Here is a 72,089-nt window from a genome sequence, read left to right on the forward strand (position 1 = left end):
GTCCTTGGAAACTCAGTTGCCAACGATATCAAATTGAAAACTTGCAAGACATAGCTTTGTACCATTTGGCAATTTTACATAGTTCTGTTTTATAGTTTTACTACTGATATCGTTGGCAACTGCGTTTACAAGTATTTTACTGGTAAAACGTACAATTGTCTTTTTACGGTGATATGTATGTCAAGTATAAAAACTATGTTCAATTTTAAAATTAACATTTAATGCCGCGTCCTAGATCCGTGGTGTCGTTTTACACTAAATAATGGTATCTTCCTAATATCTTGTATTTTACGCTGGTTTTCAAATCACCTTAGATGATATCCTCTGGAGGTAGAGCGTTCGATTCGTTAACTTTTTTTTATACATGGTGAGTTTCCCCAAAAGGCCTATTTTTCCATGTTTACAATAAAATATACATTGTTGAGATACCTTTAACGATACTAGTATTACGGTACCTAATCAAAATCTTCTCTCAGGAGCCTGACTTACATAAAACTGATGCATTTCCTTTTAATGCCTCACTGCTTGGAGTTCTTCAGCACGTCTTTCGTGCTACAATAAAACAGATCCAACAGCATTATTCAGTTAGTTCTAAAATGGTGTACGTATATTCTAAACCGTACTCACGTATTTAAGGCACGGTCATCGCTCTGCGCTAGTCCACCCAATGTTGAACAACACACGCGGCACAGATGCACACGGCAAGATGGTAACTTGCTCCCACGTTGACTGACTTGAATTAGTAGCATCTTTTTCCATACTTGTTGGGCAGGTACAATCATCTAATTTGACACACTTATGACAGTTAGATGTGCTAGTGGGATTATCAATTTTATTTGCCTCAGATTTGCATTAGTTAAGTAAAAAATTTAATTTAATAAACCATGGACATATATCATATACTATGTGTTTCGTGATTGGGTGAATTTCTTTCAGGCGCATGTCGATTGTTACAACACCAATCACAGTAATTCAGTGCGGAAGCAAACACATCCTGAGTGGCTCGGTCAAAAAATGAAACGACTTCTCTCGCAGACGGCCGCCAATCACAAGGAAGAAACCTCTGGTGCGGGTATACCTTGTTAAAATCTAATAGGCGTTCAGATTTATTCGCGAAAATTGCCTGCCCCTAATAATAAGATAACACACATTTTGTTTCCTGTCCCAAGGAAACCGTTCCTGGTAGACGTGATGGGGAGAGAAAATATCTTTTTTGATGTGTTGTGGAAACTCGTCCTTTTTCCTCTCCCTTTCGGCTATGGCTAAAATATCCTAAGACCGAGCCCTAAATACTGGATTTAGATAACTGTACATAATTGAGTGACTTGGCCGATTACAGTAAATACTTTTTTTTCTCACTCCTTTTTGTTTTTCCAGGAAAATTTCAGTGATTAGTGAAAATGGTCACTGTTACGAATTTTCGATTAACTGAAAAAATGTTTAATAGAAATAAAAAAAAACTCTTCTTCTTTAACTTATTATTTGTGTATATATACACAGACTTTTTTTAAAGGATGATTTCTTGTTGATTAAATTTGTCTAACAAAGAACGCCACGCACAATAGCAGTTGCGATACAGAATGTCATTAATTAATTCATTTAAATTACAGTTTTATTTTATTTGGAAAAATAAAGTCACCACCAATATATCTTACCCAATTTCACCTGCAAAAAAAAAGTGTTTAAAAACATTTTTACAAATGAGAGATTTTCAAATATAAAATTGATACTTTTTTTTGGTTGTTGTTTCACGTACAGTTTGTAATATTTCTCTTCCACGGACAGATGGAAGAGATACAGATCGATGTAGGCACTCACATTCTCACACTCGGTCTTCGCGTTGCCTACCAGCACAGGCGGACAACCTGCAAAAAAAAAACTACTCGTGGGGAACATCAGGGACCCTATTCACCAAAGTACAAGCTTGTAACTAACAAGTAAACTTTTAAACGTTTTTGAAAAATATATAGTTTAAAGTGTTTGACACACAAATCATGTAAACTTGTAATGACACGTGAATTTCCACAAGTATACGAGTGATTTGCTTATATGCTACTACAAAAAATTAATTTTTGAAAATATTTAGCTTATAAACTTTTTGTTTAGCTAATATATGTTATCTTAGTATCAAATTCGTTTGAATTGATTTCAAACCATCTTAATATTATCTTAAACCTTGGTGCAATGCAAGTTTTTATACGACCACATTATTAGTCCAATGGATGAAAAATAGGGTCTGAAAGTCAAAAATATTAAATAATTACCTTACTTGGAATATTATATGAAATTCGTATTGAGGTATTTAAAGGTAGATACTCTTGAGTTAAAAATATTCGTAATAGTTTCGCTGCTTGGAAAATGAGCAAATACTTAATCGATCATTTTGTAACATTAGAGAAAAAAAAAATGTTATGTACATAAAGCTCTTAAAAAGTTCCAAAAGTTTATAGAAGTTTCCAAAATATTTTCAGAATAAATAGGAACTTCGAAATCTACCTACGCCAGTAGGCTGTACAGAAAGGTTATTTTTTTTACAAGTGTACCACTCTTGTCATAAAGAAATTAAAATTTACTTGTTTATGGCAACTTTGAGAATGTACGTAAAACACCTGATCGTAATAACTTGCGGTTACAAGAGATTATTATAGTTTACAAATGTTACAATAAGGTCGGTATTCCAAAACACACACACAAAAAAAAACGTTTAGGTATTGAATATGCCACACCTGACCCTAACGGTATTCCTAGTGCACGATAGAACACGGCCAGACCCTTATTTTTAGGGGACGGATTTTGGTGTCGTATCCGTTTCCGATCTGACTTGGGATTCGGTTTTGGACTCTGTTCTGGAATACGGCCCGCGAGTTAGGTTACTGTTGTGTCCCATCAAGGCAGTGCTTATTCGCTGCCTTACCCGCACGTCTTGGCACACAACGGTAAGAATCGTTCCTCTGCGTAACGGGTCCATGATCCTGCACAACCAACACCGATAACCGCGGCAGAACGCCTTGCACTGGAAACCACTCAACACTTGCCGAAGTTCCACAGCAGCCCTCGCTCGCTTGAAGGTTCGCTCTCCAGTTCAAATTAACGATCAGTATAAACATTCCCATCGCGAGACTGTGCTCGGTGGGTTTTAAAGCGAGTGTACCTCCAAACTAGACGCTCATCAATTCATGAGTCATAGTGATCACGGCCACCGATCAACCCTTTTTTTGCGCTAGCATGAGCTCTCTGTACTTTTGCAAAAGCTTCCTTTGAAAACCAGTTGCCAAGTTATAGTTTGTAGCACTGCAAGAAAGATATTGTAACGTTGTACAACACACGGTTATGGTCATTTTTGCAAATAGGATACACGTTTATCGAGATAACAACACTGAATATTTATTTAAAAAAATTGAGCTTAATTTTTTTTATCAATAATTCTATTTTGTTTTATTACGCTTAATAATGTGCGCAGTAAATGCTGGAAAGCTATTCAGGGAACGGTGTTTAAACTATTGGAGGCACTGGGACAACACAAAGCATAAATAAATTCCCGGGTAGGAATCTGGATCCAGTATTATTGCGAACACTCACTATTTTGTAGTGATACAGTTGTTTTCATGCAAGTGCACAAATGTAAAAATATCTGTAATTTTACATGACTATTTCTGTTCCAAAAAACCCTGAGAACACGCGGAACAGTCCTTTGCCATCCGGGTTAGCTTAACGAGCTGATCGGAATTCGTTGTGCTTGTGGTGGTGGGGGGGGGGGGAGGTGGTTTTTGAAAAGGGAGCGAAACCTTACATGCGCAAGCATTGCAAAACGCAGGGGGCGGAGGGGGGGGGCGGAGGAAGGGATAGGTCAAGGCTGTCGGCTAGTGTAGCCCGGGTGCACGATCCTCGAGAGCGAAAAAAAAAAAAAAAAAAAAAAAAAAAACCGCCCGAACAACGCGAAAGAAATGTTACGTTGACTCTTGTCTGTGTGTGTGTCATAACCTACATTCCCGGGCGAAAGTAAAAACAAGTTTACTTCTCCAAACAGTTTCTCGCAAAGTAGGAGAACGGTTGCAGGAGTAGAGGAGGGATATTGTGTAATTACGCGAGTGCTGAAATGAAACAATGAAAAAAAAAAAAAAAAAAAAAAAAAAAAAGCTCGTGCCGTTAAAGGAAGGGAATGCGTGGGTGCGGACCGCGCAGGAAACCTGCCCCCCCCCCCTCGGTCAGGCAGCCCCAACCCCCTGGCGACCTTCCGCCCCCTCCGCCCACCCGCGGGGATCCCACCCCCTCCTGCTCAACATCCCCCCCTTCTGGCCCGGACCAGGAGCGCAAAGGCGCGGGACCCCGGTCAGTCCGTCGCAAGCCGCCACCAGCAACCAGCACCGCCTGCGCCCCTCTCTCATCCTCCATGGCGGACCCCCGGCTGTCGGCTCTCTCCCTGCTGGTCGCAGGTCAGTGTTGCGCCGCGGCTAGCCGCTTCCCGCACCTCGGGGAAGCAATGCGCCGTGCCCATGCTGTTAAAAAAAATTGGTTGTCTGTAAAGTCGGTTCACGGACGATAGTTTAACGTGACAACGTCATAAAGAAAATATAGATGAAATGATTGCTTACTTTTATGAATAAAATTGAATATTTTTTTATTGAATTATCACTATTTTGTATGGATACAAAGAAGGAGTGAAATGAAATCTACAATTTAATTGATAATTTTACTTTTATTCGCACTCATTAATTCAAATATGTTTATTACTTTAACGAACAGATTATTTTAACTATAACTTTTATACATGTTTGCTATTTAACTTCTTACAATCTGTGTTATTCTCTTAAGGATAGGACGATGATAGGAAAAGTAGGAAACGAATGGGAGTGTTTGAAGTTTAATGAGCCTCGAAAAAGTCAAATCGATGGTTGTTACAATCGAGTGGAAGAGAGATAGATGCGGCACAAGCGTACAAACAGCGTAACGGGACACATCATAACGGGACAATGTGCGTAACGGGACACTTTTCGCGCGTGCAGTAGGCGTTCATCGATTTATTAGACGTTGTCACGTCAAAAACAAAACGCAATGCTGGTTTTTTTCCTCTTTTTTTTTTGGACTATTTCTAAAATTTTATTTCGACACCTCCCTTGCATTTGATGTTCTGCCACACATTTTTTTTTAACATAGCATATATTCACTTGGTGTAATATCATGGTGGTTAAAATGAGCGCAATGTTTTGTTATTATCATCTCTTGCGCTCCGTTTGAGATCCAATATAGCTATTACATTTCGTGAATATCTGTTGAAAATATTTGCTAAAGGACAACAAATGCAAGGAAGGCATCGAGTTGAAATTTCATAAATAGACAGTTAAATAAAAGCAATGAGAAAAAAAAAACGGAATATTCAACATGGCGTATGAGACTTATCCTTAGTATGAAACTGTGCAATTCTGCTGAAAGTCAGTGGAGAAAAAAAATTCGTGGAAAACCCGTAAAACTGATCCGTACTGATTCGCAGTGAAGGAGTTTTAAATTATTATTGAGTGAAACATCACTAAATAACGGTTTTTTTTCACAGTGTCGCATTATGTATGTTGTGAAAAATGTTGGCTGTAACCTGTGATACCGAAAATTGTTAACATTTTCCTGATGATCTCTCGGAAAACCGCGAGGAAACTGAAATCAGGATGGTCGCACAACCAGAGATTCGAACCAGGGTCCATTTGAACGCAAATCCATTGCCTTGCCACCTCGCTCCTCGCTGAATGTGTCAAGTATTTTACGACGACAGCACATTCTTATTTCTCAGCTATTTAACTATAAGTGATAAAATATATTTTACACTTACTAATGAACCTATAATATGTGGACTCCGACCAACTATTCGTTTTTTTTTTTGCCACTTGTTTCAATATATTTTGTGGCATACTACAAATTTTTTCTCTGTAAAACATTTATTTGTGTCCAAAATGTCATTCGGCTACACGTGGGTCCCGATTTCTAAGAACTTACTGAGTAGTCGTTGGAAACCACTGCAGTATTAGGAGAAACTTTTAAGTCTGTGCAGTGAAGTCACTGATGTAATAAGTGTAATTTTACTGGTTTTGTACGGAGAAGTTTTTAGTTATTTGGTTTACAGGCTGTACTGTATTTGAACACATTAAAATATTTAAAATACGGCCAGAGAACATTTTTGGCATGAATAAAGCCATATTTTACGTTAAATTCACTTGGCAGAAATTCACCACCAGTTTGTATGCATAGACGGGCATTATAAAGTTATAAACTTATTAAAATATTTTAATAATTTTTGCAGATACTTTATATCGAAGTTCTTAAGCACAACCAGAACGAGCGTTTTCATCCTGCTGTGTATCACAAACTTTCATAATGGGTACCTCCGAAACTATCTAAGTAGCCAGAATGGAACTTTGTTACACACGTTCAAGGTCATCTCAGGCTTCACCAACCTTATACGATTTTATTTATTGTTAATTAGTAGCAACTGTTGTCTTCAGCACTTCCTTTCATTCCAAATAATTTTTAATGATTACTTTAAGTAGAACGACGCCTTACGTAAATAAAATTAAGGTTTTCACGTAGTATCCAAGCATGATTTTCGTTTATATCTATTAACTATGTATTATGTGTAAATTTCTAAATTTAATTTTATTGCGTAAGAGTTAGTGAGGTAACACGTGCTTTCTGTGACACTTCCTCAAATAGATACGCCTTTCAGTAAATTAAATACGTGCCCACGTCACGCTGCTGAAGTTGTACAATCAATAAAAAAAGAAATTTTGATGCAGCTACAAATTATTTTGTCAAATATACAAAGAAACTATTTTTGTTAGTGAAAGCCAATCATCACCGGGTACTCCAAAAATATCTTGTTACCAGCACAAAATATTTTATAGAATGCATGTTGACATAGTAATTTTAGAGGCCATTGATTTTTTTTATCACTTCAGGGCTCTTAAATGTATTTAACTTTTACTGAGGATCAAATAAAACTCCGTCATAAACATGCTCTTACAGTAGCATGAAATGACGCACTGTGTTGCGTGAATATTTTATTGTTTCGTGTGGGCCCCTAGGAGCAAGTGACGCGGTGTTCAGCTTCCAAAATGCTATTGTGCCTGCGTTTATCTTATCAAAAATGGAGCAGAGGATTTTTGCAAATTCAATCTTTGGGTAACAATAATTTTATTTATTTCTAGCTATGAGTTAAAAATGAATGAATTAATATTTATGTATATCCGAAGCATAATGAACAAAGCATGCAAGTTATGAGGTAATTTTTATAATAAAATTTGTACTGTTATGTCTAACTTAACAACTATCAACTTCTTTACTTAAAGATTAAAAAAACAATTAGCATGCAATCATGTATAATGTCTTTCAGATTTAAATACTTGCACGTAAGGTTTTTTTTATAAGATTTTATCTGCAGAACGACTTTATTGGATGTATCTGATAGAAATAAACCATTTAAATATTTATTTAAAAAAAAAAAAATGTTGCAAATAATTATTTTCTTTAGCGCTGGCCTGTTGTGCGTTGATTTTTCAAACGTTTAGATACGCCAACATTAGGCTTGACATGGAGATATGAAGAACAACTTGTCCCGCAGCTACCGCGCCAACATCGTCGTCAAGAGAGAGAGAGAGAGAGAGAGAATGAGAAGGGGGAATGGGACCGGGCCGTACAGAGCATTTCTAAAACGACCTGGTATTAGGAGGGGGGAGGGGAGGATCTCATTGAGAGCGTTGCGAAAAACTGCGGCTCGAAAGTAGTTTTATGGCAGTGTCACGTTTCGCGCGTCGGGCTCTATCCCCAAAGCTCAGACACTCAACAGTTCCTTGCAAACCACGTGGTGGAAGAAACCCTGGAAGTTCACTCCGAATCAGTCAGTGCTACCCACTAGTTTTATTTCCGTAAATGAAACTGAAATATTCATGCAATGTAGGTAACAGGAATTTCGTAAATTAGTACATTTACACGAAAACGACTGTATCGTAACAAAATAGTGTTCGCAGTATTACTGGGTTTGGATTATTACCAGGGAATTTTATGTTTTGTGTTGTTTCAGTACCTCCAATAGTTAAAAGTTATTTGTAAATTTCCCCCTTAGCTTTCCTAGTATTATCTGTGACACTGATAATCATAATTAAACAAAATGAAGTCAAATCATTGAATTCTCGATTATCTTCCTTTTTTTTTTTTTTGCTCGAATGAAACATCAGTTAAAATAAAAAAAACGTATGTGCCAATTTTCGTAAGAAATACCTACTATTATCTTCAAAAACTTATTTCATATATGCAAGACTAAACATAGCCATGTGTTGTACATGGTTACAATAACTTTGTATTAGTATTGGAAACGGTTTTCCAAAGGCATCTTTTGTAAAAGTAGAGGTTTTTTTCTGTGCATTAAATACAATTTAATTGAATGCTTGATGTTTTAATAAACTGGCTGGTACAAACTGATTCCCCTGCGAAGTAAATGGTGTTTAGTATAGAGTTCGGTTTTTTTAATAACTGCAACTTTAATAACACTATCAATGTACTCTATGTTATTGTCTTCGTAGCATTCTCGTCACAGTTGTTGACGAGCGCAGACACTTTGGGTTTCAAGCGAACATTTTCATTACTCTAGCGTCTCAGAGAGCTCGTGTCGTTAAACTCCACGGCTAATGCAGTTCTTACATTGTGGGCCGAAAAAATTAAAAATAACACCCTGGACAAATAACAATAAAAAATACAATTGCGTGAGAAATCAATCATACAGATGTGGTACATTTCCTGTGCATTTGAAGTTTCCATAAAAAAAAATTATGAGGAATACCATATGGGCAACTTCCCATACGATTGTTTAAGTTAAAAACTTCCATCACATTTTAAAAAATTTACTAAAATAGTTTGTTTTGTGTGTGGTGGAATGGGAGTTTGTTATTTTCTTGAGCAAACAGAAATACAATTTCAACTAAATATACAAACTTTTGCACTTCGTTCTTAATAAATACAAATATTGACATTATCTTTTGATTCTACCCAAATTTACGACTAGTACGTGTACACTATATTTGTTGGAACCCCATTTATGAATCAGTTTAAATAATAATAATTCGCATTCAATGTATTAAAATAGTAAAATATAGTTAAGAAATAATTTTACAAGAATTTTTACTATAGAATACTATGAAATATAACCTACAGGGAATTAAAAAAATGGTGACGTTTTTTTACCTGCAAGGACGCGAGAAGTACTACACACGCTCATTTACTTACTTGCACCTATTGTTAGAGACCGGAAAAATAAGCGGATTCATATCGCGATGTACTAAAATTTAAAATAACCATACCTTTGTGCTGCTTCTGCTATTGGTTCACTTTTAATCTGGAGAACTGTGGGCCAATCAGAGACCCTCAAACAAAGATTTATCGAATCACGAGACATCCAGTTGTGACGCCTCGCAAGTCAGCAGCCAATGAACGGGCGACGTTTGCCCGAATATCCAGAGGATCGTGGAGTCTATCCTGGAGGTCACTAAACTAAAGGATTTTTCCAGCCCCTGCCTATTGTTAGTCGGACAGCCCTTTTTGATATCGTTTCTGTACTTGCGATAACTTTAAGAGGTTCAATGATCTCAGTAAGAGACTCATTCATCTCCATGCTCTGGCAAACGCCACCCGTTCATTGGCTGCTGAAAGCCAGCTGTCTTAGCTTTATCGCCTTCAAGAGGATAACTAAGTGGAAGGGCGGGGATTGCTTTAACCGTCAGAGGTGGATTCAGGAGTTGCTGTCCCTGCTTTCTGATCGCAACTCACTCTGAAAGAAATAACATTTTACAAGGAAAAATACTTTGATTTAATAACTCAAAACCCCTCCCCTTAACAAGGTACTGGAGCCGGCTTTAATTGATTGTTGAGTCGTCGTTTCTTATTGGTTTAGAGTCCTCCGCATAAACTGTATCCAGGGACAATCGCAGAAGCATTTCAAATTATTTTTTAGAGTCACGATCATTTTGCGGTTTCATTTCACTCCATACTTGCCTGTGTATAAGCAAGCCTTTTTAGAGCGTCCATTGGTCCTTGCATATAAGTGGGCCAGAATCGTCACGGGCGTGTCAAGAAACACTCCAGTCCAATCATCAGCGTGAAGCAGAGTAATACATGCTTCAAGTCTTCTTTGATACCCAACGCAATCCGCGAAATAATGGTGGCCACACTTCTTTTATCATCAGCCTAACGCGGAAAGAAATCTAAAAAATTTTCGGTCCCCACTTGCGAACTAGAAATTCAGACAAATACGTACACCATTCTTGAGCGTCATCGAAAGGCTTGTGCTTTTACAAACGATTTCTTTGGAAACCAGTTACCAACAAATAGTTTGTAATACTACGAGAAAGATATTGCGAATTTGCACAACACGTTGGTATAGTTTTTTTTTTAATGTATGAAATACGTTTTTCGAAATAATACTGAGTCTTTCTTACGAAAATTGGCGCATGTATTTTTTAAAAATTTTAATTGAAGTTTAATTCAAGTAAACCATTAAAAAGGTAAACAAATATTAAATAATTGACCTTATTTTGTTTTATCATGCTTATTAATGTGCGCAGTTAAAAATGGAAAGCTATTCAGGGAACGCTTTACAAATAACTTCAACATAGTGGAGGCAGTGGGACAACAAAAAAAAAAGCATAAATGACCCGGGGGGGGGGGGGGGGAAGTGGAGAATCCGAACACAGCATTTCTGCGAACGCTATTTTGTAGTGATATCAGTGTTTCATTTTTCCTCTAATACAAATGTACGAATTTACAAATATCTGCGAATATTTCTTTTCCATTTACAAAAATAATACTTAATAAAAAAAAAACGGTGTGGCCGGTGAGTCGTGCGGTTGAAAAAGCGTAACGTCTGCCTCTCTTCTCCCCCTCTACTTCAGCCCGTCGTAACTCTCGGGAACCGGTCCAAGGTAAATTTAGCCTCTCATCAAAATTGTAATGGACGTTGTGGGCTCTCTCCGCGTGCGTGTGTGCGTGTGCGTGTGTGTCTGGCGCCGGCTAGTATCCCGTCTCGCCTCGTGCGGAGGTCGCAGATGCCGCCTCCAACTGCTACCGCTTGTACCATACCAACCCGGTTAAACTGACACTGTTCGTGTGTGTGTGTATATATATATATATATGTATATACACACACACACGAACAGTGTCAGTTTAACCGGGTTGTAGTCCAGGAAAGATATGAAAAAAAAAAAAAAAAAAAAACATGGACAAATTGCAAGAAAAGTTTTTTTTTACATCAAAATTCGCAGAAAAATTCGTAGAATAACATATCCAAAATCCACCGAAATCCGCTTTCTTTTGGTAACTTTTCCCCCGGGTTTTGTCCCGGAAAAATGCGAAAAAAAAAAAAAAAAACTCAAAAATCGGTGCATCTGACGACAAAACCTGTAGGGACAAAAATTAAAGAACATTAACTTTTCCATAACATATCCAAAGTTCAAGAAAATCAGCTTATAACTTCTGCTTCATTTATATATCCTCGACTTCAGACGAAAGTAAGAGACTCAGTGTTCTATCAGCCCAGCAAAGTGGTTCCTAATATCAGTGCGAAATATGACAATGGGTTCAATAAAAGTAGTTCCCTATGCGAGAAATTAGTGTGCCACATGACGTCACATTTACCAACTCGGAATAAAGTAGTTCCTTGCGTGGTTGGTGGGAGGGTGGGGTCGGAAGGGGGGGGGGGGGGGTTGTCCTGAATTTAAAAAAAAAAAAATCCATTTTAAATTGGTGGTTTTTCCAATTGATTGATTTACTTTCGTTTTATGTGCATTATTGATATAGAGAAGGACATGACGAGGTAGAAGGACATGACGAGATAGACGCAATGGATGCGAAGCAAGTAAAAACAATATGTTATAAGTGTAATATATGTTCAAGCAAACTTTATTTGTAGAGTCCCAATTATTTCGCTGATTCATTTCACTCCATGATAAGACTCAACTTGCAAGTATATAATCATTTTTTTTTAGAGTGCCCATTGGTAGACAGCAAGGTCACATTCTTCGAAGGTTACGCGTGATTGGGGTAACCACCTTTACCCCTTTGTTTATAACTGGCCAAGCACGTTCGACATTTCTATGACGTCAGTGCGACAAAAATTCGCAGGCGCGACAGACTTTCAGGTTAGAAAGATTTTGTAAAGTCTTCTCGTCGTGACGTCACTGAAATGCATGTCAGAATTTCTGTTTTCGAATAATGGTTACACTAGTGCGTTGAATATGTTATTATCGCGTCATGCTATTGCGATTCCAGCATTATAATACCAATATACTTTTTTTAACATTTATATTTGGCTCAAAATTGGACCCAAAGCTAAAAATTTCACATTAAGGAAAAAATGACAAATGTTTGAAGTGCCTTATCACGGGAACTATAGGACGCACAGAGCTTCGGCTGAGCTGAAATTGTGCCAAATTAGTCTACTTTAAAATAACGAAAGTTAGTTTTACGCTACCACATTAGCTTTTGAAATTATAAGTGGAAGATCAAACAAAGTGTGAATTTTATTTGCGAATATCTCAAAACGTACCACTTAAGTATTTATAAAATTTTATAAAATAATATTTGGTTCTCATTTTATAGTATAAATTGCTTCTTAACATAAATGAATATATATATATATATATATAAAATATTTAATGGCATTTGACGCCTGGTTAGCAAATTTAGTATGAAGCAAAATAGAGCGTTAAGAAATTTTTTTCCAATTATTCAAATAAGTAACATTATTTAATAATTACAATTTTGATAAAAATGACAGCATTTCTGCAAGAGGTATTTTTTTTTACTACATAGATTACATGTCTTTTCAGGTGTAAACACATTATACTAATTTCATTATTTTAAAAACCTTTAAATATTTTTAATATATACTGTTGTAAATATTTTATATAAAATTTAATTTTTTTAAACAAGTAAGAGCTAAAATAAGGAATGATTTATTAGAAAATGCTAAGAGTTATTAAATTAATAATTATGTCCACCAGAAGATTATAATAATAATACTGCTACCTTACATCTTATGGACTTAAACTTTCAATGGGATCTTCAAGTAAAAATTTCATACCTATAAAATTATTAAAAAACCAGAATTTTTTCAAGGGTTTCACGTGCAATAGGTTAAACGTATTGTTACGAACGCGAGAGACAAGACCGCGATGTGCGCCAGGTTCGGAGCTGGCTGGCGGCCCTGCGCGGACACTGACGTCACGCGTCGTCCATTGACGTAAGGCATGCCACTCGTGCCTGGCCGAATTACAAGGGTCTGGCTAACCATTCCCCTCTGCACCATGCGCACCCTCCAGCCTTGGGATATTGTCACCTTTCCGGGCTTACAGAGGCCGCCGCGAGGAGTGGCGTGAATAAGCGTCACCATTCTTGATGTTTCTGGCGTCAGGTCGGCCCGGGTTGACGCGACACGTCGCAGCTGCTCTCGTCGGTTCTGAAAAGACGACCCACAGGTACTTAAGCAGCGACGCGGGCCTCCGCGGGCTTTCCGCGACAGTTCCGAGAGTTCGGAGAGTTCCGCGAGTGAAGGGAAGTGCGACATGGGCGAGAGTAGCGCAAAGAGGAGCGACGGGTCCGTGCGAGTGCGACTGGGTGGCGCGAGACTGTGTGTGTGAGGACAGGCGCGAGGTGAGGGGCGAACCACTGTTGAGCCCAGCTCCAGTGAGGAGTGCGAACTGCGGAACTTGACAGACATTGAGTGACTTGAGAATAAACATTTTTAAGTGCGAGTGATAGGTAGCTAATAAGACATATTTAAGTACAATTGTTTATTGTAATGTAAATATCAGTAAGCAATAAAATTGTAATAAAACTTAATTGAGCTATCCCTTACGAACCCAGTATCATAAATCTTAACAGAATTGTTAAAACTGTTGTATCTCTGTCCGTCTGTTAGTCTTCTGTCCCGAAATTCGTGTCCGTAAACGGAATAAGATTTTGTGTAGGAAGTTTCTAGGTAATGATTAGACAGCCAAAATTATTATTATTTTTACAATATTTTAAACTGGAATTAATTTTTGCGAAAAAAGGAGAGCCCAAAAAATTTTTATCTCGGATTTTGTGGTATCACTAATGACAGCTTATTAAGTGGGAAAAATTTTGACTGCTGTATTTGCTTTTATATATATATATATATATATATATATATATATATATATATAAGCATGAAAGATGTGAGAAATTGTCTAGGTTGGGGACTAAATCGCCCCTACTATGGCTTCAACTGGTAACAGGTTATTGTTAGCAACACGATATTGATCACCAGTATTGGACGATTATAAATTTAAAACCAGATTTATAATCTGAAATAGTTTCGCATTTAAGAGCAAAAGCATGCATATTACATTTGGTATGTATTTATTCTTACAAAACATTGATTTCTACCAAGCACGGAAATTTAACATATTTTTTTTTGTTACCACGAAATAATTAATTTATCATCACCTTCCAATTAAGAATATTGTACTGACCAAAAGTTATCAGATAACGTCTAGAAACTATCACACGATAGATTTTTCAGCCAACCGTTGAAACCATCAGAGTTAATACAAATGATGTAATTAAAATCAGAATAACCCAGAGCGACGTGTGGGAATGAGCCTTAACGTCTACTTGTTTATTTAAATGTTTGTTTAGAAAACCGCAGAGTGCGCATGCCAGCGCCGCGGCGGAGTGGTAAACAAGTGGTTCCAACATCAAATGGTTTACTTACTAGGAGAACCGTCTAAAGCAGTGGCGGGTATGAAAAATCTAGCGATGATATATTTTTTTTGACGTGACGTCTAATAAATCGATGAACGCCGGCTGCACGCAGGAAAAAGTGTCCCGTTAAGCACATTGTCCCGTTACGCTGTGCCCCGTTACGCTCATTGTACGCTTGCGCCGCATCTATCTCACTTCCACTCGATTGGAACAACCATCGATTTGACTTTTTCGAGGCACATTAAACTTGAAACTCTCCCATTCGTTTCCTACTTTTCCTATCATCGTCGTATCCTTAACAGAATAACACAGATTGGAAGAAGTTAAATAGCAAACATGTATAAAAAATATAGTTTAAAATAATCTCTTCGTTAAAGTAATAAACATATTTGAATTAATGAGTGCAAATAAAAGTAAATTTATCAATTAAATTGTAGATTTCATTTCACTCCTTCTTTGTATCCATACAAATTAGTGATTATTCAATAAAAATGATTCAATTTTATTCATAAAAGTAAGCAATCATTTCATCAATGTTTTGTTATGACGTCACGTTAAACTATCGTCCATAAACCGACTTTACAGACAACCAATTTTTTTAACGTATTCACGTTGCAGGCAGTTTTGGATAATAACGGTGACCGAGTGGTCAAATCACTCACCATCCACCGACACGGCACGGGCTCGATTCCCGGCGGGGTACAACACGGTTTCCCGCCCGTGGAAACTGAGAATGCTGCATTGAGCCCGCGGGTTTTCTCGGGGTACTCCCATTGCTCTCATCCTTTTTAAATCCGTCCAAACTTATTTTCTCATCGACGCTAATCGTCCGTGAGACGTCAAGGGAGTTGTATCCAAAAATCTTTTTGATACTAATATTTCGTCTTTTTGCACATGATTCTAAATACATTTATAAAGAACCGATATTTGATAATTAGTAAAAAAAAGGCTTTCGCTACTAAAAAAAAAAAGTCCTTTTTGAATGATTTTTATGAACTCAAATGAAAATGTGTATGACAATCCTAGTATGTAGGCTGCTGAAAGAGTGAAATCATGTGGTTTACAGTTTTTGGATTAACTGTTTGTGTTTAACCTTCGCCTCAAAACTATTTTAATTTGGTATATTATTCCTTAGATCAATACAAATTAGGGTTTCCCAAAGCTCTGAAAAACTCAGGTTTCCGTGGTTGCGGAACAAAGTAATTTTTTTTGATTCAATGAATGATAGTCTAAAAATGAAGATTTTGAAGACGAAGTTTACATACCAACATTAATAAAAAACTAAAAGCTTTCAGTATATGCGAGGACTGACATAAAATATCGTCTTTTAGCGCATAAAAAACCAATAAGACCTTGTTTAGTACACAAAAATCTTAAATAAACAATTAAAATCTTATGTTGTAACACAGCAAGTATCATCTCCAACATAAATGCGTGCAAAGCGAAGTAGCAAGCAACACTTTCTTAATCTTCTTCTTCTTCGAGTTTCACTTCAGGTTGGACAAGAGGGCTTAACGTAAAGAAAAATAAATAACACAGGCTTTATTCGTCTGTATTATCCGGTATGAAAACATCATGCAGGATTTAGAACACCTCATCACTCTCGTACTTATTATCAGAGCGAAATCGCGCTAGGTAATTGAACTGTTTTTTTTTTTTTTTTTTTACTCCTCTTTCTTCCCGGCAACTTGTTCGAATGCACAGCACAATGGGCGCGGGGGAACAGAGCTTTCGGAACCGGTTCTACCAGCCACCCACACTCTATGCGGGAGCTTCCTGTGGCGTGACCGGACCGAACAAATCTCAGCTCCCTGCCCGGGTCCCGACGTGAGACCAGAACAACTGTTTAACCAGCAGCGCCATTAGCAGCTCCGCGCTGACAATAACCACACACGCCTCTCTCCTTCCAGTAGCATTTCGCACTCACGCGAGATTTATGGAGGGCCGTTTAACATACTCCTTTGTCCCCTTTCCACCGCGACTTTCCGGATCGTTTTAATTTTTGACTATGTTACATGTTTCTTTCTAAATCGGCAAAGAAATTACTTTTATTGCAAAAAAAAATAAAAAAATTGTTTTCTCATTGAAACATATTAATATTTTGCTGCGGTATCGTAATAAAAATTTATTTATTATTATTTTTTTATTTTGAATCCAGAATATTATCTCATGAATAACGGTTTGTGGTAGAGAATATGTATATTGCAGGTCACTTTGCCGTACTATTTTAGTTATTTATTTTCAATTTTTAAGTGTGATTATCTCAGTGTTGAGTTATCAAAAAAATAAGCTATCAGAAAAAATCAATTAGCTGCTACTTGAAAACTGTTGCGCAACTTTTTTGTTGTATATATGTTCCCTTAAAAAAAAATTCGTAATGAACCAATCCTTTTATTTAAACGTTTATTTCAAAACGGCATGGAATTATAGCACATAGAATTATGTACTGATATTGCAACATTTTATGTTATTTTTTTTTGCTAACGGGAGTCCAGTCATCGTTAAGGGGATGAGCAACAAAGAATACTAACCGGTTTGAAGGTCGTGGAAATGTCAGAAGTGAAATCCTTGAAATTCTTTTCCTCTCAGAAGATGAGACTGTCTTGTATACAATTGTCAAGGTCAAAGAACGACCAACCTTACCTCATATATATATATATATATATATATATGTATATACAAACACATACATATATGTACGGTTACCGGACATTTATTTTCTCATTTACCTGAAATTATTTTCGAAATAATAATTATAAATAGTATCTAATAAGTTTCCTGTGTTTAAATTTGTTGCATAATTCTGTAATAAACAGCAAGTTCACAATGAAATAAAAAATAATAGATTTTTGTAAGAATCGGGAATAATTTGTAACTATTATTTTTCATTTCCAGAAAATAACGGTTCATTCACGAGAAAGCAAGTAAATTTTCAATTTTTCTTCTTAACACTATTTGTAACTTACATAAAGCAAATAGTCTGTGAGTAACTTCTGTGTGTCGCTTAGACCAGTAAAATATTGTGAGCAGCAGATTTCTCAAATATTTAATTTGGTATTGAATCTAAAATCACGATTTCTATATTTTGAGTCTCATGTCGCACTTATTACTAATACTACGCATCACAATAACCTGAAACAGACTTGTATGTAAAATTAATTATTAAAATCACCGCGTGGATTTGTCTGGAATATATATATATATATATATATATATATATATATATACACACACATACATACACACACATACATACATACATACATACATACATACATACTTGCCTAATTTTCAGACGAGTTATAGAATTTACAGTACTCGTTTATGATGTCGTGAGCCAGTGTATCAAGTATCTTCACCAGACATAGTGAGTATTTATTTTTACTTGAGTGTAACGGGAATTGCCTAATTGGCTGATATTGATTCAAAGTCGTGAGTTCCCAGGCAAATATGACGCATGAGGTAATTAAAATAAAGTATGTTTGGCGCAGGTGGGAACTCATTCCATCACAGCTAGGGTTACCAGACACTGATAACTAAAAAGGAGGACATTCACCTCGCAAAAGGAGGACATTTCACTAAAAAGGACAATATATTTTTTTAAAAAAGCCATGAATTAGTTACAATGGAGTACGATATTTTACAATGTTTTGGCATTTAATACAGTTTCAGTATAAAGAATCAAACAAACTACGCATGTACAGCATATTAAAAACACTTGCTTCTGCATGTGCAGCTACCTGTCAAGCTGTCATAGAACTACTTACTAGTGCGGTGACTGCGGACAGCGCATTAGCGCGCACCGCGCGCTTTACTCAGAGTGTAACTGCAGGAATTATCTCACTTTATAAAAAAAGCCGGACATTTTGGAGCATTAAGGAAAATCCGGCCGGACGCAAAAAAATACATAAAAAGGAGGACATGTCCTCCTTTTGCCGGACGTCTGGTAACCCTAATCACAACTCCACACTGTTAGAAATTACATTGCATAATTCACCTCAAACACACGGTTCTTCGTAATTTCTGATAACTGGATCTTTGTAGAAACTACAACGTATTACGACTTGCAAGGTTTTTTTTTTAATAGTAAAAGTACACGTGGAACAAAGGTGTTTTTGCAGGAGTTTTAGCAAGTTTTTTTTTAATGTTTTGATAGTACCAAAATTATTGTTGTGGTTTCATGTTCAAAGTAAGTGCACCCTTCGACGAATTTCACAATTGTCTCAACTGCTCCTGATAGGAGAGATATGATCGATAAACTGTAAACGCTGTTTCGTTTTAATCTGTGATGCAAATGCCACTTCATATCGGAGACTGAACAACCCGTTGACGCAATAGCAGATCTCCGTAGCGCAGTTGGACGTGAGTCGGCTTCCGGTGCGGAGGAGTCCGGGGTTCGAGTCCCAGGCAAGACATTCACTGTAAAAAATTTTCACCTTAAATTTACGAAGATCGCTGGTTGCAAATTATCCAAGGAATTTTCATGAATTTATCGTATCCTTCGTAAATTTACGGGTGGGTACAAAGTTCTCTTACTGTGAATACGAATCTACGAGTACAAAAATAATCTTGGTAGAGAGAGGAAAAACGTTCAAAAACAATTAAGATTGACACTAAAACATACTAATACCTTACATGGGTGAATTTAGCGTGTTTAAATTTTTTTCTTCAGATGTTCATAAACGACGTAGTTTCTACGAAGATACAGATATCTCCTTTTATTTGATCTGAATCCTTCGTTTAAAAGTCCGTAAATTTACTGCAATTTGTAACAGTGCTGTTTTTAATCTGTAAATGTCTAAAAAAGAAGTCACAATTTCATCACGGTTACTAGGATTGTCAAAATTAAAAATTAACTGTTAAAAAGTAATCACTAAGACTAGGTCTTAAATCTCATGTTGTACTGTCTTAGATTTTTTGTCATTTATTTTATTTAAAGGTTGTGAAATTAAGCCTTAAATGGTGAGAAAACTGGGGGGGGGGGGGAAGGGGGGGGGAAATGTTCGCGAGTCTTTCAGCACTGCTCGGTAACGAGCAAAATCACGTGTTCTCATTTGCAAATACACTTAAAATACGAAACTTGGACACGATATTTAACGTCGAATTATTTAAAACAATGCCGAGCGTTATAAATATACGCAAATTGTGTTTTCAACTACATTTATTGACGCCTATCGCACATAGTTTCCGCACCTATAATTGGAATTCACTTCCGGAGCAATTACATCGACAATTAAATCATTCAATTTGCAGAACGGTTCCAAAAAAAGCAAAATATAGACTTGAAAAAAATACCTAACCCCGGCTTTGGACGTGATTTATGACAAGGAACTGTATTAAAATAAAGCGCATTTTGTTAAAACTCACCAAACAGTTAAAAATAAGTTCAGATGGTACACCAGGTGAAACAATGAACCGCCATAAGAATCCACACCCGAAGCTGGTTCAACGACGGAAGCAGCGTCAGCGGAGGAGAATCGACGCATGCGCAGAGCAGCTGTAGACCGGCGTGCCCGAGGTTATTCGAGTACAGATCACGGAGGGCAGACAGACAGACAGACAGACAGAGTGTGCTGACCACGTGCTGTTGTTCCGGACTAGCGTGTCCGTCTTCCATCAGGACCGCCCACGGACCGTGGAGGGTGAAGAGCTGATGTCTCGTCAAGTGGTTGGTTCGCTGGTGTTGTATGTTCAGCGGAAGAAGGCAGAGTGTGGGGGACAAAGGTCGAAGTGGGTGTCCCTACACATCCACGAATGGAAACAACATGGCTGGAGGCACACAGCGGCGTTAGTCGTGGCGTCCAAACGTGTTCAGTGATGTGTTGGGTTACCGAAAAGTCTCTGCAAGATGGGTGCCGAGAAACCTGACCCCGGATCACAAGGGTGCAAGAATGGGAATCGGCCTCGATCACTTGATGCGAGTGGGAAATGCGTCCCTGTTCAAAATCATCACAGGCGATGAGACATGGGCGCACCACTTAACCCTGGAAACCATGGCTGTCTCTATGGCATGGAAGCATCCCAGTTCACCAGTGAGGAAAAAGAAAATTCAAAGTGTCACTATCCGTAGGAAAGGTGGGACGCGAAAGGTGTGATTCTCCTTGATATCCTCCTTCAGAGGACCGTCAGAGCGGCAAGCTAATGCGACACCCTCACCAAACTCAGGTCCGCTGTTCGACGAAAGAGACCAGGGCTCTTGAGCTAAGGTGTTGTGCTCTGTTTGACGACAACGCAAAACCACACACGGCAAGATTTCGTCGCTTCGGATGAGAGAGATCGGATCACCCGGCCTACAGCCCCATCGGACTTTCACCTGTTCCCTGCATTGAAAGCCTCCCTCTCGGGACCTCACATCCAAAACAATGCTGAGGTGGAGCAGGCTGTGAAACGGTTCCTTGCATCGCAGTGGTTTCTTCAAACTGATTGCATGCTTCGACAAATATCTCATTGTCGAAAAAAATAGCGCAAGGCGTGTAGTTCACGAGGCCACGGTGTATTTGTTTCAGTGCGAAAATAAATTAAGAAACCTACTTTCGGAACGTCCCTCGTATAAAGTTTCCCTTTGGCTTGGTGAACTTTGGTTTCGCGCCATCCACCACAGATGGCAGCACCGTGGTTACACGTTTCCGTTCCATGCGACTTCCGTTGCAGTCCACGAAATTTCTCCCGCAGAGTGCCGCACATCGAGAGCTAAGATGTTACACATTCAAAAAGTGTTCACCGCCGGGATGGTGAGTCACAGGTCCCCAGGCAGGGGACGCACCACAACGCCGAAATGCCAAACTGACCACAATGCCGAAATACCATAACGCCGAAATGCCAAATTGACCACAACGCCGACAGCTAGAAAACTGCTGTGTACCACATCGCCGAATTACCACAACGCCGAAATACACTAACGCCGAAAAATGTCATTGCAGGACTGCCACAAAGGTTAGGTTAGGTTAGACTAGGTTAGGTTAGACTAGGTTAGGTTAGACTAGGTTAGGTTGGACTAGGTTAGGTTAGGCTAGGTTAGGTTAGACTAGGTTAGGTTGGACTAGGTTAGGTTAGGCTAGGTTAGGTTAGGCTAGGATAGGCTAGGTTAAGTTAGGTTAGGTTATATTACGCTAGGTTAGGTTAGGTTAGGTAAGGTTAGGTTTGATTGTGGTATTTCGGCGTTAAGGTACATTTAAGAAACACACACAAATTCATTCATTTGTTATTTCGGCGTTGTGGTACACAGCAGTTTTATAGCTGTCGGCGTTGTGGTCAATTTTGACATTCGGCGTTATGGTATTGCGACGTTGTGGTCAATTTTGACATTCGGCGTTATGGTATTTCTGCGTTGTGGTAACGACCCCCCCCCCCCCCCCCCACCCCCAGGCAGGTCCCTGGAATGTACACTTATTGGAAAATTCCCTTCCCCGGTCCACGACTGGGCGCTGTTTCTTCCTCCCACCGCCGTGCTGCGGTGGTGAATGATGAACCGCAGGGGCGCCATCTGGTCCTTTCCCCCGACCAGTCACGCCACGGCCTCCTTCCCTTCGCGAGTACTCGGTGAATAAGGTCACTGTCAAAATAGAGCAGAACCTCTCACTACAAACAACTTATATATCAGTTCTGTACTCATAATACTGACATGTTACTGGAAAAAAGATGTTTTCTGGAGGGAATTTGAAACCACTTTTCACAATACACCACTTTGTAACAAATTGTCTCTGTTCACAACGGACTGTACCATGCTTAAAGTGACAACACAAAAACTTCACAGCTATAACACTCACAACTATACAAGTCTATTGCTCCTAACCACAGGTTTTTATATCTAGAATGAGTATTTATTACTTATCAAACAACACACGTAAAATAAACATTTGATACATATTCATGAACATTACTTGTTTACAGCTATGCACCAACGATGGACAACAACATGTTAAAGATAATTAAGTAAATACACAAATCACCTTATTCACCTACCATCCAGCCGTCGAGCCGATCAACCCGTCATCATTAATTATTAAAGTTGCTCAGAGTCCCTGTGCCTCCGGTGGTCGCTAATGCCGGTTGGCAAACTACGCAGAAAACCATCTCCTGTAATTTACAAAAGATTCCTTTGGAAACCAGCTGCCTAGAAATTTATCGTCACTTTGTACAACACATGGCGACGCTTATTTTTACCTACGAGATAATACTGAGTATTTCTTACGAAAATTGGCACGTAATTCTATGTTTTAAATGATGTTTCATTCAAACACACACACACATACATTTTTTAAACCATGGAACAGATAATCAAATATTCAATAATTGAACTATATTTTAATTTATTATGCTTGATAATGTGCACAGTTAATACTGGAAAGCTATTCAGGGAACGATTTACAAATAACTTTAACATTTGGAGGCACTGGGACAACACAAAGCATAAATAAACGCCCGGGTAAGAATCCGAATCCAGTATTACTGAGAACACTATTTTGTAGTGGTACAGATTTTTTCATGTAAATGTACAAATGTAAAAAAAAAACTTTAATTTTAAATGTATATTTCTGTTATATTTACAAATAAATACAGTGAACGCAAGGAAAACAAGAACACAAGAAACACAAGTCTCAATAGGTTAAACAAACCATGGTTTAAAATGCCCGTTTATAAACTACGTAACAAGCTGAAACGCAACGCAAGCATCATCCAACTTTTACGTCTTGCGTTTTGGCTTGCGTTTCTGCCTTCTTTATCCAAAGTGAATAGTTTCAAAATCTTTTAAATACGCAGACGTTTTCTCCACAGAAGGCTGCGATGTTGATTTTTTTCCCATCAAGTTTACAACACTTGTTAAACTTTCGCACAGCGAAAGAAAGTATCACCTTTAAATCAAACTATTGAACATTTCGTATGTTTTCGTGTTAAACATGAATTATCAAACAAAGCCTGAGGAATAAATTCGTTTTCTATTTTTTTTTTATAATTTGAAGTTGTCGGGTTGGTAAGATCTTGCGACTTTCTTCCTTTATAAACTACCATGATTTTTTTTGCGTTTGATGCTTGTTGCGTCGTTGCTATGTTGGATCCCTCACGCAGTTTATAATCTCGGCCTAACTCGTCAGATTCAAGAGTTGACATTTGCTGGGCATGACTGAAACAAAGAAAACTCAGTTTGGTTTTAAGTGATGCGAAATCTACCCGTCTTAATGTTCCCGTCAAGAGCTATAGATAGGTAGATCAATAGATAATTAGATAGAGAGATATTGACAACAAAAAACGCTATTAGGCTTTCGATAAGTGTCTAGGGTAACTTAATGTTGTTAGTGTATTATCGATTTTTGACTTCGTTCATATTACATAATTTTATGGAATGTTTAAAATTTGTGATATTTAACTGCAACATATATTTCTTTATCTGTGAAAACGACTTTAACTATTGAAACCAATTTCGACACTGACAGCGATAAGTGCAATGAATTGTCACTCTTTAGCAGTCAGTCTTATTGAATCAATTAAAAAAACTACAATTCTTAAAAAATACTATGTTCTATGATAACAAAAATATATAACTTAAATCACCTAAGGCACATCACTCAAGAGCGGATAAAGATTTTCAACAGAAAAAAAAATTCTTTCAAAAATAATTATACCTAAATTAATGCCAAATTTTTAGACCCAAAGACACATAAAAAAGGGCTCCAATGTTCTCTTGGCCCGTTATCTCGCGTTTCCGCGGATTTACGTTTACAGTAAAAGTAAAAAAAAAAAAAACTCGTAATCTACAATACAGTCAATTTGGTGGTTCTTATTCGTATTTAGTTACAAATATTGCTACATCTAAGGGAAAAAAATATATATTATTGTAGTCAAAAACATTTATTTTGTTTATTTTTGAGGAGGTCCCGGTGGTTTTCGAAGTAACTTCTAACGAAAAAAAAAACATGAACTCACGTGTCATTTGTTTATTAGGTTGGCAGGGGAGATGTGATGAGGATGTGTTGTTGTGTTGGACAGCCTGCGCGGGGCTGGCGCTGGCGGGCCACTACTACAACGCGGACGGCACGCCGCACGACCCCTACCACGAGCTGCACCTGCCCCACTACCCGCCGCTCTACCCCACCTTCAGCGAGGTGCCGGCCACCTCGTTCTCGTGCCAGGGCCGCGACTGGGGGCTGCACGCCGACACCGAGGCCTACTGCCAGGTCAGCACACCCCCTTCTTCACTCCCCACCAACACGATGTACATTCTGTACTGCACAGACCCGAACAAGCCCGAATATCCACCTTCGGCCAACGTCGGCATTAAAATGATTTGACAGTTTTTTTTTCCTTCAATGTAGCTATACCAACCTAACATTACCAACCATCCACAATTTTGTAAAGTAATAAACAACAAAAAAAACTGACGAATTTGGCCGAAGGTAGATATTCGGGCTTGTTCGGGTCTGTGCAGTACAGAATGTAGGTACATCATAGGCTCTTCCACCAACACATCTATTTTCGTTACATGTTGTATATAAATGAAGATAAAAAAATGTCCCTTGAATGCTTTCAAAAATCTTTAGCAGGAGGTTTCATTTCGAAACGTTATTCTGAAAAACACACGCTCTAGCCATTTTCTCTCTTCTAAAACTTATTACAATTTCAAAACGAAAAACAGAACCATAACTTCTCATACACTCCCAGCGTATTCTTAAATGCTTTTAATAAACAAACACCACTCTGATACCTCTAGCAGTTGTACCTCTATGTGCATTTGATCTTCTTCTAAAAATATATTAAAGTGTTAAAAAAATAGATTTAAAAAAATTTAATTCAGAGTTACAATTTTCTAATAATGGTCATGAACGGAAGCGTTTGAAACACTTTCGAACCCTTGTATACTAAGATTGAATTTAAAAAAAAATACTTCATTCACAAAAAACGAAGTCCCTTCATTGAATTAATTACAAAATTAAATAATAGACAAGAAAATTAGGCTTAATATTTATGGTAATAACTTCTTATAATTAATATGATCTCCTTAAGTTTCGTATTTTTTTTTAGTAATAATGTAATATTTTAATTTATTTAAATGAATATTTATAAAATAATTCATAATAGTTTTCATCATACACAATTATATACTTTCTGTTTCCCTGAAAACATCGAATTAAATTGTTGAAAATTGATCCTAGAGCCCAAAAATAAATAAATGCGGAAATAATAAAAAAAGTATGGATTTTCACGATTACAAAATAAATAACTTTTGCGAAACTAGACGTGTGATACGGTCTTGACGTAAACGAGCTGATGGTAAGATGTTAAGGGGTATTATAGGTACGCTTCGCCATCTTGCAATTTCAAACATTTTTCATAGTGCTTGCAAATATGCTTCCGGATTGATTTTTTTTTATTTTTTATTTTTTTCTGACGTGGTTTTGGCTACTCGTTCAAGTCAACACTTGTGAATCGGTGTGATCGCCCGCTTGAAATAACACGTTATTTCCTTGCGACGCTCACAGACTAGAACCTGTTAGTAAACGTGTGTGGTTACAACGAGGTAAATGAGGCCTGGGAGATATGATTCATGCCGTCGCATACCGAACATTTGGGATGGATGGAACAACATTTAGAATTTATGAGAGCCATTTGGAGTGGCGCCGGTCGCCCAAGGCAGATACTCGGGTAAATGCACGCATTGGTGCTCGTAAAGGACATTTGCGACACCGGGTCTGCGGCCTGCCGTACAAGGAGCGATTGTGAGTTCGTGGACACACGCCGCAGGTATGATAATTAACCGCACACGGCGACCCAACTGCAGGGTCTGCCCGTTTCCATGGGGAAGCCTAAGATCCACATAAAGTTCTGCCATTCCCGATCACACCCGAACAATTCACCTTCGGCCAACCTCGGGTTTATTTATATGTATTTATATTTCTCTGCTTATTTTAATGTAGCTATACTAACCGAACTAACCGTCCATAGTGTTTTAAAGTGTTTTAATGTAGCTAACCTAACCGACCACTTTTAATATTTTAATTCAATTTTTCCTGCGCCAAAATAAAACAAATCCCGAAGTTGGCCGAAGGTGAATTGTTCGGGTGTAATCGGGAATGGCAGAACTTTATGTGCATTTTAGGTCTGCCCGTTTCCATGAAGGGTGGACAAGAGCGTCAAATGCAAGACGCCCCTTTATGGAGAGGGAAGTAAGTATTCCGGTACGTAGCTATCTATCTTCATCCGCGGGTAAATTGCCTGCTTCGGAGAGGCATCATTGACTGTTTTTTTTCCCCTTCGTCAGCGACTTTCTTATTTGTAAGGCTTTCATCAAAGTTCAACATTTCCCTTTCCTAAATCTATTGATGAATTGTTTTTAATGTCGTAGCGTGTTCTTGGTTTGCAATACGTGACTACCATTTTAAATATATGTACTTATAAACAATTATAGTATTTTAAAACTCACAACAGCCGATTTTAATTCTCACCACAACATCTCTGTTTACCTTTTTGCAAGTGCTTTTCTTTTTTTGAGAAATTGTTGAAGGATATTTTTCTTTGTACAAAATATATTTTTTTGGATGGAAATAAACGTACAAAACCATTAAATGAACATTTGATACTGTAAAAGTTAAAACATAATACATGTTTAATACTATTACACGTAGAAATATTGCACAACCACAATATTTAAAACACCGTATTCCAACTTTTGTTACAATTTAAATTACAAATAATTAAATAGCGATGTGCACAAGTATTTAAAAAAAACTTTCTGGGGTTGTGTACTCAAAGAAGTTCATGTTTAATAATCACGATGATTTAATTAAGTTTCTGAGGGTTACATTGTATGAAATAAAACATTTATGCTCCTGCTTAGCCCTTAGGAAAGCTATTACCAAGAATTCTGTACTCAGGAGTACTGCAAGTTCCAATATAATATAGTTGTATTCAAATATTGTGAATATTTGTAAATAAGTAAGCAAATTTCACAAAACTAGTGTCTTCTAAATTCTTAGTCTTCACAAACTGATTAATTTAAGGTCAGCACTATCACTACCTGAAATTCCGGCGATGTCAGTATGAAAATGTATCGTTTAACTTGATATCTCCAACACTATCATATATTATTACTTAATTTAAGATTTAGATAACGCCTATTTGCAAACAGTTGTTTGAATAGCTTTCTAGTATTAGCTGCGCATATTAAGCATGGTAAAAATAGAAAACCAAAAGTTATATTGAAAAGTTAACTTTTCTGTGGCTTTAAAACCAAATAAATAAAATGTTTATACAATAACTTCATGCTTGTAAGCACACACATATTTTAACCAAACACACTCTTTAAATATAACTTTACCATCAACAGTGCAAGCTCTTACATATTTTTTTTACTAGTCTATATTTCTATATAATTATTGTACAGTGGGACTGTAAGTTTGTTTGCTGGAAATCAACTGAAAAATTACCAGACTAGTTATACAAATTATATTTCACTGTTATGAAATTACATAATTCATGTTGAACGAACAACATAAGAACACATAAATTTGTTCGTTACCGAGGTTAGATGTTACTGCACGTGTTAAAGACCCACGAAACTACAGTAAATTCGTTGAATAACATCATGTCATTGTTAAGAAGACTGCAAGTATCCGCTCTACCACTCTGGTTCTGGGGTAGAGCGCCTGCCTTGTGACTTGTAGGACCCGGGTTCGCGCCCCGGCTCCTCCAAGGCGGATTGCCTAGACAAAATGGTGGCATTTTCTCTGGTAGGAATACAATCCCTTGTAACAAGTCAGGCTACCAAAGAAACGGTGGGTGGAACAGAAAAAAACCTTACAGGTGGCTTCCAAATGGGGAGCCCGTTTCTTTTCTTGGGCTCCCCATGCGGTGGCCATTCCGGGGGTTTCTCCGGGGGAACGGAGTTTTGCAATTTTTTTTTTTAGTTTTGTAGCGTTTTAGTTTTTAGTAACGGTAGCATTATAATTCCAACATGTTATAAATAAAGCTCAAACAAACATTTAAAACATAAAAAATATTTTTGCTTTTGTACATTAAATATTTGCATTAAGTGTTGTGTTGTGTGTGAGTTGTTGTATACCGATGTTGTGTGTTCAACCATTTATCGGTATATATTTTCTTGAAGTTTTATTGACAGTTAAATTTTAGTCACAAACTATTGACAAATACCTCTGTTACGTAGTATTTTAGACAAAAAAAATATTTATACGCACATGAATTTTACTCCTAAAAATATTATTTCTGAAAAACCACATAGTTTTCAATCAGGAAGATCGTCTTTAACACACACACACACACGTATTCTATATATATGTAGATGTGTGTACCAGTACAACATCCAGATATAAATAAAATATTCTATTAATTTTTCCATGAGCAAAGCAATGCCAGGTATATATAATTTATGTTTTAATTATCTTACAAATATATGCTTTTAAGTCAAATTTTCAAATGCAATTTCATGGTATTAGGTGTTCCGCAAAGTAGTATTTTATCTCAACTACTCTTTTATATTTAATAAATGATATTCCAACTGTAATAAGCATTGATCAAGAAAAGATGCTGATGGAAAAAAAAATTATAATTGGGAAATATGTTTGTGAAACTATTCAGCAAAATATTTCAGCATTCAGATCTGATTTACAAGTTAACAAACGTATCTGAATTACGATAGCAACTTATTCAATTAATTAAGTAATGACATTAAAAGTGGTGTCCTCTTTTAAGACCTTCGTGTTATATTGGATGCCAAGCTGTTTTTTCACCAAAATGTAGATAATACAATAGCAACACAAGAAGAATTTTAGGTCTTATTAAATTTATAAATTTCTCTGCATCAAAGTATGCAGAAAAAAGTTCTTAAAATATGTTTTAAAATTTCAGGCATTAAATTATTTTGAATATGTTGCATTGCTATATAAACTATTTGCATTTTCTATTTATTAGACGTTTTATTATATACATTTTACTGCCATTTTTGTTGGTTCAGACATAAACTTTTGTAATCTACACATTTATTTTGTATACACCATTTTAGTTTCTGTTTAAGATTTTTGTAAAAATCAAAGTTTTATGTTATTTTATGTTATATTATGATTCGTTTATAGGTGTTGTAAGGCACAAAAAACTGAATTTCAATTTTATCTGACAGTTTTAATGTGGCAGAATAATATGCTTCGCATAGTAATATATTTTTATTTCCTAATATAAAAAATACTTAAAATTTTAGCAGAGTTTATTTTTGAAAGACTGCAAGCCTGTGCAAATCCCACCAACATTCTATGTACGAGCCTATGTATCCCCTAGAGCGCCTGTGCTGCTTGACCTGTGCCTTCTACACTACACAAAAAATATTTTCCTCGCATTTCAGGATCTTAAAAATACATTTTGTAGACTTTTAATAATTTAATATGGATATTAAAAACCTTAATAAAACCCTTGAATATTTGCGTTGGATTTGCACTCTTTAAATAATAATTATTTTAATTATTACAGCATGGAAAAATGTAAATTCTATGAAGCTAGTTACATTACGATTTTACGAGTAAGGCCGTTTTCCTCATTCCGTGGAATGTATAAGATATTTTGGCAGAATTCCCCTTCGTCGTTTTTTGTTATGGCAGTTTTCCATTAAGGTACTTTCCCGTCATCTTCGTCAAAACAGTAGGAAAGTGCCATAATAGAAAACTACTAGGCTATATGTATTATTTTTTTAAATCGTCGTAATAAGAATACAGTGCTGCTCTAAATAAAACCTTTTTGGAAAAATTTATTTCTTCTCGTCCGCGATCTGGAGGTGATTTGTTATTGCAACTATCACCGTCAGAAGCGTTATCTGTAGGCTTTAAAATTAACCAGAGAAACAGCTAGAGGATTGACAGCGCTACCTACCGAGTATTCTATGTATACTTACACTATTTCGAGATCAATGCCGCTGTACTCTTTCCATGGAGTCTATAAGAAAATATGGCAAAATTCCGGTGGGATCGCCAGGCGGCTTACATAGCTCCGGATGTTAACGCATAATTCTCAAACCGTTGAAAATTTCTTGTAAGTGTCTGATTACGAAAAGCATTTAAAAACCATACGCTTTATTTTTTTTTTGTAAATGGAACATAAATATTCATGTGAAATAACATATATTTGTATGTTTGTACATTTACACGAAAACAACTGCATCACTACAAAAATAGAGTTCGCAGCAAATTTTGGATTCTCACCCAGGAATTTATGCTTTGTGTAAGTCCCAGTACCTCCAGTACTTAAAGTTTCTAAACCTTTCCCCAAATAGCTTTTTCCAGTTTTACCTGCGCATATTAATAAGCATAATCAAATAATATTAAGTCAAATTTTTTAACATATTTTCTATTGTTTTAAAAATAATTATGCCTGAATGAAACATCTATTTAAATATAAAATAATACGAAAATTTTCGTAATAATTACTCAGTATTACCTAAAAAAAAGTATTTAATATAGGTATCTAAACATACCCATAGCAATGTGTTGTACAAATTTACAAAATATTTATTGCACTATTATAAAACTTTATTGGCAACTGGTTTTCAAAGGAATCTTTTGTATGATTACAGAACATTTTTCTTTCTTTATTTCTGTTAAGCACTTGCCAAACAAGTTTCGTTTCTAAACAGGTTTTTTTGGATAGGGAAAAAAAATCCTTAAACGGGCGTTTTCAAGGACGATTTGAGGCATCAAAAAAATTCTAAAAACAGAGTTGTAAATTATATAGGGACTCCCAGGGAGTCTTTATCTTATATATTCCATCATAAAATGTTAGGGTTACCGCTACAAGTCCCACAGAGGCGCGCCAGTTCTGTTCCTGGCGCGTAGAGGCGAAGAGACGCGTGATGCACGAGCCTGTGTCGCCCTTAGCGCTCTTTATCTTTCAGAGCTGAGGCGTTAAGGCGCCCGCCTATTCAGTGCCATATTTGTGTTGGCGCTCGCCGGTGCTTCTAGCGCAGTATCGCCTCTAATCGCAAGTCTTCTACCTGGCGCGCAGACTTCTCGTTGTTCATAGGACAAATGTTATATTTGAGCGGTATCCGTAACATTATATGGTGAATGAGAGAAGATAAAGGAAAGGCGTAATGCGAGTCCCTTGAGTGTTTTCAAGAATCTGTGCCGGTTTTTTCATGGCTACAGATTATTCTGAAAACACAAATTCTAACCATTTTCACAATTCTAAAAAAAAAAAACAACAAAAAAACAAAAAAAAAAACGAGGGTTAAAAATGAAACAGAGCTACTCATACGCCATCATAGCACATGTTCTTAAATGCTTTACGTCAACAAACGCCACTCGGATATCCTGAGCAGTTTTGAAATCACGTGGTTTCTTCTGAAGCCCTGCACACAGTGTGCGTGTGTGCCCGGATAGTAGTGGCGCTTTGAGACGTCACCGACGTTTAACAACTGATTGTTCTTCTTTTCCGCAGGCGTTCCACCTGTGCCAGGACCACGTGGTGAGCAGCCACCTGTGCCCCAACGGCACGCTGTTCCACGACCAGTTCAAAGTGTGCGACCAGTTCTACAACGTGAGGTGCGGCGTCCCGCTAGAGGATCTGTGATGCTCCCTTCCCCGACCCTTCCCTCCCCCTTCATTTCCCCTTCACTCCCCCTTCATTTCCCCTTCACTCCCCCTTCATTTCCCCTTCACTCCCCCTTCATTCCCCCTTCACTCCCCCATCTCACCCCTTTCCCTCCCCCTTCCCACCCCCTTCCCACCCCCTTCCCTCCCCCTTCCCTCCCCCTTCCCGCCCCTTCCCTCCACCCCCTCCCCCCTTCCCACCCCCTTCTCCCCTTCACGCAATGCAACCGCCCCCGGACAGGTCCCCTCGTCAGCAGACACCTGCACATCTCGCGACCTCGCGTGCTTCTCAAGGTTAACTTTCTCGCACCGCTCGAAAGATTGAACCCACGGTTGTTCCGATAACCCCCCCCCCCCCCCCCATCGAAACTTTCAAAATAAGGCCGGCAATTTCAGTCAGCGAAATTACGGCACCTTTTAAAATCGTCATAATATATTTAAATGTTGCAATTCGCTGGAACAATGTACGTATAAATCAAAGAAATTCTATCACAAACGAACAAAACTGAACGAGCTCGCATTCAAGTGAAGCATACTTTAACAGATTTGTTATGGAATTTCAATGACACATAGTAGTTTAACTTTTTTTTAATTAGACCACACGAGAATCTGTATACGAATCGTAGCACGATCTCAGCCAATTGGAAGTGGATCTTAAGAGTCCGCGCTGTTAAACATGTTCACCATAAATTTACGAAAAGCGTTGGTTACAAATTATTCAGGGATCTTCGTTTATTAACTGTAATCTTCGTAAATTTACGGGTACTAAGTTCAGTTATATTCGAAAACATGTTAATACTCCGGTAAAAACACTCATGTTACTTCCACATGTGTTTTTACTCCCAAAAAAAAATCCTCGGAATTCCAAATACGGTATGTTTATACGAAGATCCAGTTATCAGAAATTATACGAAGAACCTTTCGCTTATTTGAGGTGGATTGTTCGTTAAAAAGTCCGTAAATTTACTGTGTGTGTGTGTGTGTGTGTGTGAAGAGCTCTCTAGAGTCTACCCCGGGTGTTTGCCTGACTCCCTCGATAGCCTCACAGACATCCCTGCACTTCTATAGTACGTGATCTCCAACCTCACTCCTTCAGCGTCGTTGAAGAAGCCTGCTCCGGCCTTCGACTTCCTTCCTCGTTCTGTCTGCGTCTTTCAGCGGATATGCTACAGAAGTTTCGTTCCTAAACAAATAAAAGCAAAAAAAAAAAAAGAATTGTTTGTGGTTCATTTTTGAGTGCTCATTATTGTAACAATACATTATAATTCACCTGCTATTTATTTTTTTATATATGTATGTAAAATATAAATTAAATAATGTTTTATACTCGAAATTAATTGGTTTCATTTATAAAATAATAAGAATTCCTTGTACCTGTATTCACTCACCATCATTCTTTCTGAATATACATTCATACATATATACACACACAACTGAAGGGCGTTTCCCAGGATTTACCCAGAGTATAGAAATTTCATTTTGAGAAGATGGGGTAGTATTTTTTTCTTTCTTAATTTCAGGTAGACAGATTTTTCCCTCTTACCTTCAAAGTCAAATAAGTGAAATTTCATAAAATAAGTTAACAAATTATTGTTCTAAAGCATGGGTATGTGGGGTGAGAGTGTTTTTTTTCTTTTCGAAATTCTCATGTAGCCAGTGACCTTCCTATCGTTTTAAAGGTAAATTAAGTGTTAAAAAATTCACCAAGCTCGAAGTAAAACTATAGATTTGTACAAAAAAAAACTCACAGATACTCTTGTTTGTATCCAAATTGTCTGAAGAAATCATAAAACGAAGTCAACCTGTTAAAAATGCGGTATGGCTTCACTTTCATTCCACTGAGGTGTATTGACGCTACAACATATTCTTTGATCCCTCCAGAGTTTCTGACCGAAGAGTTTAAGGATTTGTATTCAGTTCCCGGCTGGTCCCGAGGAATTTGTTTTACTAGTGGAGAATTTCCTTCCTAGGTTAAGGATTGGCTGCCGTGTGTGTCTTTCAGCCTCCACACCGCGGAAGACAACGAAAAGCCATTGTAGAATCTCGTGTAGTTTGCTCCAGTACTGCAATGGCCATCTTCCCGTGTCGATGGTGGGGATTTACACCAGCCCCCAGGCCAATCATCATCATTGTCATCGTTATCATTATCCTCATCATCGTCATCGTCATCATCATTGTCGTAATCGTCATCATATCGCTATCATCGTCAGCATTGTAAACATCATCATTATCAATGCATCTTCATCATTATCATCATCATCATCATCGTCATCATCATTGCCTTCATCGTCATCATAATTATCGTCATAATCGTCATCATCAACATTATCGTGCTCACCAAGGTGGACCTGGCCGAGGAGAGCCTGGCCAATCCCGACAGGATAAAGAAGATCCTGTCGGGCAAGCTGTTCCCCATGAAGGCGCTGGGCTACTTCGCGGTTGTGACGGGCCGCGGCCGGAAGGAAGACTCCATCCAGACCATAATTATCTTTGAAAGATTTGTGCAATGGGAGTGCATGGCTTGATGTAAGCTTTTGGACATACGCCATACGCATTTTGCTTGATTTGTGTTTTTTGTCTTTTGGGAATTTTTTAGTTTTCATCTACAGAAAAAGTGCTTAGCAATGTTCAAAAGCTTACATCAAGTCATTATCGTCATAAGTATCATCACTACATCATCACTGTTATCGTCACGATGTCATCATCATTGTCATCATTATCGTCTTCATCGTCACGACGTCATTATCATCATCGTCATCATCACCATCATCCACTAAATTATAAATCCCGTAACAGTAAATATATTATGTTGGAGTGCAGTGAAATCCGTTGCGCTAAATGTGCATGCTATAGGCCAGTGATGCCAGTTCGACTACCTACCGTGTTTGTCTGTGCTGCCGTCGTTGTTTTCTCAGAATACATGTTTAATTTCATCGCTGGGTTCTCATGTATGTTCTTGTGTTGTCCATATTATCTGTTTAGTATCATTTTTGGGTTTAAATGTCTGTCCCTATGTAGTCCGATATATTGTTTCGTCTGTAGTTACTGTATTTACAACTGTCTCGTCATTTTCCGCCGACTGTGATCGTATGTGCTGTGATATTGTTCTGACTAATTCTTCCACGGAATTCTCTACGCTGTGTATGTATTTAACTTTTGATATCGGCTGTTTTTGTCTTGTTTTTCTGTGTGTTTGTGTATTCATTTTTATTTGCCCGTTCTTCGGTTTTTTTTATTATGACACACACTGAAAAATAGCAATGTCGTTTGTCCAAAATAATGTTTGTAATCACTGATGCCCATTTTTATAATTTTTTAAAATCAAATCGTGGACCAGACATATATGAATAAGTGTTAGTACATTTTAAAAACAATGATGTCTTATATGTTATATATAGTAACACAATAAATACTATAAGTAGTATATCATAGTATGTCCGGGCGCAGGCTTTAAGGCTGTGGAGCCGATGAGCCGAACCGCTACATTGGATTGTGACGTCACGGCGGCCATCTTGAATGACCATGACCATGATCTTTGACATTGACCCCAATGGCCATATTGGATCCGCCATCTTTAAATCGTGTGCCCCACTCACTCATGATGAAATTTTCGTCACTGCCGCCATATTGATTTTTTTTTCTGTTCCGCTGGAGGCCGCCATCTGGGATACCGTCGACTTTGTTTTGCTGTTTGTTCCTAGAGAGCGACAGCTACGCTCTGTCTCATCACATAAGGTCAATCTTCCATTACCTACCAGAGCTATTATGGTCCTTATCGACATATTAAATTTAATTTTTTATGCAAAATACATTGGAAGCACTGTGATTGGAACCATCGCAGCTCTGACCTCTAGGTTGGAAAACATACTCCTTTAACAGCACGACCGACGAGACATTTACCAGACTGAGAATTAAATAAGGTATATATATATATATATATAAATAACATGCATATTCGGAGTTGTAACATTTTTTTAAATTTGAAGTAAATATAACATCACATATTCGAGACAGAACCACCATCTTGTATTAAGACGTAACTGTTGCAATTATCGTTACGGGCGCCATCTTGAAAATCTTTATTTATAATCCGATTTTAATAAAAAAATTTCAAAAATATCCAATTAATAAAGTTTTGATAAATAATATTTAAAAAACATACATTTACGCCACGTAGCTCGGAAGCACCATCAAAGAAAAGGAAGCACCTTCAACAAAAAGGAAGCACAATCTTAAAGGCAGCACATTAGGAAGCACAATCAACCAAATGAAGCACATTTAACGAAAAGGACGCGCATTTGGAAGCACAATAAAAAGAGGAAGCTGTGTTACGAGAACTAAGTCCTAGTTAGAAATCAGAATACAAGAAATGAATCATTAAATTTTTACTTTAAATATTTAATTTATTTCTCAACATTAAACAAATTCAAGTAAAACAAGCAATTATTGTATGTAGCCAGCTTCCCTCAATTCTTTGAGTATGAAGGATATTTCTTTGATGCACAAATAGTTTCCTGCACAAAGCGAGCCATGTAGAAGTTTAGCCAGTCAACATATATGTTTGGATCTTTCCATGATGTGTAATGAATCTCTTCTGATACCATATTCCTTTACATGTTTAATATAAATACTTTTAATATCAGTATCGTCCCAGTGATCATAATAAGTTATATCAGAATTATTTATTATAACGCGACGTTTCCATCGTTTCGGTCTCAGGACACCGCCACAGTCTTCGATCTTGTCAGCTTTAGGTGCTTCATCACAGTCTATGCCTCTGTCAACAGCCGCAGAGTCACTGTAGCCATCACCGTATAAGGCATCGTCTTCACCCAGATTACCGTAAGAATTCGATATCGATGATGTCGAAGTTTCTTCATCGTCTTCATGATTCGTTTTTAGGAGTCCATCATTTTTACAAAGTAGGAAAGATCTACTTGAATTCGGCTTGAATGTATTCTCACTTTTCACGTTAAGTATTCTTCCACTGTCTTCATTCTTCCATAAATCATCAACGTCAAACCAATTTAAGTTCTTTGTCGAGATCGGAAGAGCCACGATTATAATCTCTCCCAAGACAAGGAAAATTATTGTCGTAATGCTAATCACTCTTCTTTAGACAAGTAGATCCATCGTTGTTCTCTAGCTTGTACGCAGGCTTGGTGTTACAAGTTCTGCCATGTCTTTTTAAGCTCTCTCTTCGCGTAAACGACTTGCTACATCGAACACTACTTATAATATTGCGTAGTGGATTTGTTTAGTGATTATTTGTAAGAATGATTCACTTTATTAATAATTTTTTCTTATATTTCGTTGAAATTTAAAATCTATTAGCTATTTATGAAATATAGGGTAAATAGTAATACTCAAATTTTACTAACTGCCTAGTTATCACACTCTAGAAATTAATTTTCTGTGTTTTAATAAATATAAAATACATACATTTTAAAAATAAGTTATTTCATAAATATCTCCGAACAGGAATAAACTTGAACCACATGCATGACCGGTGAAGTAGATCCATTATAGTGAATCGGGAAGGGCGAAGAGGGAGGGAGAAAAATCTTTATTTAATTTGTTATTAAATTTTTTGTTGATCTGAAACTTAAGTATGCAAAGCCTACTTAATTTTACCTTTGTCCTATGGGGATGTGGTATCATCGTTATACAGTTGATATATCGTAAATAAGGGATTAAGGGAAGTGTTATGGTCATGCTATACTATCCAGAAATAGGAAGGTAAGTTATTAATGAAGTCCAAATGGAAATGTATTTGGACAGCGAAATTGCACGAAGCTAGCGGCGAACTTTTTTACATGCCAGTGAGTGTCCAGTGCAGTCACTCACCACCAGGGGTGCGAGAGTCCCTGGTCATAGAACCCAGCGATGGATACAAAATATGAACAAGCGGACTACGCGTGCAAGTTCCCAACCACCCCGCATGGTAGACTCTTTTCTACTCTGTCCAACTCTTCAACCATACCATCCTCTGTATCCTGTACACTCATACGCTATTGATGCATGCCCTTGCATGCCGCATGTCTGTGCCCAGGGTCTTCCCTGTGTCCACGAAGGTGTTACCTGGGCCCAAATTAACACAGTCATGGCGCCAATTATTGCCATGGCTGGCCAATCCCCGCACAAAGCACACGATACATGCGAACCTCTCCCTGCACATGGCTAATCCCAGCATGACTAGGCGTGTAGGCTTCGGTCTGCCTAGTCGCGGACGATATCGAGCCTCGACTGGAAAACACTCTCCCCACCCTCCCCCTTAACAAACTCCCTTCCAAAAAAAAAAAAAAAAAACAAGCTCGTGCCTGGCGCTGATTGGAGAGAGGCACGGCCCGTTGTCGTGACGAGAACTTTATTCAGGCTGATTACAAGAGGTTGGGCTCGCCCGCTGACTGCAGAGCGAAGTGATCAGAGAAACTCAGGCACACTGAGCAGGTTCTGCCCGAATTCTCCAGTGCGTTCCGGACAACCTGGGCTTTTTTTTCCAGTCGACAAGGCGTTAAAATATAATAATCGCAGTATCTTACTGCGTAAACACTAATGGGTGCTCGCCAGTGTAATAGTTTTAAGTACGATTTCATGCAGTTTTCTTTGAGTAACGACTTCAAAAAATTTAATATCTTTAATATTTATTAATAATTAAAATAAATTTTTAACGTTGATTTGGTTGATTTCCATTATAAAAAGGGAGAAATATTGTATTTGGGTAATAAAGAAGATTTGTCAGGCGGTATAAAGTTTATTAAAAGCAATTACAACTAGTCTATTGGAACTAGTTATACAGACATTTGTTATATATTATATTCTTATAATATATTGTAATACTTAATATATAAAAAATCTCATCTCCCTAACTGGCACGCTGACACACTTAAACTGATCATTGAAAGATATATATTTTTATATTTACAAAATTGTTTTATTTAGCAAAATTAGCATTTGCATGATTTGAATAACTTATACATTAATGTAAGTTTTCAAGTTTGATTTTATGGCTACATTTTGTAAATAAATTAGCGAAAATGTTTTAAAATCTTAAGTGAATCACAACATAAAACATTAAAAGCTGTTTTTAATAGGTTTCCCATAAAATAGTAAGTGTAATTTTACTACGTTTAAGGTTTGAAGATAAAATAACGACTGGTGTTTTAATATTATTATTATATATATATTTTTTAAATTTGGCTCTATATTGTCAACTGAAGTTGATTCTTTGCAAATAATCCATATTGCACATAACAGTTATTATCATAGAGATATAGTTGCTTATAAATTGTAGTACACTATACGCTTGAGTAAACGAAAACTATTGCCAACGAAACCGTAAAGTAACGCTTCAATGACTTGTACAAAGGTTTGTTGATAAGCGAAAACTATAGTCAAGCCTGATAATAAAGTATTCTTAATTCTTATAATTAGAACCACTGGATTTTAATCAACACAACAATCATTAACAAATACAGATTCCTATTAAAAAGAACTTAGGTTTTTAGAAGTCCTACATTATATTAAACCCATATTCGAACGAGTACACGTTTCCATGATTATTCACTAAAAATGTCACGTGAGTGATGTGTGACTTATCGATTGTACAAGCTTGAGAAAATATATTTTTCGTCAGAAAAAAAAGTTGAAAATAGGTTAATAGAACCGAGTGGATTTTCAATTTCCAAAGTAAAAGCAACAATTCTCACACAAATGATACGGCTCGAAGGGAGATGGTTGAGAGAAGAGATGACTGCCTATCAGGCATGGCTGGTGTTTACGACGCATCTAGATCTTGTAATCCTCTACATGTTCCCCTGATCATCACCCGAGAGACTGCCGGTTCCTTGTGTCGGCTGTTCATGTCCGCGACTGCTGGAGGCAAAGTTTCGAAGGTTTAATCTCTTGGCCAGGAGGAGATTAAGCTCCTACAGTGTTAGAAATTACGGGAGATATATCCGTGATTTCAGATAACTGGAACATCGTACAAACTATGCGGTATTTCGACTTTCGAGATCTAATCGTCAGTATAAAAGAGTAAACAAACTTGTCGAAGAAATAACTGTGTTTTTGCAGTAGTCTTAATCAGTTTTTAAATATTTTGCTTGAACACCAAGAGTATTCTTGCGGGTTTGTGTCCAAAGTAATTGTGCTTTGTACCCATACATTTATGAAGATACATTTAGGGTAACCACAAAAATCTGCAATAAAATCTTCCTGGAATTTTCTCTGACTTTTCATGACCATAATTTCAAGACTATAATTTCCAGACTATGTTAAAAAAAAACAATATGCCCAATTTCGATTTTTTTAAAAATAAATGACGGAAAATACACTAAAATGTCAGCGAGTTCACAATGACAGCTAGGTTCTGGAGTTTCATGTCAGACAAGTAAAACTAGACGATCCTAAACAGCACCGTAGCGAGAGTAGGTCTAAAGGTCCCATTTTTTTTCTTTTGCGAGCCCCCATCCACTATTGTCACGTACCCTATGAAAGCGTAGGGTGTGAAACACACTCATATTCTCACAGCACACCATAGAGCTGACTCCGTGGGTGCCACCTGAGTGGAACGGAGGTCTGTGCCACCTCTTAGGAGACGCACCATGTCGACCGCACCACGGGTCTCTTGCTGGTGTCCGAAGACCTCCAGAGACCACCCTCGAGCGAGAGGTTGCAACCACACACATGGATCGAGCACTGCGACCCGCAATGACAGGGCCGGGACGGGGACGCACCACAACGCCGAAATACACTAACGCCGAAAAATGTCATTGCAGGACTGCCACAAAGGTTAGGTTAGGTTAGACTAGGTTAGGTTAGACTAGGTTATGTTAAACTAGGTTAGGCTAGGTTAGGTTATACTAGGATAGGCTAGGTTAGGTTAGGCTAGGTTAGGTTAGGCTAGGCTAGGATAGGCTAGGTTAAGTTAGGTTAGGTAATATTACGCTAGGTTAGGTTAGGTAAGGTTAGGTTTGATTGTGGTATTTCGGCGTTAAGGTACATTTAAGAAACACACACAAATTCATTCAGTTGTTATTTCGGTGTTGTGGTACACAGCAGTTTTCTAGCTGTCGGCGTTGTGGTCAATGTTGACATTCGGCGTTATGGTATTTCGGCGTTGTAGAAACGACCCGGCTGGGGCTTCTCAGCGGTCGCCCGAGGTCATTGCGCACAGTGTTCTACCACGGCTTGACTCCTCCGCTCCAGAGGACATGGGCAGCCTCCACCTCAGCACCTGCTGCGCGTCAGAGATCCTCAGACCACAGCTGACCGCTGTTTGGGAAGAAGGAAGGGCACGCAAACACAACTCCATTGAGGCACAAATGCAGACCCTGGAACAACTGCCCGTGACCTGATGTTCAGATATGGAGAGCTGAAGCGTAATACAGACATATCTACATATACTGCTAACAAAGAAGGCTTTGTCCCACTCAGTTATCATGGAAGCATAATATGTACGATTTCAAGATTTCTATCTTTGTTAGTTTTGAAACTAAATTGAGTGTTTTTTCCTTCATTAAATGTGTACTTTAATTTACTATTCCCTGTAAATTCTTGCCCATACACTTACCTACACATAAATAATGGTGGTGGAAAACGTTTTTAAGTTTATTTATTATGAACAGGTTTAATGAGAAAAGTTTTGACGTGAAACGGTAAACGGTAAACTATGCAACAATAAACGAAGAAAAAAATACATTAATGAACGACTTTAAAAAAATTACTACTAATTTTTAAGATATTTATATAATGCAGATAGGGACAACATTTTTAGTTTAAGTTAGTTTGTTTTTTATTGTGTATTATAACACATCTCAAATGACGTGTGATAATATTCAAACGAATGCTTATGATAACATTGCTAAACAAATTATATATGTCACGATTGTTTCAAGCGTAATAAATTTATATTATCGTGTCTTAAATTTTCATGAGCTAGAATAGTGCATTTTAATCTAACTTGTCATAACAATTTTAATTCAAATATGTTCAAATTTTGATTTCTCATGAAAAGTTCACCACAAGCGTGTTCTGCTAGCTGGGAATACCTATATACACATCTAATTTAACTTATTTTGTCACCATAACATACGCCGACAAGTTAGTTTAAAGTTTAATTTGTTCGAGTGTTCTGTTGATAAATTGTCGTCATATTGAGTATATACATAGGAAGTCTAAGCAATCAGTATGACTTCATGAGACGACTACTTATAATAATTATAGGCTGCTAGGCAAAACGATTATAAATCCTAAAATGGCCGAAAATGGAATCAAGTCAAAGGTATGCGAACAGGAAGGGCCTGCTCACGTGGTCTTAGAAGTATTTGGGTCATCAGTAAACAGTTTTTTTGCAGCACAACGTAAGTAGGTACCGGGAAAAAAAAATTCGCGGATTCATTTGAAGACGGGCAAAAATTCAAACGCTTGTGCCTTGTCTTTGCATCTTTGTTTTTCTTACGGTTGATGAGAGTTCTGCGCCACTAGCAAACCCTCCACTAAACAAGTGACGAATTAACAACATACTTGAGGCTCTCACAAATTCAGCAGCCAATTAACAGTTGACATCAACCCAAGTCAATTAAGCACCACGAAGGTCAATGTACCCGCGAATATTTCCTATGTCTAGACGTAAGTTATAATTTTTCTCTCTATATAAGGAAAAGGAGAACAAGGTGAAAACTGGGCTTACTCTTGTTTTCTCATGGGAACCTAAAATAAACAAAAAAGGAAAGGGCACAACATTGTGTAAATTTTTAAGAAAGCCGCTGGTTTTATCGCGTTTAATTATCTCAGCTGCAATGGCAGGGGGTGGTGGCGTGATGATCGTGACTCAGAAGTAGGCTGTGGGTGGACATGTCCACCCGTGACTACACGCGCAAGGCAGCCATCTGGCCGAGTCTCCCTTTGCAACATGCAGCCACACATTACGGGAAAACATACTGCCCTATGGCCTCTGGCTTCAGCGTTGGCCAGGGTGCTTTTACGTTGCTCAAACATTCAAACAAATAAAAAAAGAGTGCGTGGCTACCACGTGCGATAGAAGTGAAACTTCACACGTGTAGGGATAGGAATTTTGTAAGGTACACAAATATTTGAAACACGTTTGCGATAATACAAGCGAGTACAGTATGCGAGTGTATATAAGAATGCGTGCAAGTATGTATCCGAATGCGGAAGTGTGTGAGTGACTAAGTATGCAAGTGTGCGAATATGCAAGTGCGCAAGTATGCAGGTGTGTTATAATTCAGAAAAAGCCATCGAGTGATGCTGCTGTCATCTGTGTTTACGGCAAGTTATTTAATTTCTAATAAAATACACTCTGGATATTCACGATTGTAACAAAAATTCGGACGAAAAACTCTTACAGTTGTCTGACTTCTTTATTCGCGCTAAGCTTCTGTAATTTTTTTTAATGTGATAGGTACATCTTAGCTCTCGGCATAAGGCATTTGGTGGGAGCAATTTTGTGAATGCGACGAAAGCCGCATGGTGCTGCTATCTGTGGTGAATGGCACAAACCAAAGTTCACAAAGCCAAATGTAAACTTTATATTATTAAAAGTTTAATGAGTTTTAACAAGATGGGTAATATTTTAATAAAATTCCTTTTTGAAAATCAGGTCCGAAGTTCGGGGTTTAGTAATTTTTCAAGTCTTTTTCGTTTTTAGCGAAACCTTTTATTATGAAATTTAAACTCTTGCTCTGCAAATCGAATGCTTCGATAGTTGACGTAGCTGCTCCGGCAACGAATTCTAGCGGCGGTTGCGCAAACTAAGTGTGATTTGCGTCAAGAAACGTAGTTGAAAACACAATTTGTGTAGGTATATTTGTCACTCTTGGTATTATTTTAAAGAATTCCACGTTATGAAATTTTGTGCCCAAGTTTCGTATTATAAGTGTATTTGCAACACGAGAACACATTAATTTGCTCGTTACGTAGGTTAGACGTTACACATCATCTCTGGCTTGTACCTACTAATTGGGTTTCGATATTATCAGGTTTCACTAGCTATTTATAACACTTCCAACTATTCCGAAACGACTGATATGATGACAAGTTAGCGTTCTCGTTTCTCATCAACGATTAATACTATTGGAACTCGCTCACTTAAGGTTTTTAAGCAAGTTGTATTACCATCAGGTTATAAGGCATAGAGGAGGTGTGCATAATAACGCTGATTATGTGCCATAATAGTACCTCAAAATATTACGTATAATCTCCTAATGCGCACTGACACAAACATTAATATTGTAGCCTACCTATAAAAAATGAGTTTCGATACTCTCATGTTTCACTAGCCGTTTAAAACACTGCCAAGCATTCCGGAACGAGACTTATTAAAGAAAATACAGTAGTTTATTGTTCTGATTTGCAGAATATCTGTGATATTTAATTAATCTTCTCAGTACCTACTCGTCAACAATCATGGACTCACTTGCTGTAAATAGATACGCTTCCTGTAATTTCCAGGTATCAAACTGAAATAAAACTTCAATGAATCAGGTAATTTGAAAGCTTGTTTCTGTTTAGTTTGTGTTTGCAATACCAGACTATTAGGACTGGAGAAAATATGTAAATTTGTCAGCCCAGTTCCACTATAAAAGTCCATAAAAATGGCCACCACGCCATATTTTGTGTGTTTATTATACTGATTCGTGAGAAATAGAGAACATATTTAACTTAGATTAAACCATTTTCTGTATTGTTTTTGGGTAACTAAATCACTAAATACATATAATTTTATGAAATTCCACACCCCAAATGAGTGAAAAAGGGGTAAAAATGATTTTATGACAAAATAAAAACACATAGGTAGCTCAGAATTCAGTTAAATGGAAAATTGAATATGAATAATACATAAGCAAACAAAAAAGCTCTAATTCCTTTGTACCATTTTATAAAATATTTCTCCTATGGGGTGATTTGTGATTTTGATTTTATGAATAACAGTTTATATTTTCGAAGCTAGTAGAGTGAGAAGTACGTACCTAATACTTTTGAGTATATATGAAATAAATGAAAGAGTTACGTTGTACTATGATTGTTTTTTTTTTAATTATTCAGCTATGAGGATGAAAATAGGATGAGTTTATTTTTATAATAAAGATTCAAATTATTGAAGCAAATAAAATGGAATTCAAGAAACTTAAGTATTATAAGTTACATAATAGGTTGATTGTGAATACAACATTAAACTAGGAACTGCGTCAAATGAAAACGTATATCTAAAAATATTTCACTTATGTATATATTGGAATACTAAATCTAAAGAAACGCATATGCTAGTGTTTAATTAATTTTGACGGCTCTCTGCACAAATCATAAGCACTGTGAACAAACAAGTGGATCGGGTGAGTATGCGCACATTGACATGAAGTACTAGTTTCACTATTCAAGCATTGTGATCACAGCCGAGAGGCCTCTTGCTGCCATCTACCTTGTTTTAGTTATACTTCTTAAGATTTAGTTGCCGCTTGAAAACCCAGAGGTCTCTACCTGTCAGGCCCGTTCCACAATGGCACGTAAACGGAAACGAATCACGTAAACGGAGACGAATCTCCAGTAACTCTATGGCATCTGCTGCTCCCACAATGCACGGAAACGTAACAAATGAATGGTAAACAATGTATTGCATTTCAAAGTTAACAAATATTAATTTAATAAAAAAAAATTGGTTCGAAATAATAGAACGAACAGAATTTACATATCTAATTTAAATAAACTACAAAGTAATAATACAACACGAGATATTATTGTACTTGAAACAAATATTTAGGCAGGGGTGCCCACAAGGGGGGGGTAACGACGCAGACTGCGTCATTAAAATTTCAGGGGGGGGGGGGGTGGTGGTTAAAAGACGAGAAAAATGTATATATTATTTACATAATTATAGCGTCTAATGTGAAAATACGTTTCTGGTGCTTTGATAATTGAAAGGGATCTTGTAAATCAACCCCGCACTTTCCTCAACAAAAGCAGTTTGGCATCTGTCGGTTCAGGATGGAAATATTACCTGATATGACCAAAATTATTATTAGAAAATCATTTTTAATTAATGCAAAATGTGATAAAATATAATACTAAAAAAGTATAATATTATAAAATAATTGAGTAAATCATTGAGAAAATGGCATAAAAAATTTCGGAGGGGGGGGGGGGTTCATCATTAGGTTAGGGGGGGGGGGGGTGAGTCATAGTGTTTGGGGGGGGGGGGGGGGGGCACCTCTGATTTAGGTATTTAGAACATAATCAAACATGGCTTCCACAAATATTTGCTTCCACAACAGCCAAATACTCGGCTTCTATTTGTCGCACGGATCAACGTAAACGGAAGAGTTCAGCATTTCCGAGTTAATCCGTACGGGTCCGTCTCCGTCTGCGTGCTGTTGTAGAAAGGCCCTCATTGTGAACCATACAATCTTTACGTAACCATGATACTTTGAATGAAAGATAATGTTTTTATGCGCAGTTTTTTTTCTTTTCAAAATATGTTTCTCTGAATAAAATTAATTTTTCAAATTTCATTACAGTAGATTTATTTTATATTAATCTTCTGTTGAGCGCATTAAGTTGGCGGTCATGACTCTCGTAATGAAAATAGATTGCAGCACAAGCGGTGGTGTCAGTGTTGCCAGACGTACGAGACTTCTCGTATTTGTACGAAAATTTAGAACCTGTGTACGTTGTACGAGGTAAAGTTGGATCTCGTACGCTTTTGTACGAGAATTTTGAAGATCACCATCACTGTTGGATTTTTTTTACCCGGGTTCCAGTAAGAATAGTAAGATATATTAGTTTCATTGTATCGTTTTGTCAAAACAAGTGTATAACATTTCTTTTGTAACTTAATACCATTATGTGAAGTTCCTGCCCGACAGCGGTGACTTTTTTTTTTTGGCTGGAAAAACAGGCATGCCGACTAAAAGATAGTGTTTGTTTTTTATTAGCAGGTGCCAACCTCTATTCGTCTAGCACAGGAAATGATGACCCAGTCAGAATAATGTTAAATGCACAACCCCTAACTCACAATTTAGAGTATTTTTGTATGTTAAATTAACTGGATATTTTTTACGAAAAAAATAATGCAAAAAGAGTGAATGGCAGGAATAATTGTATTGTTGTGAAAATTGTTGTTAATAATGTTTTACTTATGAAATCATAGGATTGTGAAAATTGTTTAGTTTAGATTTGTTAGGTTTATAACTCAAATGTCAAGTATATAAAAATATTGTAGAAACACATTTAAACTTTTGCTTTTACAATACCATTGTGTACGAGAATTTTTGTGTGTCGTACGAGAATTTTCGTTCCTTGGTACAAACCATTGACATTTACAATCTGGCAACACTGGGTGGTGTGCATTTATTAGTTACCTACCTGCCTGTAAGACACCGCCACCTGCAGACTTTAGTAGAGTACGCGAGTCTACCAACGAAATGATTTTATGATTTGCTGTGCATTAATAATCATAATAATTAGCTGTTTATTTTTGATGTCCTGTGCATTATTTAAAACATCTAATTATAACCCACAAAATATTAACTAATTATTCGGAGATAAATCTTAAAGATTTTATTCCATCCAAATTCGACCAAAAGAATGTCCCAGATTTTCAAATTTATCATGCGTTCTATTAGTTAGCAAAAATAAAATTTGGATTTTCTTTTTAAATAGCAGTTTGGGTTACTGAATCAAAAAAAAAAAAAAAAACAATAATAGCTGTGTTTGCAAATGAAAATAATTTTTGTGATATATAGCAGGTATTTACTTTAGAGGTCACGTTTGCTCGAATTGGCAAGTAACGAGGTAATATGGCCATTTTTGCTCATTTGGTAGCTTTTATTTGGATGCATGTATCGTTCACGTAATTAACACCGAACAACAACATTAAAATGTTTTTCAAATTAAACATTAAAACTACATGTTTATACATTTTCAGAGCTAAAATGACGTGATATTGAAATAAAAAATCTCACTGTGCAACTTTTAAATGCAAATTTAATAATTTTTTTTTATATTTTTAACATTAAAAAAAAATAAGAAAAACCACATAAGCCACTAATTGTGTCAAAATATTTTACGTATTGCTTATTTTTGTTGTCAGATTTAGTTAGTAAATTAATAATTAGTAATTAAGTGCCGAGTTTGTAGTTTTTGTGTTTCGATGGTTAGAGAATACGTGAAACATATGTATTATCTAAATGTCAACATTTTAAAAGTAGTTTTTTGAGTATTTGAAGAAGACATATATTGAATGTAGCCTTTACCATGGTACGACTCCCCCCCCCCCCCCCCCCCCCCCAACCAAAAAAAATCGTCTTATATAAAAATTATTTTCACATTATAATTAGTTGTTTATTACTATTTTTTACAATGTTTGACAGTGGGAACTTGATTTAACTTTCAATATAGTATTTGTAAAGTGGTAATTATATATGTCTAATATATTTCGCATTTATATCGACACTTTTACATATTTTTAACGATGAAATAATAAAAACATTTTATGCTTTATGTACTAATATTTTATGCTTTTTAAAAAATCTACCTATTTAATACTGTTTCGTTACAACTACTCGTTATACCAAAGATTTATTTTATAGGTTTATCAGAAAAATAATCTTATAAATACAAACACTTGCTTTTAAAATTAGGCTTCTCGCTTTATCAACATGTAAGTCACAAGAAAGCCTCGTGGCTATAGTACAGCAACATAACATATAATGCAATGTGCAACTTGAACTTACATAGTAAATTAAGCTAATACGAATAATTTAAAATCCGCGCTAATTGTTTTCTTTCAGTCAATAACTCGTTAAAATATGAACATACTTATTCGTATAGGTTGTTGGTTGGAGAAACTGCGTTAACGTGGAACTTAGTTGCTTTAGGAGCGAGGATGGGCTGTCATAAGCTGATCTTAAGTGTTCAGATTATCTGAAACATCCTATACTTTTTGACAGTTCTGCCTTTGAATATATATACTGTATAGAAGTCGCCAGCCCAGGTTAAAATTTCTAATACGGTTTTGAGGTAGTTGGTTAATTCACCGCCGCAATCGCCACCATCTCTAGGGCATCGACTTGTGGTGGTCCCTAGCGGACAAGTCTCGAACTCTTCAAACACCCCTTCCCCCTCCTGTTGAACGACGTTGAGCTGCAGTGAATGATGGATGAGGGGAGCGGGGAATGACAGCGGGTGACAGCACTGCGCTCTAACGTGTAAATAACAACTAAGACGATACAGGGCGTTACGGCAGCGCACTGCAGCGGTGAAGTTCCCAAGCTGCTCATCATAAGCTTCTGAAAATAGTAGAGTAAATCCTATCCACTCGCGACTTCTATACAGTATATATATTCAAAGGTTCTGCTGTCATTCACTATGACGCTGTGTGTCATTGCACTGGCGTGTCTTTCACTATCTATGTACCGGTGTCAACTCGTCGAGAATTTTCGGGAAGACTCAAAAATATCCAAGAAGAATCTTGTCGACCTAGCGAAGCTAGATACTACGGTTCTACCAAAATATTAAATATAAGTATATATTTAGAAATTTGATTTTCTAAATTTACAGGCACGTAACCATGAGAATACTGAATTAATGTAAGTGTAAGTGAATTACATTATCACAATAAGAATTTTAATTACAATTTAATATTTTTCTATTTAAAACAGTATTTAATATGTTTAGGTTAGTTTTAATAATATTTTGATATTTTTATTAATATATTTTATAGGTTTTATATTAGTTCTGAAATAAAATGTTAAAATAATAGATGATTTATCAGTAATTGCTACAATTTGTATTTACGTAATTTTATATTTTATTTCTAAACTAGCTGCAGTACCCAGCGTTGCCCGGGCTGAACACAGGATGAAGGGGAACTGTTTAGAGATCAGATGTAGTTAGTAATTGTCTTCTTAATTTGAATGTCAAGTGTGAAAATTAATTTATATCACTTTCAGATCCCGACAGACGTTGTTCTGCCAGTTTATAGTTATTTACCTGGTCTGTATGTAATCTAGACTCTATAAAGTAATATAGGAAAAAAAAACCTGAAAAAAAAGGGATTACCAATATTGAAAATATTCCATTATCTAGCTTATGCTCGGCATGCATTGCAATGCCTCATTCAGTTTTGTTTTGTAATATGTTTGAAGTAGTTACACATATACAAATAATCTATCCATGTCTCTAAATATATATTTATCTCTATCTACATCTATAGTCCTATGTATCTATGTATCTCTCTATCTGTATTTATCTCTTTATATCTACATATATACCTCACACTATCTCTATGTATTCTATATGAGGGTACTGATTGCTTCGTTGTTAATATCACACGGGTATTTTTTACTTGTATGGGAAAATTAAGAATGATAAGGCACCTATTGCGTGGCAACTTCTAGCGCCTGTGGCATTGTCAACACACACTTCGTACGTGTACTGCATGTTGTATCTAACCCCCTCCAACGCATTTGATTCTAAATTGGACTTTTAGTAAGGATCCCTAATGTTATTGATAATATAATATAGCCTATAGCCTTCCTCGATAAATTTACTATCCAACACTAAAAGAATTTTTCAAATCGGATTAGTGGTTACTGAGATTAGCGCGTTCAAACAAACAAACAAACAAACTCTTCAGCTTTATAATATTAGTATAGATATAACTTATTATACTGTTTTTTCTCTCATGGTTCACTGAAAGAGAAGGCGCGCACACGCCTTAAGTGCACAAAACAATAGTCAATAAATAAATAAAAACACAACTGGAGCAGTCGGCGTTTGTACGTAGGTGTGTGACTCGGTTCGGAGGCGTTTTTTTAACAGTTTATTGGATTTTCATAACATTTGGGAGGTAGCGAGGTAGTTTTGACGTATTTAATAAATACACACATAGCTTTCAAAATGAAAGGCATTTCTTTAGTTTCTGGCATGGAATACGAACAGGAGAGTTTCCACGGAGATCACGGTAATGCATGCCTCAAAGTAAGCTAAATAAAATAATAAGCAATTAAATGTAACTGATAATAAACATTACGTAATTCTGTAAGAATGTATTCGTTGTGTTAACTTCCTAAAAATTCGCCCAAATATCTTCGTTTCGTATAATTTATCTATTAGGTGGTCGATTATATTTTAAAGATTAGTTATTAGTATGTGGTTAAAATATAAAAGTGTGCTGCTTTTTGCAAAGACTTTCAGAATAATGGTTAGGTGAATAAGGCTTTCACTCAATCGTCTAAGCTTCTGGTGAAATAAATATAACTATAAATATTTTGGTTTGTCAAAAGTAGGTAAATATAGTAGGTCCTGGGGCAGGGGAGGGGGGAGGGGGATCCGGGGATCCGGCGGCAATCTTTGATTACTTCATTTCCGGCGGCCATCTTGGATTACGTTACTTCCGGCGGCCATCTTGGATTACGTCACTTCCGGCGGCCATCTTGTATGACGTCACTTCCGGCAACCATTTTGTTTTTATCCGCCATTTTGTTTTCTAGAACATTCCGCCATTTTGAGTTTCGTCCACCATCTTGAAAATCTTTATTTATTATCCGATTTTAATGGAAAAAAAATTTAAAATTTATAAAAAAATTAAATAATCAAAATTTTAAAATAAAATTAAAAAAATGTTATTTAATAAAATTTTAATTAAAAACCTACGCATCGAACACCCCACTCCTCTAAATTACAAATACATCATCTAGCACCCCCACCCCTCTGTTACAATAACATCGTCATCGAACACTCCACTCATTCCTGTTACAATTTTTCGTTACATCCACCATCTTGGAAAATCATAATTATTAACTTAGAAAATCAGGAAAAAATATATACACCATCGTTGTCTGCTGGAGGCAGCCATCTTATTTAGTGGAGACTGCCATCTTGATTTCATATGATGGGTGTCATCATCGGTTGTAGGTTTATAATGTATGTTAGTGTATGTAAGGTCGAGTTACAATTCTCTACCAACATTGTTATGTACCTTATAGACCAAAATCCACAGAATCCACAAAATCCACAAAATCCACAAAATCCACAGTCATTTTGCTGTTTTAACCGACATTTTTTCTTAAAGTCTTATCACTTATAGGTTTTAACTAAATTATATGTTATCAATACTATCGTTGTGGATGCGTTAGTTAAAGTAATGATAATTTAAAAAAAAACCTTTATTACTCCATCTTAGCGGACGAGAAATTTTTCAGAGTCCTAACTCACAAGTAATAATCTCTTCTCATGTTTGCGTACACATGTTTTAAAAGCTGCACGGAAGCAGATATCTTAATGTTTGTGTATAATTACATTTCACTTTTATAAACAGGTCCGTGTTTGCGTACTCGTGTTTAAAAGCTGCATGGAAGCAGATATTTTAATGTTTGTGTATAATTACATTTCACCATTCTGTAAGACATTTATAAGTATCAGTACCTCGTCGGATATAGATTCTATATTAAAAATAATAAACAATATGTAGGTAAAATTGTATTTATTAAATTAAGAACATATTTTACACATCAAAAATTGGGCAAAAACAGAAACAACACATAAAAAAAACGGAAACTTTACAACAAAAATGAAAACTATACATCAAAAACATAATCTATATAACAAAAATGAAAACTATACAGCAAAAACATAAACTGTACAACAAAATGAAAACTATAAAACGAAAAAAAACAACAGAAAAACTATAAAATTAATGGAAACAACAACCAAACTATTTACAGAAAAAAAATTATTCATCGCATCCAACATATCCATGGGGGACCGTGCGGATACCATCTTCGCAGATCAACCGTTTGTCGTCCTCCCACGTTATGGCCAGCTTATTGCTGTACTCAGTATAGAGTATGTGCTGACGGGAGCGAATTGCTCTAACGCCTGCCCTCATTGTGCGGTGGTCTTGCAGGGCATCCAGGTAGTCATCGAATGTTATGTGGTTTTTGACCACACATCGCTGGATGCCCTTGGCCTTTTTCTCGCTCTTACCACCACACCTGTAGGCGTAGAGTTTGGCCCGTAGGCTTACAAACTCCTCCATCACTTCCCCCCCCACATTCATCTTTGAATTTACCGACAACTTTCTTGTTGATGGGGGAGAAGCATGGGTGGTCGGAAGGGTAGCAGCTGGTGTCGAATTTAGCCATCAGTGTAGGGTTGGCTTTGAGGTCTGAGTAAAAGTCTGCTGTCTGGATCTCATACACAAAACTGTCTGTATCCATATACATCATGTGAATATTGTCATGGTAACGGGGTTTCATGGTATTGTAGTGGAAGTCGTACATGAGAGTCTTTGAAAGATCTAGTACGGCCAGTCCGGCATAGATCGGCTTGTCGAAAATGATGGTCTCGTGATTAAGGTGGACTAGAGACAAATTCGGTTCGTACATTGTACGGTCCTTGAAGGATGGACGACACACCAACTTCTTGAACCTCTTCTCAGAGCACACCAACTCCATTTTGAGCCTCCGCCTTTTATTTTCCATCAGTTTACCAAATGTCGAGTTCACAGCGAGCTTAAAGAACTCCTTCTCGAACTCGTTGGCTGCTGCTTTCCGCTTGTTGGTATTCAGCCGAATATAGGGCTCCAACCATGCCGACTGCTCAAACTGTAGGACTCGGTGTATCTTAGTCACTCTCAACCCATGAGATACTGCTTGCTGTAGGTTTTTGTAGTGGACAATGTAGTGCTCTTTATTTTCAAGTGTTGTCATCAGCTTTGATTGATTTGAGCCGGGCGGACACTGATTTACGGGGAGAAATGGCAGGTCTTTATGACTTTCGTGGAGCTCGGGAGGGTACTCCACATCACACTCAATAATGTAGCCTGTAGGAGAATCATCTGGAACAGACACGACATCAATTGATGTGTCTGCCCATTGGAAATGTCGAATCGGAAGCGGCAGAGACATCGCCCACCCGTACAAGTTATTTGCATCAATGTACTCCAGGAATGTGGATGGCTTGGATGCATCATATGTCTCAGGTATGTAGGAGTTATTGGCTACGCAATGACGTTTAATGCTTTGCGCTACTCCCCCCCTAATACCAGCCTCCACAAACATGTACATATCATAATCGGTAAGAAGCTCTAGCTGTACACCTGTGGTTCGAAGCATTGCATCGAAAGCGAACCCTGGACAAGAAATATAGTGAGATGGATCTAGGCTGTATGTCTCCAAACAGATGGAACGGAAATTCTCGAATACATCCGCCAAAATCAGAACATCCGTCTTTAGGTACAAGTCAGCGTACTCCCCCAAAGTAGCACACTGAAACTTGTCCCAGACTTTCACTGCATGAGCGTACTCCATCTCTGAAATCATGGAATCAGTCAGACTATTGTAGAAATCGCCGATAGGCGGAAGACTAATATCATCTAGTCGAGCAAAAGAATCCACAAAATCATACGGGAAGACACCCTTGCGGGTAACCAACTCCAACTCATCAGGCGCGAAAAACTCAGCAGTACTGACAAACTTGTCTGCCGGCAAGAACTCAGCGAGCGAAGCAAGACCCCGACTCATGAAACGGAACGTATCGACAAACTGAATGCTGAACTTATCATACAACTTCTTGGAAAAAGTTATCAGCTTCTCCTCTGAATTCGGGATTATGAAGATGTCTTTACTGTCGTACCCCAACTTCCTGATAATGAAGTTCTGGTCGTACGTCAGGTTGTGGAAGAACACAATCAACTTTTTTGGTCTGCGCCTGAGAAGGTTGCAGTCATTACATGCAGGCCCCAGATATTCACCGGTAAAGTGATTGTGATCACGAACTTTCTTGGCAGTTCCTCCGAACTTTCCTGCACAGTAGCAACACACTCTTGCTTGCAGAAAAGCAGTGTTCTGTGCATGTGTGAGCGGAGTCATAGGAACAGATGTAGAAAATATTTTTTGTACATCATGACCAATCTCCACAATGCGTGAGATGAACTTATCCTCTGCGTCACAACCGCGATACAATTCAGGCTCTGATGGAAGTGCTGAAGTGAGGTGTACAGGAATGATGGTGTTATCAGCTTTCACATAAATGCAGTAGCTGTATGCTTTATGCTTTTGATACTGCAGTGTGTATGCTTCATCAGGATTCGGGTGGCATGTATGGATTTTCTCCAGAATAGCTTCAAAGTCGCAATATACCACGATGGGCATCTTATCAGCATGGTGGAAGTTTTTGAACTGCAGAACAGGTGGCTGCCCATTTTGATCGGGGAATGGCATTTCCATTCGAACAGCAGCATGCTGTTTGCAGAGCTCACTGTGTTTTTCCAAACACTGAAGACCAGTGAGCCCACTAACCCTATCCTGATCATCATAATGCTTGAAGCATCTTTTGCAGACATGAATTCGTTGCTCGTGTGTAGTGATTTGGGACCGAACCAGGGCAGAAAAATTTTTAATGTATGTGAAATGGGACGAATCGTCATTAACCAAGAGCAGAAGATCGAAATGAAGTTCTTTTTCTTCAGGAGCGACTCGTGCAGGTACAACATTCAGATTCTCGTCGATGCTGTAAATGTTGATGGAGACTCCAGGGTTCTGCTTTTCGAACAGCGGTATTTGCCTGATTGGAGTAGGAAACTCTATGTTCGTGAAGTTGAATTTCTCTTCCAAGTCATGGTATCGCTGGTTGACACGCTCAGGATTCCACCCTTCCACGTACTTCACAAGAATAGACCACTTAAAACACATGTGGTCTTCGAGGTTTTGTGGATTTATCACCGCATGTCTTGACTCGATGGTGGTAGGCAGTGAGATGTAGGAGCTGGCACGGAGTGGATCGAGCTTGTTTATGCGAAGTTGAAGTCGCTTAACGGCCGACAAAGTCCATCCGGACCCTTTTCCCATGTAGTCTTCCTCCTCCTTGCAGATCTTAGAGATGGACCCAGTAACTGCTTCCTCCACCTCATGAACTGTGTAGAGGGGCACATTAACGGTTTTGAACGCTCTCTTGTCTTCGCTAACATCCACAGGTTTTTCGTAATCACACTCAAGCACGATGTTGAATTTGAGTGGACCGTTCTCCTCTATCTCCTCTACAAGTTGGCTCATTATTTTTGCCTCGATGGAGTTCAGGTACGAGCAGATATCCTTGGCAGTACTTGATGTGTTTTCTGCCACGTACGTCTTCAAGTTGCCCTTGAAACCCACTTCGGCGGTGATGAAACCGTGGGCATTGGCCAAACCAGCCCCGGTCACCACCTTTGTTCGGCTGGTCGAAGGCTTGGGCGCAACTGCAGGCTTAACTGCTAATATCCTCTGCTTCTTTGTCGGAGGTGGAGCAGGCCCCTTGCATACCTTCATGTGGGCTTTTAACTTATCAGCCCTGGCGAACTCCTTAGCGCAGTTCTCGCAGGAATGCACTATGCGGTTTGCGTTAAGACCGCAAGCCGACTTCTCATGTCGTCTAGCAAAATCAGCACGGGCGAAGGCCTTGTAGCAGAAGCTACACCGCATTCCAGATGTGGCGACAGCTCCAGTGCATGATGCAAGGTGCTGCTGCATCTTATCGCTGCGTGCGACCATCTTTCCACATAGGTGGCACTGCTGGTGGTCACGATGCTGGTTCTCAGCACACTGACGCTCGTGCCGGTAGCGGTTGTTGCCTGCCGTGAATGTAGCAGAGCAGAAACGGCATTTCTGAATGGTAGAGGCCATCATCACGACAATCGGTAGACTGGTCAAACGTACGGAACACGCAACGGTAGCTCGACGCACGGAGAACTATAACAAAAGAATTAAGAATACAATGTAGCTAGATGTTAACACGAAAAAGTTGCAAACATAACCTCAAAACTCTAGCCCTCAAGCTTACTAACCTAAACTGATAGCAATGTAACTAAATAAAAAAGTTACAAACATAACCTCAAAACTCTAGCCCTCAAGCTTACTAACCTAAACTGATAGCAATGTTACTAAATAAAAAAAGTTGCAAACATAACCTCAAAACTCTAGCCCTCAAGCTTACTAACCTAAACTACTAGCAATGTTACTAAATAAAAAAGTTGCAAACATAACCTCAAAGCTACTCCTTCATGTACAATCCTAAAAATGGTAGGATATTTAAAGTACTGATAAAAATTAAAGCTGAAAAATATTCAATGTTAACTAAGAATAATTGATTACATAACCTCAAAAATACTCTAATGCACATCCCAAAAATGCTAGAATATTTAAAGTACTGATAAAAGTTTAAACTGACAAATTTCTGGTTACCTGCATATAAGTGCACAGAGAAAAAACAAGCTAGCTGATAACCTACAAAAAGCTGAGAAACACGCAATGTTAACGAAACATGTAACATACCTCAGAAAACGATGAAGTGTAGCTGTAGAACACGAAGTAGCGTTGGCGGTAGAAATCGTGGTAGCAGAGAAACTCATACACGAACTAGCTCACTCAAACTCTAAGAACACACTGAAGCTCCGACAGCTAATCCTGTCCTTTTATAGCCTCGGACCTGATTGTTCTTGGAAAAACCATTAGGAACAGAGTATTTCTGTTGTATCCGCCAATAGGAATGTAGTACATGGAAGTACCATTGTCTTCGGAAAAACCCGGCATGACTCATGTGCATGTCGTAGCAGGTCTGTGAGGGGTGGGGGTAGAAATGTAACCTGACAGCCAAACATGGGAAACCACTCTCGGGTAAAACCACTAATGACCTAGGTGATTAGAGATTAGGGCGCGAGGCACTGCCTGCATCGTGACTCATCACTCAGGAATGTCGTCTCGCAGTGCCGAGGGGACCCAAACAATAGACTTGACCATGCATGTTATAAAAGGTACATTAGTCCGCGACTTTGTGGCACCATGAGGCGCTCAGGAATGTCTGAGCCTGCCACAAACAGCTCGTCAAAGTGTCATCACGAAGCAATCTAGCTGCAGTCATGACGCGCGTGCTACAACAGGCCCGTTAGTCACCGACTTCGTGGCGCCAAGCTGACACTCGGGTAGACAGGTAGCTAAATGATAATACTATTAATGCAAGGAAATAAAAAAAAGTTGGATATGTTTAATAAATTTATTTGAAAGTAAGAACACATTACAAAACTAAAACATAAAAAATTTATTCTACATTTATTATGACCAACATTCGTTTAAAATTTTTTAGCATTTCATTGCGAACACTCTGTTGAATATCCACAGTATGACACATTTTGCGGATGTTCCAGGAACCAACCCTTTTCACAACCATTTAAGGAGACATTCCTTAAGCTCTCTTTTCATTGGTCAAATAAAACATCTCCCTCTCTTCCCCTTTTACAATGATGCTGCTTCAACATCACGCTAAAATTCTGTAAGACCAAAAAAAAATTACTTTGCTTAAACCTTACGGTAGAAATTTCATCCTAGGATGCTGTTACTGCATCTAGAAATTAAAAATTATATTATCTCATACAGGTTTTATTTACATGTTAGACTTAACCATCCTACCACACACATGCACACACTTACACACACATGCGTGCGCATGCGTGCACTGAGATGAAATACATACCTGCCCACATAAGCTACTTTAATTTACAAAGGCAACATATTAAAACACATAATATTTAAATTTTGTGTAGATTGGATGGTACCAGAAACCATACTGCAAAACGAGTGGACAACACTCCAGTCTTTACTAGGATTGCCTATGGAACGTCCTTGTTGCCTTCAACGACTCAGAATTAATACTTTTATCCATCAAAAAACAACAACAGTTTAACTAAGCAAAAATACACCCCACATCCCTCAAAAAAATTGTTATTACACAATACATTATTTACATTGCAGGAGACCGTGCATACGAAGTGCGCAGCTTCAGGTTAGAAATATTGATTAAAATAACTGCTAAAGATGCTAATTTGTTTATGAAAAAATTGGACATGAAATACAAACACTTGGCTATTTACACACACATACATACATACACCCTGCATTGCTTCAGAAGGAAGTACGATATTTTGAAAACTACTCAAGACTTACATCTGTGTATGAAAAGGAGCTAAAAATTAAAATTTTTTCAAAGTTAATTTTAGAGATGAAACATCATGTACAAGTCCTTGCATGCGAGAACATTTTATTACGCAATTATCTTCATTTTTCCCAAACCATAGGTCTGATGTCTGGATACCACACAAATCTCATACTTAACATATGCACTATGAGATGACTGCACGCCAGTCCAAGCCCCCTGCGCTTAGAGACGAAACTGCACTAGAAGCGCTAGCAAGCATTGCAATTATCTCGCTTCACTTATGCAGATTCACCTCTGACTAGGTGGACCTCCTGAAACAGTAAACATAGTCCAGTGAAACACATTAAAATAATGCATTTCAAAATAATTGAATAATATAAAACACTACATGTTTATAGAAAATCACCACGCAACTGACAGCCCTTTCAATCACAATTCTGCGAATGCTATCACAGAATGCTATATTTAGAAAGAAAGGATCATTCATTCCTTCATTATGGAACACAGTAATACATCAAATGAAGAAAAACAAAAAAGGCACACACTTCGTTCTTAGACTCGTGCTGCCTCCTTGACAGAAAGAAAAGATTTTACACATAAAATAGTATATATTTCTTTTCCAGCGATGAAGCTGTACTAATATCACCTTGACAAGCTTAGATGATCTAGGGAGAGACAAAGTAAATATATTAACAAAAAAAGTCGACTATAAAACAGTTACAAACAAAATAAATAATATACCTTCGATTACATATTTTGCTCAATGTAATAAATGAGAGAACACAAACATTTGCTTAAATCACTATTTATCAATTTTAAACTCTCGTGTACATCAGGAAAAAATATATAGTATCAGTCATTATTAGTTGCAATGTAAAAAAATGCAAAACAGTTTCTTGGTGGGATGTGGAATGCTCACTCACGATCGAAAAAAGGAGGGGCTTCGCTGTAACTCAAGGGGAGAGGGAAACCATCTTCAAAGTTGACGTTTCTCATATATTTGGATATATAGTAATCAAGCAAGTAATAACATTTGGGGGTATAATCTCCGTCTGATTAAAGTTTATTTGCTAACATGAATTCACAAATTAAACGAATCTCTGAGTACATTTGCTTATCTTTTATAGAAAAAGATGCACAGATTGATTGTTTTATCATGAATAACCAGGAGCACACTAAAAAAACCAGGAGCACACTTAAAAAAAACCAACAAAATTCTCGCCAATAATAACCAACAGCACACGAACAATAGAAAAAAAAAGATTTGACAGTAATAACATGCAGCATACGGAGAAAATCACCAAAATATTGTCAAGAATAACCATCAACACATGTAGAATACCAATAAAGACCTGACATGAAAAAGGCTGAAATGCACGGAGAAAATCATCAAATTCTTGTCAGATAAAAAAAGCAGAAGCACATGAAAAAAAAAGCACATGTAGAAATCTATCGAAATTTCATGTGAAAAAATACGAGCACTCAGAGAAAACCATCAGGGAGAAGATGTTTAAAAACATCATGAATTATCAATTTTTATTTAAAAAGTTCAAATTAAATCCTGCTAGAACTCTCATGTTGCTTAAGCAAAGAGTTCACAAGCTGACTTGTGCTAGAACTCTCATGTTGCTTAAGCAAAGAGTTCACAAGCTGACTTGTGCCAGAACTCTCAAGTTGCTTAAGCAAAGAGTTCACAAGCTGACTTGTGCCAGAACTCTCAAGTTGCTTAAGCAAAGAGTTCACAAGCTGACTTGTGCCAGAACTCTCAAGTTGCTTAAGCAAAGAGATCTAGCAGGATTTAATTTGAACTTTTTAAATAAAAATTGATAATTCATGATGTTTTTAAACATCTTCTCCCTGATGGTTTTCTCTGAGTGCTCGTATTTTTTCACATGAAATTTCGATAGATTTCTACATGTGCTTTTTTTTTCATGTGCTTCTGCTTTTTTTATCTGACAAGAATTTGATGATTTTCTCCGTGCATTTCAGCCTTTTTCATGTCAGGTCTTTATTGGTATTCTACATGTGTTGATGGTTATTCTTGACAATATTTTGGTGATTTTCTCCGTATGCTGCATGTTATTACTGTCAAATCTTTTTTTTTTCTATTGTTCGTGTGCTGTTGGTTATTATTGGCGAGAATTTTGTTGGTTTTTTTTAAGTGTGCTCCTGGTTTTTTTAGTGTGCTCCTGGTTATTCATGATAAAACAATCAATCTGTGCATCTTTTTCTATAAAAGATAAGCAAATGTACTCAGAGATTCGTTTAATTTGTGAATTCATGTTAGCAAATAAACTTTAATCAGACGGAGATTATACCCCCAAATGTTATTACTTGCTTGATTACTATATATCCAAATATATGAGAAACGTCAACTTTGAAGATGGTTTCCCTCTCCCCTTGAGTTACAGCGAAGCCCCTCCTTTTTTCGATCGTGAGTGAGCATTCCACATCCCACCAAGAAACTGTTTTGCATTTTTTTACATTACAACTAATAATGACTGATACTATATATTTTTTCCTGATGTACACGAGAGTTTAAAATTGATAAATAGTGATTTAAGCAAATGTTTGTGTTCTCTCATTTATTACATTGAGCAAAATATGTAATCGAAGGTATATTATTTATTTTGTTTGTAACTGTTTTATAGTCGACTTTTTTTGTTAATATATTTACTTTGTCTCTCCCTAGATCATCTAAGCTTGTCAAGGTGATATTAGTACAGCTTCATCGCTGGAAAAGAAATATATACTATTTTATGTGTAAAATCTTTTCTTTCTGTCAAGGAGGCAGCACGAGTCTAAGAACGAAGTGTGTGCCTTTTTTGTTTTTCTTCATTTGATGTATTACTGTGTTCCATAATGAAGGAATGAATGATCCTTTCTTTCTAAATATAGCATTCTGTGATAGCATTCGCAGAATTGTGATTGAAAGGGCTGTCAGTTGCGTGGTGATTTTCTATAAATATGTAGTGTTTTATATTATTCAATTATTTTGAAATGCATTATTTTAATGTGTTTCACTGGACTATGTTTACTGTTTCAGGAGGTCCACCTAGTCAGAGGTGAATCTGCATAAGTGAAGCGAGATAATTGCAATGCTTGCTAGCGCTTCTAGTGCAGTTTCGTCTCTAAGCGCAGGGGGCTTGGACTGGCGTGCAGTCATCTCATAGTGCATATGTTAAGTATGAGATTTGTGTGGTATCCAGACATCAGACCTATGGTTTGGGAAAAATGAAGATAATTGCGTAATAAAATGTTCTCGCATGCAAGGACTTGCACATGATGTTTCATCTCTAAAATTAACTTTGAAAAAATTTTAATTTTTAGCTCCTTTTCATACACAGATGTAAGTCTTGAGTAGTTTTCAAAATATCGTACTTCCTTCTGAAGCAATGCAGGGTGTATGTATGTATGTGTGTGTAAATAGCCAAGTGTCTGTATTTCATGTCCAATTTTTTCATAAACAAATTAGCATCTTTAGCAGTTATTTTAATCAATATTTCTAACCTGAAGCTGCGCACTTCGTATGCACGGTCTCCTGCAATGTAAATAATGTATTGTGTAATAACAATTTTTTTGAGGGATGTGGGGTGTATTTTTGCTTAGTTAAACTGTTGTTGTTTTTTGATGGATAAAAGTATTAATTCTGAGTCGTTGAAGGCAACAAGGACGTTCCATAGGCAATCCTAGTAAAGACTGGAGTGTTGTCCACTCGTTTTGCAGTATGGTTTCTGGTACCATCCAATCTACACAAAATTTAAATATTATGTGTTTTAATATGTTGCCTTTGTAAATTAAAGTAGCTTATGTGGGCAGGTATGTATTTCATCTCAGTGCACGCATGCGCACGCATGTGTGTGTAAGTGTGTGCATGTGTGTGGTAGGATGGTTAAGTCTAACATGTAAATAAAACCTGTATGAGATAATATAATTTTTAATTTCTAGATGCAGTAACAGCATCCTAGGATGAAATTTCTACCGTAAGGTTTAAGCAAAGTAATTTTTTTTTGGTCTTACAGAATTTTAGCGTGATGTTGAAGCAGCATCATTGTAAAAGGGGAAGAGAGGGAGATGTTTTATTTGACCAATGAAAAGAGAGCTTAAGGAATGTCTCCTTAAATGGTTGTGAAAAGGGTTGGTTCCTGGAACATCCGCAAAATGTGTCATACTGTGGATATTCAACAGAGTGTTCGCAATGAAATGCTAAAAAATTTTAAACGAATGTTGGTCATAATAAATGTAGAATAAATTTTTTATGTTTTAGTTTTGTAATGTGTTCTTACTTTCAAATAAATTTATTAAACATATCCAATTTTTTTTTATTTCCTTGCATTAATAGTATTATCATTTAGCTACCTGTCTACCCGAGTGTCAGCTTGGCGCCACGAAGTCGGTGACTAACGGGCCTGTTGTAGCACGCGCGTCATGACTGCAGCTAGATTGCTTCGTGATGACACTTTGACGAGCTGTTTGTGGCAGGCTCAGACATTCCTGAGCGCCTCATGGTGCCACAAAGTCGCGGACTAATGTACCTTTTATAACATGCATGGTCAAGTCTATTGTTTGGGTCCCCTCGGCACTGCGAGACGACATTCCTGAGTGATGAGTCACGATGCAGGCAGTGCCTCTCGCCCTAATCTCTAATCACCTAGGTCATTAGTGGTTTTACCCGAGAGTGGTTTCCCATGTTTGGCTGTCAGGTTACATTTCTACCCCCACCCCTCACAGACCTGCTACGACATGCACATGAGTCATGCCGGGTTTTTCCGAAGACAATGGTACTTCCATGTACTACATTCCTATTGGCGGATACAACAGAAATACTCTGTTCCTAATGGTTTTTCCAAGAACAATCAGGTCCGAGGCTATAAAAGGACAGGATTAGCTGTCGGAGCTTCAGTGTGTTCTTAGAGTTTGAGTGAGCTAGTTCGTGTATGAGTTTCTCTGCTACCACGATTTCTACCGCCAACGCTACTTCGTGTTCTACAGCTACACTTCATCGTTTTCTGAGGTATGTTACATGTTTCGTTAACATTGCGTGTTTCTCAGCTTTTTGTAGGTTATCAGCTAGCTTGTTTTTTCTCTGTGCACTTATATGCAGGTAACCAGAAATTTGTCAGTTTAAACTTTTATCAGTACTTTAAATATTCTAGCATTTTTGGGATGTGCATTAGAGTATTTTTGAGGTTATGTAATCAATTATTCTTAGTTAACATTGAATATTTTTCAGCTTTAATTTTTATCAGTACTTTAAATATCCTACCATTTTTAGGATTGTACATGAAGGAGTAGCTTTGAGGTTATGTTTGCAACTTTTTTATTTAGTAACATTGCTAGTAGTTTAGGTTAGTAAGCTTGAGGGCTAGAGTTTTGAGGTTATGTTTGCAACTTTTTTTATTTAGTAACATTGCTATCAGTTTAGGTTAGTAAGCTTGAGGGCTAGAGTTTTGAGGTTATGTTTGTAACTTTTTTATTTAGTTACATTGCTATCAGTTTAGGTTAGTAAGCTTGAGGGCTAGAGTTTTGAGGTTATGTTTGCAACTTTTTCGTGTTAACATCTAGCTACATTGTATTCTTAATTCTTTTGTTATAGTTCTCCGTGCGTCGAGCTACCGTTGCGTGTTCCGTACGTTTGACCAGTCTACCGATTGTCGTGATGATGGCCTCTACCATTCAGAAATGCCGTTTCTGCTCTGCTACATTCACGGCAGGCAACAACCGCTACCGGCACGAGCGTCAGTGTGCTGAGAACCAGCATCGTGACCACCAGCAGTGCCACCTATGTGGAAAGATGGTCGCACGCAGCGATAAGATGCAGCAGCACCTTGCATCATGCACTGGAGCTGTCGCCACATCTGGAATGCGGTGTAGCTTCTGCTACAAGGCCTTCGCCCGTGCTGATTTTGCTAGACGACATGAGAAGTCGGCTTGCGGTCTTAACGCAAACCGCATAGTGCATTCCTGCGAGAACTGCGCTAAGGAGTTCGCCAGGGCTGATAAGTTAAAAGCCCACATGAAGGTATGCAAGGGGCCTGCTCCACCTCCGACAAAGAAGCAGAGGATATTAGCAGTTAAGCCTGCAGTTGCGCCCAAGCCTTCGACCAGCCGAACAAAGGTGGTGACCGGGGCTGGTTTGGCCAATGCCCACGGTTTCATCACCGCCGAAGTGGGTTTCAAGGGCAACTTGAAGACGTACGTGGCAGAAAACACATCAAGTACTGCCAAGGATATCTGCTCGTACCTGAACTCCATCGAGGCAAAAATAATGAGCCAACTTGTAGAGGAGATAGAGGAGAACGGTCCACTCAAATTCAACATCGTGCTTGAGTGTGATTACGAAAAACCTGTGGATGTTAGCGAAGACAAGAGAGCGTTCAAAACCGTTAATGTGCACCTCTACACAGTTCATGAGGTGGAGGAAGCAGTTACTGGGTCCATCTCTAAGATCTGCAAGGAGGAGGAAGACTACATGGGAAAAGGGTCCGGATGGACTTTGTCGGCCGTTAAGCGACTTCAACTTCGCATAAACAAGCTCGATCCACTCCGTGCCAGCTCCTACATCTCACTGCCTACCACCATCGAGTCAAGACATGCGGTGATAAATCCACAAAACCTCGAAGACCACATGTGTTTTAAGTGGTCTATTCTTGTGAAGTACGTGGAAGGGTGGAATCCTGAGCGTGTCAACCAGCGATACCATGACTTGGAAGAGAAATTCAACTTCACGAACATAGAGTTTCCTACTCCAATCAGGCAAATACCGCTGTTCGAAAAGCAGAACCCTGGAGTCTCCATCAACATTTACAGCATCGACGAGAATCTGAATGTTGTACCTGCACGAGTCGCTCCTGAAGAAAAAGAACTTCATTTCGATCTTCTGCTCTTGGTTAATGACGATTCGTCCCATTTCACATACATTAAAAATTTTTCTGCCCTGGTTCGGTCCCAAATCACTACACACGAGCAACGAATTCATGTCTGCAAAAGATGCTTCAAGCATTATGATGATCAGGATAGGGTTAGTGGGCTCACTGGTCTTCAGTGTTTGGAAAAACACAGTGAGCTCTGCAAACAGCATGCTGCTGTTCGAATGGAAATGCCATTCCCCGATCAAAATGGGCAGCCACCTGTTCTGCAGTTCAAAAACTTCCACCATGCTGATAAGATGCCCATCGTGGTATATTGCGACTTTGAAGCTATTCTGGAGAAAATCCATACATGCCACCCGAATCCTGATGAAGCATACACACTGCAGTATCAAAAGCATAAAGCATACAGCTACTGCATTTATGTGAAAGCTGATAACACCATCATTCCTGTACACCTCACTTCAGCACTTCCATCAGAGCCTGAATTGTATCGCGGTTGTGACGCAGAGGATAAGTTCATCTCACGCATTGTGGAGATTGGTCATGATGTACAAAAAATATTTTCTACATCTGTTCCTATGACTCCGCTCACACATGCACAGAACACTGCTTTTCTGCAAGCAAGAGTGTGTTGCTACTGTGCAGGAAAGTTCGGAGGAACTGCCAAGAAAGTTCGTGATCACAATCACTTTACCGGTGAATATCTGGGGCCTGCATGTAATGACTGCAACCTTCTCAGGCGCAGACCAAAAAAGTTGATTGTGTTCTTCCACAACCTGACGTACGACCAGAACTTCATTATCAGGAAGTTGGGGTACGACAGTAAAGACATCTTCATAATCCCGAATTCAGAGGAGAAGCTGATAACTTTTTCCAAGAAGTTGTATGATAAGTTCAGCATTCAGTTTGTCGATACGTTCCGTTTCATGAGTCGGGGTCTTGCTTCGCTCGCTGAGTTCTTGCCGGCAGACAAGTTTGTCAGTACTGCTGAGTTTTTCGCGCCTGATGAGTTGGAGTTGGTTACCCGCAAGGGTGTCTTCCCGTATGATTTTGTGGATTCTTTTGCTCGACTAGATGATATTAGTCTTCCGCCTATCGGCGATTTCTACAATAGTCTGACTGATTCCATGATTTCAGAGATGGAGTACGCTCATGCAGTGAAAGTCTGGGACAAGTTTCAGTGTGCTACTTTGGGGGAGTACGCTGACTTGTACCTAAAGACGGATGTTCTGATTTTGGCGGATGTATTCGAGAATTTCCGTTCCATCTGTTTGGAGACATACAGCCTAGATCCATCTCACTATATTTCTTGTCCAGGGTTCGCTTTCGATGCAATGCTTCGAACCACAGGTGTACAGCTAGAGCTTCTTACCGATTATGATATGTACATGTTTGTGGAGGCTGGTATTAGGGGGGGAGTAGCGCAAAGCATTAAACGTCATTGCGTAGCCAATAACTCCTACATACCTGAGACATATGATGCATCCAAGCCATCCACATTCCTGGAGTACATTGATGCAAATAACTTGTACGGGTGGGCGATGTCTCTGCCGCTTCCGATTCGACATTTCCAATGGGCAGACACATCAATTGATGTCGTGTCTGTTCCAGATGATTCTCCTACAGGCTACATTATTGAGTGTGATGTGGAGTACCCTCCCGAGCTCCACGAAAGTCATAAAGACCTGCCATTTCTCCCCGTAAATCAGTGTCCGCCCGGCTCAAATCAATCAAAGCTGATGACAACACTTGAAAATAAAGAGCACTACATTGTCCACTACAAAAACCTACAGCAAGCAGTATCTCATGGGTTGAGAGTGACTAAGATACACCGAGTCCTACAGTTTGAGCAGTCGGCATGGTTGGAGCCCTATATTCGGCTGAATACCAACAAGCGGAAAGCAGCAGCCAACGAGTTCGAGAAGGAGTTCTTTAAGCTCGCTGTGAACTCGACATTTGGTAAACTGATGGAAAATAAAAGGCGGAGGCTCAAAATGGAGTTGGTGTGCTCTGAGAAGAGGTTCAAGAAGTTGGTGTGTCGTCCATCCTTCAAGGACCGTACAATGTACGAACCGAATTTGTCTCTAGTCCACCTTAATCACGAGACCATCATTTTCGACAAGCCGATCTATGCCGGACTGGCCGTACTAGATCTTTCAAAGACTCTCATGTACGACTTCCACTACAATACCATGAAACCCCGTTACCATGACAATATTCACATGATGTATATGGATACAGACAGTTTTGTGTATGAGATCCAGACAGCAGACTTTTACTCAGACCTCAAAGCCAACCCTACACTGATGGCTAAATTCGACACCAGCTGCTACCCTTCCGACCACCCATGCTTCTCCCCCATCAACAAGAAAGTTGTCGGTAAATTCAAAGATGAATGTGGGGGGGAAGTGATGGAGGAGTTTGTAAGCCTACGGGCCAAACTCTACGCCTACAGGTGTGGTGGTAAGAGCGAGAAAAAGGCCAAGGGCATCCAGCGATGTGTGGTCAAAAACCACATAACATTCGATGACTACCTGGATGCCCTGCAAGACCACCGCACAATGAGGGCAGGCGTTAGAGCAATTCGCTCCCGTCAGCACATACTCTATACTGAGTACAGCAATAAGCTGGCCATAACGTGGGAGGACGACAAACGGTTGATCTGCGAAGATGGTATCCGCACGGTCCCCCATGGATATGTTGGATGCGATGAATAATTTTTTTTCTGTAAATAGTTTGGTTGTTGTTTCCATTAATTTTATAGTTTTTCTGTTGTTTTTTTTCGTTTTATAGTTTTCATTTTGTTGTACAGTTTATGTTTTTGCTGTATAGTTTTCATTTTTGTTATATAGATTATGTTTTTGATGTATAGTTTTCATTTTTGTTGTAAAGTTTCCGTTTTTTTTATGTGTTGTTTCTGTTTTTGCCCAATTTTTGATGTGTAAAATATGTTCTTAATTTAATAAATACAATTTTACCTACATATTGTTTATTATTTTTAATATAGAATCTATATCCGACGAGGTACTGATACTTATAAATGTCTTACAGAATGGTGAAATGTAATTATACACAAACATTAAAATATCTGCTTCCATGCAGCTTTTAAACACGAGTACGCAAACACGGACCTGTTTATAAAAGTGAAATGTAATTATACACAAACATTAAGATATCTGCTTCCGTGCAGCTTTTAAAACATGTGTACGCAAACATGAGAAGAGATTATTACTTGTGAGTTAGGACTCTGAAAAATTTCTCGTCCGCTAAGATGGAGTAATAAAGGTTTTTTTTTAAATTATCATTACTTTAACTAACGCATCCACAACGATAGTATTGATAACATATAATTTAGTTAAAACCTATAAGTGATAAGACTTTAAGAAAAAATGTCGGTTAAAACAGCAAAATGACTGTGGATTTTGTGGATTTTGTGGATTTTGTGGATTTTGTGGATTCTGTGGATTTTGGTCTATAAGGTACATAACAATGTTGGTAGAGAATTGTAACTCGACCTTACATACACTAACATACATTATAAACCTACAACCGATGATGACACCCATCATATGAAATCAAGATGGCAGTCTCCACTAAATAAGATGGCTGCCTCCAGCAGACAACGATGGTGTATATATTTTTTCCTGATTTTCTAAGTTAATAATTATGATTTTCCAAGATGGTGGATGTAACGAAAAATTGTAACAGGAATGAGTGGAGTGTTCGATGACGATGTTATTGTAACAGAGGGGTGGGGGTGCTAGATGATGTATTTGTAATTTAGAGGAGTGGGGTGTTCGATGCGTAGGTTTTTAATTAAAATTTTATTAAATAAAATTTTTTTAATTTTATTTTAAAATTTTGATTATTTAATTTTTTTATAAATTTTAAATTTTTTTTCCATTAAAATCGGATAATAAATAAAGATTTTCAAGATGGTGGACGAAACTCAAAATGGCGGAATGTTCTAGAAAACAAAATGGCGGATAAAAACAAAATGGTTGCCGGAAGTGACGTCATACAAGATGGCCGCCGGAAGTGACGTAATCCAAGATGGCCGCCGGAAGTAACGTAATCCAAGATGGCCGCCGGAAATGAAGTAATCAAAGATTGCCGCCGGATCCCCGGATCCCCCTCCCCCCTCCCCTGCCCCAGGACCTACTATATTTACCTACTGTCAAAACGTTCATAAAGATTGCAGGAAAGACTTTTGCAACAGAAAAAATAATTGAAGCTGAAAAGAAGCGGGATAGAAATGAAGACGATGAAATATAAACTACTGGAATTACTATAAGGTCGAGTAATCCTCATTTAAAAAACCAACAGTGCACATTTTCCGTGGAAGGGAAGCAATTCCAGATCTTCGTCATACAGACCAATTGAAGTCGCAGGTAATAAATTTTCGCTCAATAGAGTTTAAGAAAAAATAGTGTCTCTCATCCTTAATTGTAACGTGACTTTAAATTGACATTTAATTTATCTTTCCAATACACGATTTACACCATTTGAGCTGTCATATTTTTAGGTGCCTTACGCGCTTGGTGGCCAAATTTGCACCAGAGTTAAATTTTTTTAGAAATAACGTTTTAAGTTTATATACAATGCAGGCCTATCTGAAACACTTATTTCTAAAGTAAAAACATTTAATGAGAATTTTCGAAATAAATTTCCCTGTGGACTTCACCAAGAGTATGATATGATAATACTAATTTCTTATGTCTAAGGAGATGTCCTAATTGAAAGACGACATCTTGTCCAAAATTCTTATGAGATTTAATATTAAGAATTTTTGCTCTTTTGAGTATAGTTCATTATTGTATTGAATGTCTTGTAAATAGTGAATACATGTTACAAATAGTTTCTTCAGGGAAATAAAATGTTAAACAACTTTTTCTTTTCTTTTCAGAATACCTACAGCTGTCAACGGACACAATTTTTTGTTCTTAATAAAGTCAAGAAATAGTAAAAATTAATATATGTATATATATACATATACATATACATATAAAATATATGTACACATATTGTAATTATTATAATAACGGTACCCAAAGTTATATTTCAAATGTTAACGAGCCGGATAGTATGAAGCTGGCAACATCGAGTGTCAATTACTCTGTACTGTAATCTAATGGTGCAGACACACTGTACCCAGTTTCAGGCTGACTACCGGCCGTGGTCTACGCCGTGAAGGTAGACGACCCGGAAGCCTTGAAAAACGAGCTGGTTGCATATCTTAAGCTGGTTACCAGCTTACTCGGGAACAGAACAGACAGCAGAAGTTATATAAAACAATTACACACGTGGAAACATCTCGCACGCGCTGCGGCGCTGTTTGTTTCTAACACAAAAATAACCAATGAGTTTGTCTCTCACACTTTTCATGGCTTAGCAACGCCAAACCTCCAAATGAAAGACTAGATTCTGCAGGTTTTGTTTTCATAAATTTGTACTTGGTGCCTAACAAATGAACACACAAACACACTTTTTCTGGAAGTGGTTGGCTGTGTGTAACTACAAGTATCATTTAAAATTTATTTTAATGTGTGAAATATCACAGACTACAAAAATTGTGAGCTTGTATTTCTGTACTCGCCAGATATGTGTATCATCTAACCTCGGTAACGAGCAAATTTACCTGTTCTTATGTTGCAAATACACTTATAGTACGAAACTCAGACACGGAATCAAACCTAGAGTTCTTTAAAATAATGTCGAGGATAATAAATATATGAAAATTGTATTTTCAGCTACATTTCTTGACGCGAATCACACGTAGTTTCTGCACCCGCCACTAGAATTCATTGCCGGAGCAGCTACGTCGACTATTGAATCATCCGATTTGCAGAGCGGAAATTTATACCTACTATATAATGAAACGGCTTCTATATAAGCAAAA

General features: G+C 37.7%; 1 protein-coding gene across 1 annotated transcript; it reads left to right on the forward strand.

Moving 5' to 3' along the window:
* The first annotated feature begins 4,336 nt into the window (after nucleotides 1-4,336).
* On the forward strand, nucleotides 4,337-33,666 carry LOC134530413 (U-scoloptoxin(01)-Cw1a-like). The gene is made up of 3 exons (XM_063365220.1): nucleotides 4,337-4,433; nucleotides 24,739-24,926; nucleotides 32,182-33,666. The coding sequence occupies exons 1-3, from the start codon at nucleotides 4,391-4,393 to the stop codon at nucleotides 32,311-32,313; spliced, it is 363 nt and encodes a 120-aa protein (XP_063221290.1). The 5' UTR covers nucleotides 4,337-4,390; the 3' UTR covers nucleotides 32,314-33,666.
* Nucleotides 33,667-72,089: the final 38,423 nt, after the last annotated feature.

Source organism: Bacillus rossius, chromosome 1 (assembly GCF_032445375.1).
Source record: "Bacillus rossius redtenbacheri isolate Brsri chromosome 1, Brsri_v3, whole genome shotgun sequence".
NCBI classification, from domain to species: Eukaryota; Metazoa; Arthropoda; class Insecta; order Phasmatodea; family Bacillidae; genus Bacillus; species Bacillus rossius.

Excerpts from the sequence above, each read along its gene's own strand:
- LOC134530413 (XM_063365220.1), top strand. The coding sequence starts at position 4,391 with ATGGCGGACCCCCGGCTGTCGGCTCTCTCCCTGCTGGTCGCAG. Across the intron at positions 4,434-24,738 it reads TCTCTCCCTGCTGGTCGCAG|CCTGCGCGGGGCTGGCGCTG; the intron begins GTCAGTGTTGCG and ends TGTGTTGGACAG. Across the intron at positions 24,927-32,181 it reads ACACCGAGGCCTACTGCCAG|GCGTTCCACCTGTGCCAGGA; the intron begins GTCAGCACACCC and ends TCTTTTCCGCAG.